The sequence below is a fragment of the Fistularia commersonii genome, chromosome 10, assembly GCF_037954325.1.
Source record: "Fistularia commersonii isolate RoL2024-O1a breed Wild chromosome 10, RoL_Fcom_v1.0, whole genome shotgun sequence".
Classification (NCBI taxonomy): Eukaryota; Metazoa; Chordata; class Actinopteri; order Syngnathiformes; family Fistulariidae; genus Fistularia; species Fistularia commersonii.
The window spans coordinates 1,992,703-2,064,791 of NC_141293.1; the positions used below are offsets into that span (position 1 = coordinate 1,992,703).

The following is a 72,089-nucleotide window of genomic DNA, read 5'->3' on the forward strand; positions in this document are numbered from 1 at the left end:
GGATGGAGGTTTTTTTTTTTTTTTTATGAGCGAGGCTCTTCGGAGAGACATGACGAACAGAAGGTGGGATGAATGTGGCCTCAGAGGAGGTGGATTTTAATATTACTGCTGTAAATAAATAATTCATCCATGTTTCAATACATGGAGAACCTCAGTTATTACATATTACGCTTCCTCCTGCACATCAGGAACAAATAACATTTATAGATACGTCATGTTTAGCTTTATTTTCTTTCCATTTTTTCCGGTGAGGAAAGTATATTTTGACATAAGCTCCAATATTAAGGTAATTCACGTAGATGCGGATTAAAAATAAAGGGTCGGACTCATAGACGTTCTCCAAGTGAGAGGCGGGTCTCCAAAAAGCTCTTCATATACAGAAAAAAAAACGCAAAAAGGGCTTCATGCATTCATGCATGCGTCCAGCTTTAAAAGAATTTGCCACCAGAATATACATTTGAACTCATCCTGACCTTTATCTTCACGTTTCTTTCTCTACCGGCGGAAAACAAATATGTTGCAAATGTCAAACGCTGTCGTTCAATTGGCATTTCTGGCTTTCAATCCATTGTGTTGTAACATATGTAACATAAAATGCACTTTTGCACCATTCGGAATTCAGAAATGATGTATTTGACGATCATTATCCGGCAGGAAGCTACGAGTGGAAGAAATGGGGCAGGAAGTTGAAAGAAATACAGCAAAGCAAGAGCCTGTAATACCACAACCGAGGGAGCTGCTGCATGCATGATGCAACATAGACGTGGCACAGATGCAGGATGTGTGCACCAAGGTTGACAGTCACAGACTTAATGTCAAAACACGCCGTCCTATTTTTCCAGTGCCTTCAAAAAAAAGAAATAAAAAAATAAAGCACATCGGCGGTCAAAGTCTCCTCGGGCTGCGGCGGTCGCGGCTTCGCCGAAGAGGAAGAGGGAACGAGCAACTCATCGGGACGATTCCGTCAAAATCTGTCCGATAAAGCGCAGGAATATACCTGCGCGGGAGGTGATTTCGGTTTGATCGGTATATTACGGCCAACCGGCCAAAGCTGGGAACGGCAATCCGGTTGACGTGATGCGACGCGACGCTGTGAGTGGAAGTCACAGGGAGGGTAATGTTGTTTTTCTTCTGCGGGTATTATAAGTGTTAGAGAAAAAAAAACAGAACGAAAATACGTTATTCCCGCTTTTTATGTATAAAAAGCACGTCGCTCGTGAAGGTTTTGGTTGCTGTTGCGCTGCTATCTATGATAAAAACACAGAAACGTACCTTACCTTACTTAAGGATAAATATTTATCTCAAAACACTCCCAGAATTGCGAGTTAAAAGGTTGAGAAAGCGCAAACGCAGAAACCACATTGTAATGCAAACCATAATATTCACCTGCAAATCAGAAAACACCTCCGCCAACCGAGCCGGATTGAATTTAGCGACGGGCGTACGCATCACTCTTGCATAATCAAGAAGGTTATGGACAAATATGTCTAAAAACACATTCAACATTCATAATATGCCATTTATATTTAAGCACAATGAATAAAACATCTGACAGACTCCTGAATGCTCACTCTGCATTAAATATGCAGAAGATGCTTCCAACAGGTTTTTAATGAGGCTGAGTGGTTGGAGGAGCCGTGTGAAGGAGTGCCATTCATTCGACGCCACGGCTCGGCTGCAGGACCGCATTCCAGCGACTCCTAAATATATGTTTGACCCGTAGCAGAGAAAAAAAACAGAGAATGCACGAAACATATATCCAAAAATAAAGAGGGAAGTGGGTCTGATATTGGGCTGAAAAAAAAATTAACGATTATTTTATTTTATTATATTTTATCTTATTTTATTTTATTTTGTTTTATCTTATTTTATTTTATTTCATTTTATCTCACTTTATTTATTTTTATGTTATCTTATTTTATTTTATCTTGTATTATTTTATTTTATTTTGTTTACTTTAATTAAATTAAATTAGATTTAATTTTAATTTTATTTTATTTTATTTTATTTTATCTTATTTTATTTTTATTTTATCTTATCTTATTTTATTTTATCTTATTTTATCACATTTTATTTTATCTTATCTTATCTATCTCATCTTATTTTATTTATTTCATCTTTTCTTATATTATTCTATTTTATTTTATTTTATTTCGTTTACTTTAATTAAATTTAATTAGCTCTAATTGATTTTATTTAATTTTATTTCATTTTATTTTATCTTACTTTATTTTATCTTATTTATTTTATCTTATTTTATTTTATTTTATCTTATTTTATTTTATCTTATCTTATCTATCTCATCTTATTTTATTTATTTCATCTTATCTTATTCTATTTTATTTTATTTTATTTTATCTTATTCTATTTTATTTTATTTTATTTTGGTTAATTTAATTTAATTTAATTTAATTTAATTTGATTTAATTTAATTTATTTTTTTTCACGTTTTCCTCAATACCAGTTTTTTTTTTCTTGTTTTCCTAAATTACGACGGCAAAGCTGGGTTTCTCTGGCCGTCATGGCAATCTGTCGTGCGGAAAGGGGTTTCAGACAGAATGAAAACAAAAGTAAGATTAAATTGCAGACTTTTCAGTCAAAGGGTGTCAACACTTCATGCAACGGTAATGAAACAAATCTCATTTAGGCTCGTCATTCCCAGACGTGGAAGGAAACGTGTTCTGCGATGTGTTAAAAATATCGCCGTGTCTGTCAACAAATAAATAGAGAAATAAATGGAAAAAAAAAAAAAAAAACGAGTATTCAGATTAGTACGAGCTCTTCTGCTGAAATATAGGTCAAAATGAATTTACTCCATAATCACTGTCATGATATAATACGCCGAGACACTTATGGTTTTTTTAATGGCAAAAATCTCATCTCTTTTTGGCCAAGATTACCTGAACTTGGTCGTGGAGGAAAAAGAAAAACATTAAAATGTGTTACGAAAAAAAAAATGTGTTGGGAATTCCAGAAGAGGCCGTAAAAGGCATGATGGAGTAAAGACAGATAAGAAAGGATTAAGGCATGGGGAAGGTTTTAAAAAAGAGAAAGAGCTGGGAAGGAGGGATGAACAGACATTCAAATGAGCATTAATAGTTTTATAACTGCACCGGGTGATTCCTGACATGCTTTTAATACGGGACCAGGGATGACACATATTATTCAGCGTAATTACATGGTGCCGCAGAAAGCTTTTAAGTCCTTATCCAGCGAACGGTTTCGGCAGCTTGCTTTTTTTTAGTCGACATCATCGGCGAGGGGATCGGGAAGTGCAGGAAAAAAGAAAGAAAACAAGTGATTTCACAGCACGAACGGACAATTGCTGATAACAAAGTATTCAAAGTAGGACAAAACAAATAGTTGCTCGAGCTGAAATGATTGAAAAATGTTTGTTCTACTCAAATGAAGCTCAAACACGTCGGTTAGCTGCGATTGAGCGAGTTAAATGTGACCAGAAAATTCCCTCTGTAAATAAAACCTGAAATGTATGCGCGCAGGATGTGAGGCCGCAATGACGTGCAGAAACTAGAGGCAGGGGGAGGCCGGGCCTCACCTGTCATCACGGAAAGACAAAAATGCAAAATGAAAAAATAAATTAAATGGTTATTTTTAGTTTTAGTTGTTTTTTTTTTTCAAAATCGCTACAAAAGAATTCACGTTTACAGTTCAAATATGAAGAAGAGACTTGCAGTGAAGTAGCAACCAGCTGAGCCCACATTGGATTACGCAATGATTCTGCTAGCTGTGCTAGCATGCTATGCACTGAGACCGTATTGCTGTCTCTTTGGATGTCACCATTGAAAAAACACTTTTAATATATGAACTAAATTTCCATAGTTTAGCTGATGAGTCTAATGTGTTTTGTCAACAACTGTAACGTGTTTCTCGTAATCATAAAACAAAGAGACATTAAGTGAGGCACGCAGTGACAGTGCCTCATATTAGGGGGCACCCCTGTTCCCAGGGATCCGTCTTACTACTCAGCTACAGAATAATAGAATTAGCATTAGCATGCTACAGTAAACAGTTAGCAAGTAAAGAGCAGCCATCCAGCTATCTAGCTCACAAGCGGTGAGGGAACATGCAGTCGGAACAAGAACGATCAAGGCGACCGTCTTCACTGGTAGCGATTTCCATAAAGACAGAGATACTTATAAAACTGAAGAAAGAAATGGAAGACTTCTACAAGCAAGCTAACGATGCTTCAGAAGGAGCGGCGCATGGACTTCATTTATAAGTAAAGGTAAGAGACAATAACGTTTTTCTTACATGTGCTTTTTTTCTATGCTACAATTTGTATATGGTAAGAATGCTGATATGATATTTTAAACAAAACACGTCAACTGCTGCCAATAAAACGGTGAATAAGCTACTCTGTAGGGTTCATATCTTTGTAAATCTGACGGTGATGACGTCAGCGCCTCACCAGCCATGAACCTCACCGACGTCACTGGTGAGGCGGCAAAAATCCCGTTTGTTGGAAACTAAAGAGGAGTCGGTTGTTGGTATCTTTATTTGTGTAAAATAGACGATCTGCTGTGGATCTCCGCTATCGACGAATAAAGCGGACGTTACAAGGACAAGCCCGGCTTGATCTGTAAATAAAACCGCTGATTCAGATCATCGTGTATATGCAAGCGTCTCAGGATGATAAAAATAAATTAAAATATCCCTTTTTTTGCTTTTGTCCTCTAACACTGATCCTGAAGTGTCTGTTTTTACAGCTTTTCAGTAATTTTTCCGGAAGTTCCTCTCAAAGTAAATAAAAAGGGGACAGGAAGTTACATATTCTTGTCGAAATCTTGAATTTCATCACTTTTTCAGTTTCCGAATAGAACCGCGTTTTTTTTTCCGGGCATTTCTAGATCGTGCTAGCTTGTTGATCGACGTTTTGTTGAATAGTTAGAAAATAAAAACACAAGCATACCCGTCGCCCAGTTAGGGATGGGCGCAACTTAGTAGAGTTTGGAAAGAAATCGACACACCAAAAATATGCTCTAAAAAGAAAAGATGATTTATTTTACACGATGTACCCGGTTCAAGACGACTCGGAGTTACGACAGGCTTCGCAATAATATTAAAATCCGCGAGTTGTAAATGAGTTTGTATTGTAGACGCTTACCCGCGCTTATAATTGTCCTATATTCATGCAAATATAAACATTATAGGGGAAAAAAAAAGGTAAAATAGCACGGTACAAATATTGTACGGTAACAACAGACCCCTTGGAACATAATCCAATGTAGCGGAAGCCTTGTTCATAGTATGTAGTAATTTGTTGTTTTTAATATTTTCCGTTGTATGCTGAAGCCCTTCAATCAGTTCCCGTATGTAAATATATGTAAAAATATAAAAAGGTATCGGGTCGGTTCTCCAACAGTAGTGAAGAGAATCTTATAATGAAGGGAATCAATCACATGATCATTCACTTTAAAAATGGCGGCACAATAAACACAGAAGAGCCTATTTTTTCATGCATGCGAGTATAAGTATTTTGTGTTCTATGTAAAATTAAAAAAAAATATGTATTTGATTTTTTTTGTCAGTTTTTTTTTGAATTTTTTTGAAAAGAAAAAAATATTTCAAAAAAAAAAAAATTTTTTTGAGCATATTTTTGGTGTGTGGATTTTTTCCAAACTCTACTTTGTTGATGGACGCCAAAATCAAATTCTCAAGCCAGGACGTCACTGCTGACCAACTCCCCTTGCTGGATTGCTGCGTTCGCATCCAACAGGACATCAAGACTTACGGGAAACCAACTAACACCGACCAGTATCTACTTTTTGACTCACACCAACCCGTTGAGCGCAAACTCGGGGTAATCAGAACTCGACCAAGAGTTTCCTTGCAAGACCAAAGTGCAAGGCAAGCCTTGGCATCCTGTGGCTACCCTGATTGGGCCATCGGCAAATCAGAAACCACCAGCTGCAGGAACGACAACAAACCAAAGAACAAGTCATACCGTATGTTGCTGGTGTTTCGGAGAAACTCCGAAGGGTGTTCAAGAAATACCATAAACGGGTATGTTTCAAACCTCACAACACCCTGAGACGAAAACCGGTGCACCGCAAGGACAAAACACCCGTGCACGAGATAGAGAATGTGGTGTTTGCTGTGACTGGTACTGAGGATCGTGATGACCAAACAACCTCTTCATAAAAGGATGGTCCGACACAGGAGAGCCTCCACTTCAGGACTCCGCGATCCATCTCCACCTGAAGGACAAGGGACGTTCGTTTTCTGGCCAGAGAAGGTACATGTTTGGAGAGAGGAGTCAAAGAAGTTGGCAAAATAGAAAAAAACATCCAAGTAGGGGAAGCCTCAGACACAGCCTTTCACAAACGTACAACGCCGTACCGGGATCAACACCAAGATGGATTTGCACACATGAACCAGGACCTTCCGTACCCTCCAAACAACCGGGAAAAACCCACCACCAGAAGCAGCCCTCGGCAACGATTTACCTTTTCACATTCCACTCAGTTGCTCTTTTGTTCCAACGAACGACACCCCCATTGGCACGACAACCCTACTTACATCTAGTTTCTGCAGATCAGCTCTTCCATCAACACAACAAGCCACCATAATCTAGATCACCTTGGAAGTTCTATTGGGAAACTCCACAGTGAAGTGAAGAAATTCAAGTCCAGTTGCCAAGACAAGAAGATTTGGACAATTATCACAGGTACAACGATACAAAACTACCTCTTTGCTTCACAGGTAAACTTAGTGCCAACAAGTCCAACTTCAGCCTGATAAAATTGGTACTCTTACTTATTACATGTTCATATTTTGGTCTTGTTTTACTTTCTCTTGTTGCTCTTCTATTTGTTTTTTATGGCTTGAACTCGACTTGGGTACAAATTTCATACCACATACTGTGAGGTGCTGTTTATTGTTTGCTCTTAGCTCTATTTTTGATAACTTTCCTTTGCTCTTTCCACTCTCTGATGTGTGTGGTTGGAATATTCTATTCTGATTGCCATTCATTTGTGAGACAGTCTAGTCAAACTGTGCACCATGTACACGACCTAATCCTCACTAAGTTGCTCTTTTGTTCCAACAAACAACACCACCATTAGCAAAACAACTCTTTCTTACATCTAGTTTCTGCAGATCAGCTCTTCCATCAACACAACAAGCCACCATTATCTGGATCACCCTGGAAGTTCTATTGGGAAACTCCACAGTGAAGTGAAGAAATTCAAGTCCAGTTGCCAAGACAAGAAGATTTGGACAATTATCACAGGTACAACGATACAAAACTGCCTCTTTGCTTCACAGGTAAACTTAGTGCCAACAAGTCCAACTTCAGCCTGATAACATTGGTGCTCTTACTTGTTACTTGTTCACATTTTGCTCTTGTTTTTCTTTCTCTTGTCGCTCTTCTATTTGTTTTTTATGGCTCGAACTGGATTTGGATACAATTCTCATACCTCATACAGTAAGGTGCTGTTTATTGTTTGCTCTTAGTTTTATTTTTGATAACTTTCCTTTGCACTTTCCACACAACAAGCCACCATAATCTAGATCGCCCAAAACCCTGGCAGTTGTATTCAGAAACTCCTCACAGGTGAAATGTCTTCAAGTGAAGAAATCCAAGTCCAGTCGCCGATAAGAAAGAAGATTTTGTCAAGAACAGGATATGGATATGCTCTTTGAATAGAGAATATGATAATAAGTTGGACCCGGAAGACCTGGAAACCAAGGTTCTGCTCCAACGCTTTCGATAAGAAAATAGCTCTGCCGCAAACGAGACGATACGTCCGACGCTGAATGTTGAAGATAAAGAATAAAACATGAAATATCTGTTAGCGCTCTCCGTTCGAAGGGCCTCCTCGCTGAAGATTGAGCCGGGATTAGCGGCTAAGTAGCTGCGCGGAAGGGTTGTTTTTGGAAATAATTCTCATCCGTTACCCTCCAGTAGCGGCGAGCTATGCTAAAGGAAAGAGTGAAACAATGAGGGGTTTCGGAAATTAGAAAGAAAAACAAAAAAATATATTTATAGTGTGATATTAACTTTCTAACAACTTTTATTTTTTCCACTTTCACAAATGATTCATTTTTTTTAAGGGCGTTTTTAACGATTTTGAGGGAGAACAAATTTCCTTCACAAAGCTGAGCTCTAATTATCAAAATATTTGTCCGGATATTTTCAAATTCCTGGTTCAATTCCAACATGAAGCATTTTTGTGTCAAGTTTTCAGCATAAATAACGAATAAATAAAGTAGAAGAAATAATAAATATATTTTAATGCTTTCCATTAAAGTGCAACAAGAATAAATTAGAGTAAAACACGGACAAAAAAAAAAAAAAAAATTCATTCATTTTTTAATTCTGGTACGATTCATTTCATATTTTTCGCATCTTTTTATTATTTGATAAAATTTTTGAGTGTGATAGAGGAACGAGAACGATTGTAAATGTGAAATTTTTAATGAAAAGAAAAACAAAAAGAAACAAAAATCCCTGCACAGTGATTTTAGTCATTCCAAGCAAGTTTTCTCCCAGAAGACAAAATGTTAAATGTATTATGATATTAAACCCGGTCATGAATAATATCTTCTGTATTCAAAATTAATTGTCTTTTCCTGTCAGTTTTGCATGAAAGTTGGCAACTTTGGCGCTCAGGTGCTTCAAACAGCCTTCATTACATTAGTTAGTTGTCGGTTTTACTCACAAGTATTTCTACAAACAGAATGGCATGCAAGGCGCATACACACACACACACACACACACACACACACACACACGGTCTGACATAAACACTGAAAAGTTCCTACAGAATTATGGAGGACATATCTGTCTTTACTTTGATCTATTAGTTTTATGTATCTTTTATATCCTGTGAATCATTCCCTTTATGAAGGCGTGTTGAGCCGCATTTTGTAATAACAGTGCATTTTGTAATAAACGTCCAAAATGTAATAACTTTTTCATTTCATTTTGTAATAAAGCTGCATTTTGTATTAAAGCCGCATTTTGTAATAAACTGCCCCAACGCATTTTGTAATGAATTTTGCCGCATTATGTAATAAGTTATTACATATTGAGAAGATTATTACAAAATGCACTTGCAACTTTTTTTATTTTCTAGGAAATGTAATAACATGGTGCATTATGTAATAACAATTCTAAAGCATAAGTTTGTTAATTGTATTTCATTTTACTTCAAAGTATTTGTAAAAGCTAGGCCTATTATTAGCATCACTGTATTAGTCTAGTAGCAGTACTTAGCAATTACTATCAGTACACTATTCAAAGGTTGCATTAACAGAGAATATTCTATAAATTCCATGTTATTACATTTCCTAGAGAATAAAAAAGTTGCAAGTGCAATTTGTAATAATATTCTCAAAATGTAATAATTTATTACGGCAAAATTTATTACAAAATGCGTTGGGGCAGTTTATTACAAAATGCGGCAGTTTATTACAAAATGCGGCTTTATTACAAAATGAAACGAAAAAGTTATTACATTTTGGACGTTTATTACAAAATGCGGCTCAACAGGCACACAAATAAACACACACACACACACACACGAGGTACATTTTAACACAATGAGAGGTATTGGCGTGAAAAGGGCAAATAAAGATACCAGCCAGGATTAAGTGTTAGTTCAAAATATAGAAGGGACAGTAAAGAGTTAATCCGACCTCTAATCCTAAAGCGATAAAGAGCTTAACATGGATGGTACGGAGTTACGGATATTTAGAAATACGGGATATTTCGATGGCTGTTTGGCTTACACGACTCTCAGCGGGGGTTTGCCAGGCAACAATGAAAGCGAGGGGGAGGCCGGTCGGGAAATAATAGGGCTAAAAAAAAGAAACAAAAAAAACAAAACGAAACAATAAAGTGCCGCAAAGTGACGGCGAAGGACGCTAATAAGATAGCGTTTGACGTCCGAGCGTTTAGTGATTTGTTACGGATTGAAATCTTGGAAACCCAGCTGTTGTAATGGCGCATTAATTTTTAATCACTCTGTCAGGTTATGAAAGTGGGGCAGGCGGCGTCCCGATTCCACCGACGGTCCTCGCCCTGCTTACGGACCGACGATATTAAACCTTTAACCGTCGAGGGCACCTGTTATCAGCGTTTTGATTTTCGGCTAAATGACCCTTCCTCATTGTAAACACCAACAGATCAATATTTGCGCAATAAATGAAAATCCTCTCCAGACTTAAGTACACAATGTTTACAGGAAGCTGCAGGATAAGGAAGAAAGATTAGCCCTTTGCATTGGTCGCATTCATTCGCCCCTTAGGGACAATAAAAATACATATTTAAATAGCCATTATACATAAACTCTGAATGACCTAGTTCTCATACACATCCCGTCTTGCAAGGACTTGCCAGAAAGCGCGGCGTTTCAGAAATGATCCACGCGGCACGGACGGATAAAAAGCAGGGATATATTTTATGTACTCTGAGAAACCACCGTTTTATGTCAAAGACGGAGTTTTATGACTTGTATTGTGAAGAAAGGTCCTGAAATGATTTACGCCGCGAGACCGAAAGATCACGAGTGATACGATTCTTACCGAGCCGTTTCCTACCGACTGCCCACGCATGGAGGTCGTCATAAAATCCCTATATATATATATATATATATATATATATATATATATGATGTCGCTTGGACAGGCTGTGTTTCGGGTCACTGTGTAGCCAGCTCATCTTGAAATAAGAGGCCGTGTCATGAACTTCCGGACTCCAGATTTGATAGAATCAACTATATGAGTCAAACTCCGGCCCGCGGGACAATTTTGGCCCGCAGTTTGATTATATTTGGCCCGCGAAGACATAAAAAAATGACTCTTATTCCAGCCTGCAGCGGATGTACCGCTAATACGCTAACGCTCTGCTGGTTTTCTGGTGCAAAAATCACGACATGACCCAAAAACGCCCCCTCCCCTGTTGACAGTCGTCATGGCGACCTTATGCTTATACTAGCACCGTGCTACATAGTAAAAAGAATGGTAAAATAGTAAAAAAATAGGGAAAAAACAGGAGCTTTCTGGACAAGTGGGAGGCAGAATATATGTTTACATAAACAGACTTGGTTGTCTTGTATAATCCAAACATTATACATGAAAAGGTTCATGGTTATATCTGGAGGAATTTTCAATAAATATCAATAAGAAACAATCAGAGTGGACTTAAAATATAATAACAGAAAAGTAGCAACCATCTCAGAGCTCCAACTTTTGGTAAACAAACAAAATAAGATGGTGATACTTTTTAACCCCATGACTTACTTATCCTTTAAATCACAATTTCTGATGAGATTCATCCAAGCTTAGAGGTTTTTGGATTCAGTTCGCAGAGTTGAACAAGCAGCTAAAGCTAATGTTCATATTTTAGGCTACCTGTTTGTACTTACTGTTACCGAGAACCAAAGCTTTCCCATCTGATTTATGCATCTTTTGTATCCCTTTGGAGGATGTATCTCTGTGAAGGGTCAAGCAAAAGCAAATTTATCCAGATAAAGTTTAAAAATGTCAAGTTGCATCTTTAAAAAAAAAAAAGAATGAGAATTAAACAGAGCTGAAGGTAAAAAGGGCAGAAGTTAAAAATCATCTTGAGCCAACACACTGAAATTTTTAAGAAAACAATATTTCTGTAAAGAAATAAAGAAATAAAAACAATATTTGTCGTTTCATAGAATGAAAGGAAGACACAATATCTTGGCAGCAAAATAAAACAAGGCAAGAAGACCAGGTCATGGCCACAGCTGCTAATGCTGAAGTTGATGAAGTTAGCTTCGTGGCAGTGATTCATAACACGCCTTATCGAAAGGAAGAGTTCTGGAGAGCAGCATTTCCCAACATCTGTGACGGGTTTCATTGGAGGCAACATGTAGGACGATTAATACGAGTGAAATAAAGTCCATCGAGATTCAAGGTCATGCTAAATTCTTGTTTGAAATCTTTTTGTGCTGACTTGAGTAGTTGTGCAGAAGCTGGGTTAAATGCGGTTGTTGTGTTAATGGGATGTCGTTAGTGGGAACAAAAGGTACAACTTTTGGGGACTTGCCAGAGTTAAAACTGGAATATCTGCAGCTAGAATCCAAAACATGTGAAACAAAGAAGGTGAACCTGTTAGATAACTTGGACTGAGGCTCAGGTCGTCCCCGGAGTGCAGCTTTTGATGGTTAGGCATCTTGGGATGGATCCCAGCACAGCTTTGGCAAAAGTTGTGTCCCGTCTCCAATGCAAAACGCCAAGCCAGAAACATTGCATCAACTGCCGAAGGAAGCCCTTGAAACTCGGGGCTACCTTGATGACTTCAGTTGACTTGTACACCCAAAGAAGAGAACACCCAACTATACCTCTCTGGGACGCCTCTGGGACGCCTCTGGGATGAGGGCTGAAACGTCTTAGAGTGAAGAAATTTTGATAGTCCAGCTGCGAAGACAAGAAGATTTAGACAAGAACCAAACCTGGGATAAAGATTGTGATGACGTCTACACAAAATGGATGCCCGACCATAGGAGAGCCACCCCTTCAGGACAGTGTACCTACACCTAGACCTGAAGGACAAGGGCAACTCCTTTGGACACATCAATGTCTGTGTTCTTGCCAGATGGTTCTAGAGTGGACTCAAAGAAGCCATCTTTGTCAATACGGAAAAATCGTCTCTGAACGGCACAATCTTTCCCCACCACATGACGCCTACTGGGATCCAACCAAACGGATCAACTCGACCTCAGAGCAACTCATCCTGGATGTATCTGCGGCCTCCAAACCGCCCAGGATGATGAACCAGTGAAAACAGGCCCAAGAGACTAGCGCCTGAGGATCAGCCCAAGTGAACAGGTTTCTTACTTTGTCTCACACAATTATGATTTCAACTGTAATGATTCAAATTTGAACTCTGTTAAATCCCCGGAAGTTTTGTTTAATACCCTGCGTCAACAAAACTACCCTATTTGACCTTGTTTCTGCAAAACAACTCTCATCAACATACCAAGCCAGCGCAACTTAGATCAGCCCAAGACCTTAGTGGATATATATGGAAAACTCCTCGCAGTCCATTTGAACTGAAGAAGCCTCTCAGATGAGAGGTGAAACATCTTCAAGGGAAGACATACAAGTCCAGTACCCATAAAAAGATTTTGACAAGGATTAACGCAAAAAAAAAAAAACAACAAAATTTACAACCAACAGAAGAACAAATACAAGGTGAAATAAAAAATACAACTCACCAGGCTTGATGCTTGAGGATCACCGATGGTGATAAATATGTATTTCAAGGAGTTTAAACTTTAAAGATTGTTTTCTTCTTAGAAGTTGTGAGCTCCGTTTTCTCTCTCCTCATTGGGCCTCTTCCCCCTTTGGGCCCAATGTTTGTTGACTACCTTTGCAACGGCCTAAAAAACTGAACTAAACTAAAAAAAACATACTCTAGCCCTTTCCGTCACAGCATCTTAGAACTAAATCCTACCAAAGAACTGAGATTTCTAATGATGGGGAAAAAAATAAGGAAGTGAGGACGTGTTGAAAATTGCCGGTGCTAAATTTGGTGACCCCATTTCTAAATTGCAAGGCCAAACAAGGGTCTCCACGCCTTTTCCCTATTTCAAGGCTCAACATGCACATGACCTAGTGCCTGGACCTCAATCCTGTATTACCACTTGCAAGTATAACCGGTAAATTTCTTGGTTAATGGAACCTCCTCTCATCCCTGGTGATTAACTCACCTTCAGGCCATGACCCACTTTCTTGGCCCAGGAAACTGCTCCCATGCTGGTTCCTTGGTCCAGTTGTCCAACCCAGGCAGCCTTATTTTATTTTTATTTATTTTTTTCGATGTCTCATAAATTTGCTGGAAGATGTCTCGAGACCTGCTTTGTAAATCTCCGGCATGCGTTAAAAATAAAGTCTGATAAGTATTTTTAAAATCAGAACAAACACCGCCCCTAAGTGTGATGTCAGCCTACTTTCCCTCAATATCGGCACGACCTTAATAAAACACTGTACAGTTGGAAGTGGGCAGCCTATTTAAATAATAACAGTGATAGCTCTTAATGAGCAGACATTATTCAATTCCACAAAATCAGAATATAAAATAATTTCAAAATGAAAAGCAAGATATAAAAGGCGATATTTCTTCCTTTATTTTTTGGTTGTTCTTGTTTTTCTCTGTATGGTGACATGCAGTGTAATAGTGTTTTATCCTAATATGTGCAGTTTTTCTTAATTAATTGTTATTAGAAATGGATTTATTAATGCCATGACTATTTTGACAAAGTTAATATTTTGCACATTCCAGACCACAGTGTATTATATGTCCATGCACACAAATATTATATATTTGCAACACTACAATATTCTTTCATAAGGAAGAATATTTGGGAAATAATCTGTCCATTGAGTTCCATATATTCTGGATTCCTGGATATACTGAACAAATAAAACATAGATATTAAAAATATAGATAAAAATGAAAATAATGAAATTGATGAATTAATGAATTTATTTTATGCTTGCATTTATGTAATTGATTTATACAGTGGATGGATGGATGGATGGATGGATGGATGGATGGATGGATGGATGGATGGATGGATGGATGGATGGATAGATGGATAGATGGATAGATAGATAGATAGATAGATAGATAGATAGATAGATAGATAGATAGATAGATAGATAGATAGATGAAGCCATGATCCAGCCACCCTGGTCTTCATAAATAAGGAAATCTCGCACGTTTCATCCAAACCTTCCTCAGTTGAAGAACATGTGAGGCTCAAAACCTTTTATCTTTTCCAGTGAACAAAAGCGTTCACAAAATATCCTACACGACAAAAGTTAGCAAAGTATCGTTCATCCATATTTCATCCGTTTCAAGGGATTACAGAGACAGGTTCAAACCTGTTTTTGCAAAAGCAAGCTCTTTCTCAACTCAGCGCCTGCAACAGATTTGGGATCAGTCGCGACTTTTAGCCGTTGTGTTTTATTATTATATTACCTTGTCGTCACTGACGATTAAAATGCTAAAAACACAAGTCTCGACATTTTACGATTGATTACCGATATTAAATAAACATAATCTGGCTCCATATTATCAGGCTGGAAACATGCAAAAAAGCAGATTTGATTTAAAAAAAAAGAAGTTATTACGGTGTTACCTTTACTTATAAATGAAGTCCATGCAGGTCCAATATGTAATCCTCCAACAGTCCGTGGCCTCAACGTACGTCTCCTCTTAATATTTGAAGAGTAAATGTGAAAAAAACAGCCATTTTGAATCAAAAAAAACTATTTTAAACCAGTGAAATAAAATGACTGAGTAAAAAATACAAATGTTTCAGCAAGTCGAACGGCGGAATTCCGTGTTTGGTGGTTAAAAAAAAAAAAAAAAGATTGGCACCAATTATTTTTGGGAGTTTATACAGAAAAAAGAAGTAATAAATCCAGCTGTTTTTTTTTTTTTGTTTTTTTTTGGTAAAGTGTGAATTGTCTTTCCAAATAATAGTTGAGAAATTTAAATGTCTATTTCATTATACATAGTAAATTCCACGTGCTCTGTTGTTTGATAGCGCAGTGGGTTACGCTACTAATGCCCTTAAAATACACCTGTTTTTGGGATGCAGCCATCCATGGATACAGAAAAAAAAAGTAATAGCACTAGCTGATTTAAAAAATTTTTTTTTATAAAATATGTATTCTATGCCCCACAAAAATTCAAGAAACTTAAAATATCTATTTTATTTTATATAGTAAATTCCACATGCTCTGTTGTTTGATTGTGCAGTGGGTTATGCTACTAGTGCCCTTAAAATATACCTGTTTTGGGATTTATCCATCCGTGGATAAAGAAAAAAAAGTAATAACTAGCAGTTTTTATTGATAAAATGTGAATTCTATTTCCCACTAAAATTTAAGAAAGCTATTGATGTACCTGTTTTTGGGATCCATCCATCCATGGATACAGAAAAAAGAAGTAATAGCACTTGCTGGTTTTTTTTTGTTTTTTTTTTGGAAAACCCCACTAAAACCTAAGAAATATAAAATATCTATTTTATATGATATGATGAATTCCACGTGCCCTTAATAACTAACAGATTTTATTTGATAAAATGAAAATGTGTTATGCTACTAGTGCTCTTAAAATATATTGATTTTTGGGATCAATCTATCCATGGATATGGAAAAAAGAAGTAATAGCACCAGCTGTTTTTTCTTTTGTTTTTTTTTGATGAAATATTTATTCTATGCCCCTATTTTATTTTTTATAGTAAATTCCACATCTCTGTTGTTTGATTGTGGATTGGATTATGCAGCTCGTGCCCTAAAATGTGCCTGTTTTGGGATCCATCCAGAAAAAAGAAGTAAAAACACTAGCTGTTTTTTTTTTTTGATAATATATGTATTCTTTGCCCCACTAAAATTTATGAAATTCAAAATATCTATTTTATTTTATATAGTAAATTCCACGTTCTCTGTTGTTTGATTGTGGAGTGGATTATGCTACTAATGCCCTTAAAATGTAGCTGTTTTGGGATCCATCCATCCATGGATACAGAAAAAACAAATAGCACTAGCTGATTTTTAATTTGTTTTTTTGTTACAATATGCATTCTGTGCCCAGTTGTTTATCCTACTTTATGGACCTGCATGAAAGAAAATTGCGTGAAATCAAAAGTGATCTCGAATCAAATAAAATGAGCCGCTCGTGCATTCACAGCGGGAACAATCGGGCGTTTCCCCGGAAACGACATTGTCTGAATAAGCGGCATATTTGGCACCAGAACGTCCCGCCGTTACATCTCAGATACCGGCTTTTCAGTATCTCGCTGGCAAACAGAACCTGAACGTCCCTCATCTGAAGGGAAATGACATTCACAGCATCCAAAAGCGATTCAAAGAGTGGACCGATTCGCCCAGAAGAGCTTTTTCCGCCATGCAGGAGTTCAAGAAGTTCAAAGAAGTCAAGTGATGTTTTGGGTTAAACTTGCATCGGTAAAAACAACACCTGATGCTTTTCTGACGTTTCTGGCCGATAAACGTGCTAAAAACATGCTTTTTTTTTTTTTTTTTGAAAACAGAAGTCTCTTTGATTATTGGTCGAACTTTCAGACCTGCAGATTCCCAGTCCAATTTTTTTTCTCCTGTCGGATTTTTAAATTATTGCTCAGAAGATCACGTTCAAATTACCGTCGTTTCCGGATTATTGAGCGCACCTCGATATAAGCCGCACCATATTTACACTGCGGCTCGGGAAAATAAATTATACATATTTAATTGAAGTGTATTTCATTTGTGTTAATTCCTTTTTTTAACCTTTTAGTTCTAAATTGGAAGATTATTGTAATCTTGAAATATTAAATAAAATTATATTTATTATTTTTCGCCGCTCAAAATAACGTCACACTCGCGGAAGCCGGTAAAGTCCCGATTTGCAGACGCTGTGCGCAGAAGTTCAGGAGCAGAAGTCCCATAAACCAGGTAAAATAAATATTTATGAAGATATTTTGCAAATACTTATCTTTTATTGTTTACTGACACGGTGATTTTTTTCCCGATTTATTTTTAAAATTCAGGTCAAGGCTCCGCTACACGCTCTGAAAGCCCAAAATGAGTTCATTACATAAATAGAATTCAATTTTCTCTGTAGCACTTTGTGAATTTCAGAGGCAACACACTACACACTTGTTTATACAAAGTGTAAAGATAATAAAAAGCAATATATACAGCGGTACCTTTATTTTAGACGTCAAAAAGTAATTGCGGCTCCCAGTGTTTTCTTTTCCATGGAAACCGGGTCCAAATGGCTCTTTGGGTGTTAAAGGTTGCCGACCCCTGGGCTAGCCAGTCGCTAGCTTGCCTGGGCTAGCTGATGGCTATCTCGGGCTTCCTCCTGCGCGCTACAACCGTCAAAGTTGTCGTCTTTGGAAATTCTCAGAATTTTCCGGTCATTTCATCGGTCTGATGTGACGATGGAAAAATGTTTTAGCGGCGTGAAAATCGTTAGCCGCCCGCCCGAAAAAAAAAGCATTATTAGCCGCATCGTTGTTTAAGTGAAAAAAGTCGCAAAAAAGTCCGGAAATTACTGTATTTCTTTAAAAGTCTTTTTCTTTGATTATAAAGTGTAATTCTTTTTTCCATCAGTGTGAATAATGAAAAAAAAAGAATTCTTTTTTATGAATTAATTCGGGGTTTTTCCAACTACAAGGTTCACGTAGAATTCACTTTTATTCCCGTCACGTTTGCGTTGTAAAATTCAAGTTTTTTGTCATCCACGATTGAAATACAGGGGCTCCTCCATCCACGTTTGCATCCTATAAATGATTTAAATGATCTATTTCAACTTAAAGCGGCGCAGGATACAATTTGTGTCGTCAAAACGGTCATTAAAATTCGGGTTTGAATGAAAATCGCCGCTTTCCGCTTTCATTCGAAAAATACATTCATCTCTTTTTAACAACGCTGTCCGTTTTGTAAAGATCGCGGGATTAAAAGCACGGACGATTTTACCCGAATTTCAATTCCCAAAAAAAAAAAAAGCATATTGACTTGCTCGCTCGGAGGACTGAATGATTGGCGTCCAATTGAATCCAGTCGCGGCTCTCAAACAGACGGCTTATTAAATGTCTACTCCGTGTTTATTCCATCCATATCCTCTAAATGTGACGCCGTAGAGCAGCTTGAAGCTTGTGTTGTTATTATTTTGGATGAAAAAAAAAAGATATTAAAGCAAGAACCCAGCGCAGGCAAGGAAGTGGATGTTTTAAGGTGAAATGCCAAAAAAAAAAAAAAGGTAAAAATCATACACGCCAGTGACGTGCAGTCAGTAGAGCCTCACCTGGCATCATGGAAAGAAAAAAATGTAAAATGAAAAAATAAATTGAACGGTTCAATTTATTCAGTGATTTGTATTATAAAGTTATTTTCAACCTAACTTCACAATTTTTAGTCTTTTTTTTTTTTTTTTTATAAACTCGCTGAAAAAAAAAAAAAAATCACATTTAGCATTTAAATATGCAGAGCCCGCTATGGATTGCGCAATAACTGCGCTGCTATGCTAAGCGGCTCAGACCATATTGCCGTCTCTGTGGATATCACTGTTAAAATTTTCAAACACTTCAAGCACTAATACAATAACTAAATGTCCATACTTTAGCTGATGTGTAAATTTTTTTTCGTCAGCTGTAACATGTTTCTCTAAGTGAGGCACGCAGTGACGGTGCCTCATGCTAGGGGGCGCCGCTGATCCCAGGGATCCTTTTCACTACTCGTCTGAAGAATAATAGAATTAGCGATAGCAAGCTACTGTAAACAGTTAGCAAGTCAAGTGCAGCCATCCAGTTATTTTTTCCTCTTGCTTGGCTTTATTTCCAAAATGGAGGATTACATTGCTAAACTGAAAGAATTTTCTAAACTGGACTTTCAGTCGAAGCAGGAGATAATAAGTAAGGGAAGACCGACGCCGGCGCTAACGGATTAGCTTCAGACTAGGAGACGGAAGACTCGATCTGTTCAAACGGAGCGGTACACCCGAAAAGGCTGCTGTGTGGATGTCCAGTAAGAAAGCGCCTTTTCTGCTTTTCCTGCATTCTTTTCTCAACTTCTGACCATCAAACATGAGCGTTCGGCCGCTCGCATTCAAAGTCAAATCGCGCTAAAAACATCGGGGATGTCCAGGATAGATTTGGCTTTGAATGAACAGCAAAGACTCAACATCAACATCCACAATGCTAAGCTAAAGGAAAACCGCTTACGCTGCTCAGCGGCGCACGGACTTCATTTATAAGTAAAGGTAAGAGATAATAACGTTTTTTTGTAAATGTGCTTTTTTCTATGCTACAGTTTCTATATGTAAAGAATGCTGATATGATATTTTAAACAAAACACGTTAACTGCTGTGAATAAAAAGGTGAATAAGCTACTCTGTAGGGTTCATATGTTTGTAAATTTAACTGATGACATCAGCGCCTCACCAGCCATGAACCTCCCCGCGCATCATAAAAAATGAATAAAAGGTTATTTATGCGTCTCACGTTACCGAACTGTGCGTCAAAATTCAGAGGTTTTGATGTTAGGAAGGAAACTCGGACCGGTTTGTCTTAAAACCAGAACGATTGAATAAACGTCTCAACTTCGATATCGCCGTATCGATCGTCGATAACCCGTCACCGCGGTAAAACCGCCTGTTTTATTTACGTTTTTTTTTTTTTTTTTTTCCCCCCAGCTCCTTCCTCCCGCAGGACCGAAAGTTATCTCAGACGAAATGTACATCCAAGAATTCACCCAATTTAACACCCAAGGGATAATCTGGCTGTACGGTACATGCTAGAATGACCGGCACAACTACGACGGTTGAGCTGCATCCAATCCTTTCGGAGATTTAGACTCGGACGGGGGGAAAAAATAAAAAAAAAAAAAAAATTAAAAAAAAGGAGGAAACGTCGAGGCTGTTTCGGCTGCCGTGATTCTTCCGGTTGTTGCTGAACCTCTTGAATGTTTGTTCAATGAACGAAGCATAAAATTACCTGTACGGTTGATTTGTTTCTTGTTACTGAGAATTCATTCCCAATCCGCTAAACAACAAGAGTCAATACCGACGGGAGAAAACACCGTTTGACATTGGCGGAGAAATTGTATGCATTTCACTCGGGACTCCACCCATATAATCAGCTTTGCAACCCGCAACTACTCTGCACTGCAACAAGAAAAGAGCCGGCTTCCCGATTATATAATATACAATGCTAATAATGCGGTTAGAAACAGGAATAGGTTTTAGCAAACGCTAAACGGGACTAACCGACAAAACTGGCTACTGCCGGTGTTATAGTTTCGTGCAAACATGAGATCCGAATCTGAAAAATCGATATAATTTTATTACGAATGACCTTGTGTTGGTTGATGTTTTTAAATCCCGATAAAAATGTGCTATAAACCAGATAAAACACTGTATTTATTTAAGTGTCATAAGTGTATAGTGTCATTATCTGCAATGGTGGGTTTCCATTAAAAACACACATATTTATCGGTTCTATGGTGATTTAACTTTCAGTAATAGTCCCTTAGAAAGTTGGGTTATTCATGTTGTGCGATGCAGAGCTACCAGAGATCGCTGGTATTCAGTGCCGACAGATTAAGAAAGAGAGGAAAAAAAAAAAAAAAAAAAAAAAACACCCTCCGAGTCGTTCCCGGCCATCCTGCTCATTAAACTTGAATGTTTCGCAAAGCGTTTTCTCACATTAAATTTAAACAACCGACTCTCGACGGAACTCCGACTGAGACGAACTGGTTTGTCGTCTCCGTGAGTCACCGATTTTTGGATGAGATCCCGGCGAACCCCCGAGCATCCGGCGCCGACTTCAACACCGGGCGTCTTTTAAATTACAGACAGGATTTGAACCTGTAGAATTACTGCAAAAATACTAAACACAATGTCACAACAGGTCAATCACACTTGGGTGAAATCAAAGTGTGCACTTAGGAAGCAACGCTGATTCATTTGGTCTTGTTTTAAGGACGTTACATCAGCCCGTGGTGTGTTTTTCCACTTTCATTTGGAGTGGGACTCTCAATCCAGACCTCCATGGGTTCATATGTTGGATTTCCATTCATCATTTTGGTGCGATTTTGTTGTCGGCACATTCAACCGTGTAAAGAACACAGTTTTTAGTAAGAACATTTCATTCATTCAGATCAAGGATGTGTTATTGTAGTGTTCCCTTTATTTTTTTGAGCAGTATATGTATACATAATTTTTTTTAAAATAATATTTTACCACTATTTTTTGAGCAGTATATATATATATTTAATTTTTATATATTAAATGTTATTTTCCTTATATTTTTGAGCAGTGTATGTATTATATATTTATATATATATATATTTTTTTTTTTAATTTTATTTTCCCTTTATTATTTTGAGCAGTAATATATATATATATTTTTTTTTTATTTTCCCTTTATTTTTTGGGGCAGTATATATTTCTTTTTTTTAATTTTATTTTCCCTCTATTTTTTTTTAGCAGTAATATATATCTTTTTTTCATTTTCCCTTTATTTTTTGAGCAGTATATATATATATATATTTAATTATTTTTTTATTTTATTTTCTCTTTATCTTTTTGAGCAGTAATGTATATAAGTATATATTCACTGGGACGACAACTGACATCTTCCAAACATGCTCCACATTTGAAAGTTTATTATAATATTTATGGAAAACTTGCGTTTTAATTAATGAATATATCAATATCCCCATTAATTAAAGAGCTTGCACTCAAGTTTTGTTTTTAATTACAAATTTATTGTATGGAAATAGTTTTTTTTTTTTTTTTTTTGTAGTTTTTATTACAGAAATCGCAAAGGGATAAAATGTAAATATCAGCAACAAATAATTAAGACAGCAACAAGCCAACGTTTGTTTTTGTTTTTTTTTCCTTTCATCCAAACTGTTTTGTTTTTCCCACTTGGTCACCAGAGGAGAAGTTTACCTTTTGATTTGAATGCAACAAATCCATGGGGCTTTTTTTTTTTATAGAAAAAAATATATATATTTACACAAATTTATTAAAAAAAAAAAAAAAGAAGTTGGAATAGAAGCGGATATCATATAACAGTTAGGAGTGGATTCATAAAGGTCCGCTTTAGGGATTCCAAGGTCGTAAAAAAGAACTTTACACACCGAATCACAAAAAAAAGAAGAATTGAAGTATTAAGTCAATTCATATCAAGGTGAAACATCCCTCGAGGCGCGAACGATGAAAAAAAAACAAACCTTTACCGCGTCTTGAGACGGTAAATGAATACCGATACAGAAAGCGAAGAAATAAAAAAAAAATTCAAATTCCACTCAATTTACGCCTCGCAGCTTTAAGATGTCAAATCGCACGGCGATATTTGGAAAGTCGTATCCCTCCAAGCTCAGAAGAATTAGAGCTCAGCAGAAAGTCATATCGCTGATTACCGACCGCGCCGGTTTCGATATCCGTAATCCTTACAGGATAATAGCTGGCTGTCGGGCTCAAACTTATGCATTATGTCAATTTAATGATGTCTATTTCTACATCTTCCGGAACTGAGGAATTGAGGCCAAACGTCCGCGTCGAGTGATTTTCGTGGCTTCGAGGTTCCGGATGCTTCATGAGATCCGTCCGCGGATGAGTTTGTAAAGCTCCCGTTCTCTGCTTTTTTTTTTTTTTTTTCTCCCCCCTCCATAAACCGACAGCCGTTTTTGTCGCCGTTTTCAATCTTCGCGGCCGACAAGGTCGAACGTTCGGGCTTCGGGAGAACCGCGGAATTGGATTGTGTGATTGGAATAGCAATCGCTAGCCGCGCGTGGAAACATCGATCGGGACGGAGACGTTTAAGAAGGTTAGAAATATGAACGGCCAGACTTGCAAATTGGCCGCCAATAAACGATACTTCACCTGATCATAGCGCAATTTCGACCGATTAAAATATAACTCGACAAACCGGCCGCCTCATAAAGCGTAATATATCACTTTTCCCTCTTCGCCGTCGACACAGAGAGGTCTATTCAAGTTTTGGCAAAGGCGGCGCTGCCAGACGGAATATATTTCCTTGAAAGTGGATGCCGAGAGAGCCGCCATCCACTGCTTTCAGGGAATCACTTCCTGACACTCTTGTGTACAAAGAAAGCGACATTGAGCGATATAGCATTGTGAACTATTTTAACTATTTAACTATTTTAACTAACTATAGGAACTATTTTCCTACCTGAGGCTATCAGACTTTTTAACTCCTCTTCCCTCAGCCGCAGGGAATCTTCAATCTTTGTGGTTACTGCTAACAGCTGAGACAATTTATATTTCATTATATTTCTTATTCTTCCTCCTTTCCACTGTTGTCTATTACTGTTATGTTTTTACTTGAAACTCTGGCACAACAATTTCCTTCGGGATTAATAAAGTTGTTCTCAACTCTCTCATCTCATCTCATCTCATCTCATCTCATCTCAAAATGGCTGATAACCGATTAGCATTAGCGAATGCCTGCATTTAACCTTCCTCTTGTGTTAGGGTCGCCACCGACCCGTTTTAGTTTTTAAATGCATAAAATAATCACTTAAAATTTTTTTTATTGCATCAAGGCTTCTTGACTTTGTCAGGACTCTTGATTTCAACAAAATTCAACAAAAACATTTTTTTTTCACTGCATTATAAAAATGCTCTAGTTGAAATGACAGAACCACAACAAAAATTTTTAAACCCAATATTTTCATGGATAAGGAAGCCTATCAAGGTAACCAAGAGATGAGAAAAAGGATTGGAATTTAAGTTTTTATTTTTAGCGTATTTTAAAGCTGATTTAAGACACGGGTCGAAACCGATGCTACCAGAAAACTAACACAGGAGGAGGGTTAAGATGCATTAGATGCACTTGTCAGACAGTGTGGGACTACCGTATTTTCACGACTCTAAGGCGCACATAAAAGTCTTAGATTTTCTTCAAAATGTGCGGCGCGCCCTGTGTGTGTTGTTGTTATTGTAAGGTGGACGTAGTAGAGGCCGCGAGAACGTTGAAGGGGTAAGTGTGGGTGTTGATTGTACATAAAAGAACTAGTATGTACGTTATGAAGAACATCGTTGTTTTAACAACCCTGAAAACATGGCCGACAAACACATCCAGCTACATCGCTAACATGGCCGAGGTGCCGCTCACTTTCCACATCCCGGCGAGTCACTGTGGAGAAGGAGTGGATTGGCACGGTAGCGAGACAACGGGGTACGAAAAGTCTTCTTGGAGACCACGGTTTCACTAAGAGTGGAAGGCAGCGCCGGGCGAGTTACGCCACAACTTGCCAATGGATTGTAGCTGCTCGGGCTAACGTGTCCGCTAGCACTGTTGTTGGAGCTTTCGCAAAAGCCGGCATGATTTCAGAGGAGCTGCACGGCACGGAAAGCGACTCTGACAGTGAAGAAAGTGAACCTGGCATGTTTGATGGAGATTTAGCGCTGATGTTCAAATCAGAAACAGGGGATGAGGACTTCCATGGGTTCGATTGATGACGATTATAGGTAAAAAAAATGTGAATACCAAACTCCGTTTTGCTCCCGCTCTAGTTCTAAATACGCACACTTGTATGCTTGTGTGTTGTTGTAAGGCGGACGTAGTAGAGGACACCATGAGAACGTTAAAGGGGGAAGTGTGGGCTTGGATTGGATATAAAACCCGCGCCTTATAATCAGGCGCGCCTTATGTGTGAGTTAAATACAATAACGGCACCCATAACTGAGACTGAACCTTTTATTGCAGTGCGCCTTATGGTCGTGAAAATACGGTAAATATGGTATTTCACCCGCGCCCTATAATCAGGCGCGCCTTATGTATGAGTTAAATACAATAATGGCTCACAAAAGTGAGACTGCGCCTTTTAGTGCGGTGCGCCTTATGGTCGTGAAAATACGGTAAATATGGGATTTCAAATGGGACGTGAACCTGAAACATAAAGAGCAAATTGGTAAAATAAAATAGGTAAAATAAAGAGCAAATTGAACGGTAAGATTCAGATGATCTTGGATTCTATTCTAAAAGCTACGTTTGCACGTCATTTTAGCAAAACCTGCAACTGTGTTGAGAGCGAACGGACGCTTTGTCCAAAAACGACAAAAATGCGGACGCGAGAAAACAAACTCGGGGGAAAAACGTTACAACTTCGGAGATCTGCTGTGAAATCGACGGTTTGATCGGGTTTCCCTTCCAGCGGCGGTATCCTCCGATAGGGTAGCATAAAATAAACAAGGTTAATCAAATGCACTTTCCCGTGGATTGAACATTGTCCAAATAGATCCGACCATAGCGGACTCAAAGCAGCCGACTACTAGGAATGAGAAACGCGCAATACGCGGGAGAAACATCGACATCCATCAAGCGCAAGTTACTCTGGGTTTAATTGCAACTCTTGTGATTGAAGACTTTCCCTTGCCAGGAGATAATCTTCTCTCTAAAGATTATATCCCTCCCGACTCCAAAGTTCTATGCAGAAACGCTTGTACGTGTCCAGATGATTCCCGTTGATCACAACCCCTTCATATGGGCTGAATTTTAATGCTTCAGAAGAAGCTCGCTGTCCCCGAGGCCGTGCGATTTGGGGGTAGAACCTCCTCTTGGCAACACTTTGATTCCACCGTGTTCCACGTGGCCGCTCGTGATGCCCGACGGGGTCAGTTTTTAACAAATGATTTGGGTTTTCGGTTAAAAAAAAATTCATTCTGAATGAGTCAACCGGTCAAACGTCAGCTGTCATTTTCAATCTGACTGATGAGGACTTGCAAATGATGGACTTGTATAGGCTTGGAGTGAACATCAAAACAAGAGTTACAAAAAATATACCCTTTCCCCAGAAAAATAACCTTTAGTTTGGTTCTAGGCCCTCTACCCTTCTCCCCGTACACGACATCGCTTGGTTCTGTCATTCTCTTACTATCGCTATGCCGACGACTCACAGCTGATCCTGTCCTTCCCTTCATCAGACAGGTGGAAACCCGAATTTCAGCTCGCCTTTCCGACATCTCAGATCGGACGGCAACGGACCACCTGAAGCTCAACCATGGAAGGTCTTCCTGGCCATCAACATCGACAACAAGGCCGACCACAACAGCGAGAAACCTGGGTGCGGTCCAAGACAACCAACTGTTGTTCTCACCAAACGTCACGGAGTTCTTCCTCTACAACATCAGGAAGATTCGTAGACTCCTCACAGAAAATACGGCGCAGATACTCATCAGTCATCTCTTGTATGGACATCTGCAACTCCCTCCTTGCTGGTGCCCAAGTGGTGACCATCAGGCCTCTGGAGCTTCTTCAGAAAGCAGCAGCCGCCTGGTGTTCAACCGTCCCAAATTCTCCCACACAACTCCCCTTCTTATGTCCCTACACTGGCTTCCGGTAGTCGCCCCCTGGTTCTCGCCTTCCGGGCGGTGAATGGGACAGGCCTGTCTTGTCTCCAGGATATGGTCGAGCCACATGGTCCCTACCTGTCCCCTCCGATCTGCCACCTCCGGGCGACCGTCCACCCCATGGCTTGGAGCCCCCGGCCGCCGATCCAACCGGTCTTGGCACTTCTCCGTCTCGGCTCCTTGGTGGTGCAACGAACTCCCGAAACACATCAGAACAGCGAGGTCGCAGCCCATCTTTCACCGGGAGCTGAAAACATACCTCTTCACTAAGCACTACCCTAATAATCACACTCAGCCCAAAACTCCCAGTTGGAAAAAAAAAAAAAAAAGTAGGATGAAATGTACATGTCTATGGTTCTGAGATGGCTATTTGGTAGAGAGGTCACTCCTGACTTCCGACTACCGGTACTTCAGATCTTCGGTGACCGAATTGCACTTTTTGTAAGTCGCTTTGGATTAAAGCGTCTGCCAAATGACTGGAATGTAATGTCTTTAGTTAAAAGGAGAGTCAACATATCTAATATATCAATCATAAATCAACCACCCATGAAATTCAAACAACCACTCCGCTGCTAAAAACTCTGGTTAGGAAAAGATGCATTCTATGGATAAGCATTGGTTTAGAAGCACCGATAGCATCAAGCATTTACCGGAAAAGAACAGGTTGCAAAGCCAAAGCTGATGAATCTCAAACCAAACACCCCCACGTCAGAGAGGTGAAGTAAGGAAACCATGAGTTCTTACCGTCCTGCAGCGGTGGGCTGTCAGGGCCTTGCAAGGCCTTCTCTGCTGGCCTAAAAAAAATCTGAATCAAAGACTGATTTTAATTACAATTGAATCTTAATATATTTTGAATCCCGAATCTGATTAAATAATTCCATGCTTCTTTTCATAGCTTTTTCCCTGACTGTGCTGCTTCCAGACATGTATTTTATGCATTTAACCAATCAAATTTCAGCTGTTATTTGTTGCCGGGCAGGGTCAAAGTCAAAGAAATCTGCCCGGAGGCCAGCAGAATCTAATTCACAGGCGCTCTGGCAAAAAATAAATGTCGATGAAACTGTTGTTTCAACCAATAAAATTTATAGTTGTGACACTAAGGCCTTCTAGAAGGCTACGCTAACATCAGTGCGCCACACGCCTTTTGACTGGATCGTCAGAGAGTGTACCAGTATGAACACAATTATAGTTTGTACAAACCTTTCCTGGGGGGGAAAGCAGAGTGGATCTAGAACTTAAAACCTAAAAAGAATAAATAAGAATAAATACCTAAATATCTTCAGTACACACATGCGGAAACACATACATGCGCGCGGTGCTTGTTGCTGCCTCCGGCCAAAACTCACGCGAGCACATGATTGCAGGTTCGCTGAAATCAACCCCATGATTTACCAACAACCGGGTAAAAGAAGAGATCGCCGACGTGACAATGAGCACCTTCTGCTGTCAGACCAAGAACATTTTGATGCTCCCGTTGTGGGTGTTTCATCTAACGTACCTTCAAGTCCTGCTGCTCGCGGCAGGTGGAGAAAATTCACGACAAATTCACAGAAATGCACAGATTTTTTTTTTTTTTTTCACATCTGAATAACCGGCTCCTCTCGGCCTAATTCATCCGTGGTCTCGCTGGCGAATCGAGGCGTGTTTTTAGGAACTCACGGTGAGGAAATTACATCTCTTATCCTGAACCTCCTCCTGAAACAGTTGGACGGAAATTAATTTCGAGAAAACACCAACAGAATCTATCGCCGGATATGGATGGACATCAGAATTCGGATGCAAAGTTGGAGACTTGACCTCTATTCATGTCTCATACGAATTTGGAGGAGGAAAAAAAAAAAAATTTTAAATCGGCATCCAGGACTTATCGATCCACGGAACGAATCCGTTTGAGAATTTTGTTTCAAAAATTTGTTTTAGTCGTTAGCAACTTATTAAACAGACTTGTCAAAAACATCAGATTTGCAGCTTCTTCCATCAAAACTTTCCAGGTTTCATAAATCCACGACCGTTCAGTCAGAAGAGGTCGGTTGCGGAGAAATATCTTTGCGTTGTTTATGTAAACAAATGGATGTAAACAACTTTTGGTCATTTTGAGTCACCTTGTGTTGTAAAAATATCCTAACTTGGGGCCAAAGACCAGTAACGGATGTAGGTATATAATCCAATAACCAAATGAAAACTAGAATGTAAGAATATAAAACATTTAATGTAACAGAGAACTGCTTAAAATGAAAAAATAAAATAAAATAAACAAAACCAGGCATAACCTAAATGTTGAAATTAAGGTACTTGACAACGTCGCCCCTGGAGTTCTTATTTCCCAGTCATTGAACACAACAGTATATTTCGATCTCAAAAAATACAGGGAGTCATGCAAATATAACAACTTTTCTTTATGTAGTACACTATGTTAAGCTTTCTCAGATCTTAAACTTTTATCACATTTATCAAAGAAAGTATTAAAAGACAGTCTCTTGTTCCCCCCCCAACACATTCCCCAATGGAGAGAAAAAATAAAAATAAAAAGGCAGCCAACTAAAAACAAACACACAGACATACCGAGATATCAGGCTGAGTATAAAACATCCATATACTGTATATTTTTTTAAACCTAAGCAGTTTCTGTCATCTAGTGTACAAAATTCACATATATTTCACAGGTAAGTGAGTCCTTTATCCTTCTTTGTAAATGAAACCTTGAATAAATCGAGAATATGCATAAATCACACATATCAAGTGAAAAAGGTGGAATGAAAGTGACCTAAATTTGACTCGCATCCCATTTTCCAGTGCTCTTCTGCTCCGAGCGGAATATTCGATATATATTTTTTTTTTTTTGAGCTGCTAAAAAAAATAAAAATAAAAAGTTGATAAATTAATTCCAAGCCGGTCGTGACATTTTTAAATAAATATGTGGAAAAAGTGACCATATGGAAAATTGTGATAATGGTGTTTTTTTTCGCCGTTAATACGTGTTGACACTTCTACGCTCATCTAGATTTGAGCCGGATCGACTCAGCTGATTTCCTTTCTGATTCTAATGATATATATAGATATATATATATAGATATATCTATATTATACTGATTTACAATGGCAACATGAAAAATGGCATTAATTTGGTCGCTAGCCCTTCTGTTAGCATAGCTTCCCATTAGCTACCTTTGGCACATTATTCACAGAACAGGCTTGTTGAGCCGCATTTTGTAATAACGGTGCATTTTGTAATAAACGTCCAAAATGTAATAACTTTTTCATTTCATTTTGTAATAAAGACGCATTTTGTAATAAACTGCCCCGACGCATTTTGTAATAAATTTTGCCGCATTATAAGTTATTACATATTGAGAAGATTATTACAAAATGCACTTGCATCTTTTTTATTTTCTAGGAAATGTAATAACATGGTGCATTATGTAATAACAATTCTAAAGCATAAGTTTATTTGTTTGTTAATTGTATTTTATTTTACTTTAAAGTATTTGTAAAAGCTAGGCCTATTATTAGTATCAGTGTATTAGCCTAGTAGCAGTACTTAGCAATTACTATCAGTACACTATTCAAAGGTTGCATTAACAGAGAATATTCTATAAATTCCATGTTATTACATTTCCTAGAGAATAAAAAAGTTGCAAGTGCATTTTGTAATAATCTTCTCAATATGTAATAACTTATTACATAATGCGGCAAAATTTATGACAAAATGCGTCGGGGCGGTTTATTGCAAAATTCGTCAATTTATTACAAAACGCGTCTTTCTTACAAAAAGAAATGAAAAAGTTATTACGTTTTGGACGTTTATTACAAAATGCACTGTTACTACAAAATGCGTCTCAACAAGGCTAAAGTTAGCATTTTTGATTAAAAACAAAAACGTATTAATTTACAGCCTGCTGTCAGAACCACCCGACTACTTAATTTTCAGGAAATGGTGAAACATTTCTTTTTCTTACGTGTAATAACAAAAGCGAGTCAATAAGATTTGGAAAAGCTTATATTTGTATCTGCTTTTGTGCGTCGCTTTAAAACGCCGTTATTTCCGAACGACTTCCAATTAGCTTGGGACGGGAAAAAGGCAAAACAAACAAAAGTTTGGGTCTCAAGAGGAAATATTAGATAAAAATGAAGCTGATTTTAACTTGTGAGACTTGCTGTTTTGGAATATATACTAAAAAAAAACAACCAAAATAAGAAAATATACACATTTTAGCGTGTGTGTGTGTGTGTGTGTGTCTGCATATGCGAGACGCCGCTCGAGAGTGCGACTCTTTCTATCCTATTTTTGCAAACTTGTCCCACCTTTCGGGAAAAGAGTCCTTATATTTTAGTCACACCGTGACTCATACTGACTCACTATTTGTATTTTGTCATCTAGTGTCTGCGGGTGCATGTGTGTGTGTGTGTGTGTAAATATGTGTGCGTCTCTACTTGCGCATACACACTCGAAATTTCTATAATACCTCACATCAGCATAACGTGTTCCGATTCCTCATATGAGCATGAAATTCCTCCACGATCTTATTTCTAGGTCTCAAATTATCACATCAAATTTTACTGTAACATGAGATTAATTGGCACCGAAATGATTATTTTCTAAAATAGCCTATTATTTTTTTTCTTTCTTTTAAAGCGGTAAGCAATATAAAGTCATGGAATTTAAGGTGGAAAAAAAAAATATTCCTACTTTCTTAACTCTTTATCGACATATTCCAGCGCACTTTTAAGCTTCTGCATGGGAGTTTTTGTCCTTGGACGACCCTCAACGGTCTGATTTTAAACGAAAAACGAAATATTTTCGCTGTTGTCTTTACTAATGAAAGTATTAAACCACCTTAATAACGAACAAACTGGCGAGACGTGAATCCACATCCCATTTCGAGCCGCGAGTCATTATTTTTCCAGACAAAGGAAAAGTTCGGTTTAATTGGTCTGGGCTTTAAATACAAGGGAGGATAAAAGGATTAACATGTTAGAAACTGCTTTTTCTGGGTCTGCGCTTCAGAGATTGGAGAGATAATAGCGCATTAGATGGCTTTCTCACGTCTGGATTTCCTGCGGCTCCGAGACAAACACTTAAAGAGAACGAGGATACAAAAAAAAAAACAAAAAAAAAAAAAAACGTCAATCTCAAAGCGGGATTCGGTAAGTATATGAGCTAAGATGAGGGGAGAAAAATAAAAAAAAAGGGAAAAAAAAAGGAGCATTCTGATGATGTTTAATGATTAAGAAATGTTTGTGACCCCGGGTTTGAATAAAAGATTTTTTATTATTATTAGTAATTAGTATTTTTTTCTCCGAATCTTTATCTGTTCGGATCGCTTTAATCGATGGCGCAAAGCCGTCCGCGTATTTTGTCTAAACTACACTTTTATTTCCCACATATCATTTCGTGGCGATTCCGCCAGCAGGCTTTTCTTGTAATTAAAAACGCCGCATCGGGGAAAAACGATCGTCGTTACGAAGAAAAAGACCGAGCGGCTAAAAACGTCTGAATTTGTTTGAGATCATTGAGCAGAAGAGCACTTATAAATATAAAAACGCAAATTCAATTAAAATGCATCGATGACCAAGATAATCCTGCAAACGATCGATTTTTTTTTTTTTTTTTTTTTTTTTGGTACATTTATCCTCAATGTCCATTTCTAGGCGTGTTATTGCAGTCAAGGATTTTTCGGAGTTTAATGCTTGAAGGTCCTTTTTTCGGGGCTTAAGCACTCTTCAATCATACCGCCGAGACAAATCCTTCCTTCTGAAATGGTGAAATTTTAGTCGTTCACAGTCGCGAGTTCTTGGAAAACCATTAGAGGTAAAAGAACATCAGTGGGAGACGAGGTTCATCACGCGGTGCTTTATCGTACGACGATCCGATGTGGTCTTTTATCGTAAACGTTCCGATCGAGATCGCTCGCCTTCATTGCAAGACAAAGGTAGACACGGTTGGTTTAGGAAAAGAAAACGTGAAGGCGAAAACGCAAAGAATATTTAAGGAGACGCTGCGAAAGAGGAAACACAGTGATAAGCCGAGACGAACGCCGTTTTCCGAAGAAATGTCGATTTCGGCCCGTTTTAAATCCTACTGAAAGAGTCGGGGTTCGGAGGTACGTCGGATATGCAAACACCGGATTAAACGTCGATTAAATCTTGGGAGGAGAAACAACCACGACTTTTTTTTTTCATATTTCCGATTGGGTTTGAATCCGACGCGGCAATTTAAGGGTGATTTCAGAAGATTACCCGAATAAAAAAAAAAAAAAAAACAGATGGAAGAGAAATACTATAAATAAATAGATTTAAAGAAAAAAAAAAAAAATTAAAAATAAAATCACGGCTGTGGTAGCAAGAGGCACTATGCTACTTTAGATTAGCGGAGTCTGAGAAATAAAAAAAAAAAAAAATATTTGTGCATCCGTCCATGTCATATAAAATGGATTATACACAGCCAGCCAGTTACCGGGCAGGATATTCACAAATATCATTTAATTTGGGCATATACAATAAAATCTGACAAGGCATGCCGACACCCACTGACCACTGTGCACGACACACACACACCCACCCACACACACACCCACACACACACACACACACACACACACACACAGTTATGAGGCATAAAGTGCAAGCGAACATGCCTGTCACAAGTCGGCTAATTGAGTTATCAATAGACAACAATAGTATTTACGTTATGTCCAGAACAGAGACATTGGCAGTAATTAAAAACGTCCCTTTCTCCATGCATATCATTCAGTTTAATGTCAGAGAAAGGATCTGGAATGTTCTATGATACTCACATTGAATGGTTTTACATATTCTAGATTATCTCTTATCTCGCTTGAATTTACTTACATTCAAGGTGGTTTTTGTTTTTCCCCCCTTTCCAAGCCTCTAATTTTTTATTTTCTATTTTGTTTTTTTTCTTTCCTCCCCAGAGCGTGACCTCATCTTACGCTGGATTTTAGAAGTTATAGTGACTTTCTTTCTAATTTTACTTCCAAATCCCTGAATTTGTATTATTTTTTAAGTGTATCTTTTCAGGGTAGAATAGGAAATTCTTTGCATCACTCACAGAACCATGCGATTTTGTTCACACACACACAGACACACACACACAAATGGGGGAAAAAAAAACAACAAAAAAAAAAAAAAACACACAAGTGTTGACCCATTGTTTTGGATATTAACTTGCCCTTTGTTAATGAAATCGTAATTCTGCAATTTTAATATTTTCATATTTTTCATGTAAGTACAAATGCGTGAAATATTTCATGGACGATAAAATAAATCCTGCATTTTACAGCCGTAAACATTGATTGATAGGTCATCTCTTCTATCACAGCCCAGATCGCACTGCAATATATCACACACACACACACACACACACCCACACACACACACACACACACACACACACACACACAACTTAGGTGAAGTGACAGGTATTTACATTTACCTTATCAAAGGCTGCAATGCAAAACCTCCTATCTGAAAAATCCACTTTTTTCAGGAAATGAAAAAAACGTTTCATTTGATTATAATATGATCTTGGTTAAAGATATTCAAGAATATTCTATTGTTCACAGACTATATTTCTATGTTATAATTTAAAAATACATAACATGTATTTTTACCACTAACAATACAGATAAGTGTTTTTTTTCCGATTTTTTTTCTGCCACATTTTTGCACATTGGAGTTTTGTCATGTGACATTGATGTAAATCTCGCAGATAGATTGAAAATATGGAGCCGTCCCATTTTTCACCATTCAATGCAAAAAACCCAAAATTGAAAAATTTTCGGATAGGAAGTTTTGCATTCCAGCCGTTGTTATGTGATTCCCCCTTAATCGAACACGTGGCACCGAGAAAAACGGTTTAAAAGATCACCAGATGTTAGTAATGAATTGCACTCCCTGGGATATTAAAGAAAATCTGCAAACAGTAAATGAGAATATTCCAGAAAAATCGAGCTGCAATGAGGTGTAAAATAAAACACTATAATAATAATAATAATAATAATAATAAATCATCTCAGGCACAGTTTCACAGTTCGTGCTTTTTAGCACAATATTCTGTACACCTAGCATGCCAAAAAAAAAAAAAAAAAAAAAAAAAAGAAAAATCAACAAACGAAACAACAAAACTAAACCAAAAAGCAAAAAGGCAAAATTTCGTCTTCCATGTTTCTACCCATTATAGATCCCAACTCCTCGAGTCCTCTCAGTCAAAGCTTCTGCTGTGCAGAAACACCCTTCCAGTAATCAAGGATGTCATGCAGGTCCTCACCTTTGGCGAACTGCACCTTTTTCCGAAGGGCGTTTCCCGCTGTCACATAACAAGCTTCATCCCGTTGGCCCTTGCGGTAAGGACGGAAGCGCTCCCAGATCCTCAAAGAGCTCTCCGAAGAGTACTCCGGGCTGGAGGAGTAGCCGGAGTAACTGGAATGGTGGCGAGCTGGGGAAAGCTGCGAGTAAGACGACGCATCCCTACGAGAGCGCGTGAGAGGCTTTAAAAACGACACCTTCTGGGCCGGGGAGCCCTGGTGGGAGCCGTCGTAGTAAAGAGCTGGGACGGAGTGGCGATGCTCCGAGCAGTGGTAGTCCTGCTGCACCTCCAGCTGCTGCTGCTGTTGTTGTTGTTGTTGTTGTTGTTGTTGTTGTTGTTTTTGGTGGTAATGGTGCGGCTTTAGGTTGTCCTGATGTTGGGCACCAACACCACCACTGTCGCAACCACCACCACCCCCTCCGCTGCAGCTCACGCTCCCCACTAAAGGTAGCCTTTCAAGGGGCTCCCCACATCCCAGGGGACTGGCTTGGTCTGGAAACTGCTGCTGCTGTTGTTGTTGTTGTTGTTGTTGTTGTTGATTACAAGTATCTGGACTCCTGGGTTCGGGAACATCCAGGCTGTAGACTCTCGCCCCTCCGCGGTCCCGATCCCGGCTCATGGATCCACAGGAAGTGGTGCTGCACTGTTTCTTGACCGCGTTTACGATGACGACGGCAGCGTCGGCGCTCATTTGTCGCTGAATCGGACGGACGGCGGTAGCCGGCGGAGGGGGTCTGTAAGGGGGAGTGACCACGAAGCCGCCGCCGCTGATGCCCGGACGCTCGGAGAGAGGGGTATTCAGCGCTGGGAGCGGAGGCGGCGGCGGGATTTTGTTCGGAGCGGCGACTTGGCACGGCTCGGTCAATCCCTGGGAAAGCGGGATCAGGCCTCGCGCGAGGGAGGAGGTGCTATTCGGGGGCGGGGAGGCGGGATTGGAGGAAGGCGTTTGGTTGGGAGAAGCTCCCGAAGTAGCGACCGCGGCCGCATCCAATTTCAGCGCGTCGATGCAGTTGTTGATGATTTGATTGACCTTGTCTACCTCCATGGCGATGGTGGAGATCTCCGAAGCGGAACCGTGCCCGTCGTCTTCGGAGTCGTCCCCTTCGTCGGACTCATCGTCCCTTAAATCCCCGGCCCTTCTTCCCGCGTGGCCGCCGTCGCCCAGCCTCTCCATCCCCACCCCGCCGCTTCTAATGTCCATGTAGTTTCCTTTACTTGTGGCCAGAGCCTCCGAGAAGGCGGTGGCCATTTTCTCCACTTGCGGGATGGAGGACAGTCTGGACGAGCTGGTGTTGGCGGAGTGAAGCATACCGGAACTAGAGGACGCCGACATGGGGAGCTTCCCCCCGTGGTGATGCTGGTACTGGTGATGTTCCCTGGATTGCTCCTGGAGTTTATGCACCGCCGAGGGGTCGTTGGCCACCGCCGCCGCCACTTCCGGTCCGTAACGCATTTCCAGAATGGTTTTCTTGACGCAGATGGACTTCTTTTTCTCGTCGTGCATGCGCTTCTTACGCAGACAGTAGTAGACGAACCCCAGGACGATGAGCATTCCGAAGAGGCAGCCCACGATGGTCATGATGTAATGGGAAGTCGTCGACGGCGTCGGGAGCGTCTCGTCCGGATTTTGCGAACGAGTGGAAAACTGAAGGCAGGTGTGGTTGTAACGCTGGGAGTTGCGGATCGACGCGACACAGAACGTGTAATTGGTATGCGGCTTGAGTTTGTTCAGGGTGATCATCTCCTTCTTGTTCTTCAAGTTCATGATGTCCGAAACGAAGGAGTTGTTGTACTGCGTTAAAATGTACATTTTGCTGAAGGGCCTCGGGATCTGCACGAGGAGCGAGGCCGACGACAAGGAGATGTGATGGAGTTTAATGCTGGGAATGAAGCTGTGTTCCGTGGAGGAGGACGACGTGGTCGGCTGGTGGTACGGACCCAAGCCTCCGAACATCTCCGGTCCGATCCCGGAGGGGCCGTCCAGGTCCGGCGGGAGGGAGGTGATCCCGGGAATCATCACTCCGTCCCGGCAACGAGAAAACAGGATGTTTTTGGCGTTCCGACCCGAATGTCCGGCGGCGGCGACGGGACTCAGCAAGGGGAAGCCGAACATCTCCCGAGGCGTCTCGCACTGCAGGCGATCGTAAGTGTGTGTGACGTTGTTGAAAGACTCCAACCAAGTCAGGAAGCTGTACAAATCGCAGCCGCAGTGGAACGGATTCGCCGCCAGCTCGCAAACCATCAAGCGACTCAGAACCGTGAACGTCGCCGGATCGATACGGGCGAGTTTGTTGGACGACAGATCGATGCTGCTGAGGCTCGGACACTCCCAGAACGCGTTGTTGGCGATCACCTCGATGAGATTGTGTTGGAGGAAGAGGCATTGCATGCGACCCAGTCCTCTCATCATGCCCTCCGTTAAATTGGTCAGTTTGTTGTAGCCCAGCTGGAGAACCTGAGAAAGAAGGGGAAAAAAAATAAATAAACGAAAACATCGGGAAATACGTTTTCCGTCGGACGAGCCGTTGGTCGATTTGCGCACAGCAGATCCAGCCGGGCGCAAAGTCGACGGCAGAAAATTAAGACCGAAATTAAAACATTCAAGGAAATTGTGACTGTTAATTTTCATATCTTTGAGGCGAGTTTTATTTGAGCAAAATAATATATTTCAACGGGTTTGTGACGCTTTTTCTAGTTCCGAAGAAACCTGGAGTGAAGAAATCCAAGATTTTTAAACCAGCATGGATCTCAATGTTTGGTTTTTCAGGCTAATACACATATTTATATACGTGTATTGGCTTAAAATCTTTCTTTCTCGTTTTCTAAAAAGCCTTCGCTCGCTTTTAGACGCGGATAAACACGAACGTTCACTTTGGGAAATCTATTGCGCTCCTGTATTATTATTTACCGGTGGATTAAACACCGATGACGGCCGACGGTTGAAATAAACAATATTTTGTTTATTTATTTGATTCTTGTCAATGTTATTGTCACTGTATTTATATTGTCATTTCCTTCTGGTCGTATATTTTTCACCCTTTATGTTTTCCATCATTATATTTATTCCTGGATGTCGAACTGTCTCTTTATATTCATATATATACATTTTTTTTTCTAATTTTTGACTGAATTTTTGAGGAATTTCGCCCATGGGGATCAATAAAGTTAACGTAAGTGTAAATTTGTGCTTCATGCAAAAAGATGTTCAGGTATTAGTAATATTCATTTCGTTTTTTACAGCTGTATAATGAACTGGTAAGATAATTATTTATTGCTCATGTTTTGCAATAAAGCACTGAAAAATTAATGCTGGTGGAACAATAAGTAGTTTTTAGATCCCAAACATTTGATAAACCCTGAAAAGGTAAATGGCGCTCGTGCACGTTGAGTGTGCTTTTCAAGCAGAAGCTTCCTGCTGGCCTCTATGAATGACGTCACATATCGATAAGGGAACTAAAGCAAGTGAAAAAAGATAGAAACAGCTCAGAGGTCAGTTTAAAGTATGTAATATAGTGTAATATAATCGAATTATCATGTGTTGGATGTTTATTTATTTCTTTTTAATTTTTACTTATTAAAATTATTTTAAATTAATGAATACAATTTATCTTGTTAAATAAATCCAATTTTTTTATCCTTGATTTTATTTATTAAAATCACCTGAGCATCAGTCCACATTTCCGAAACCGAAAATACTTTAGAATCTCATTTCAGTCCCCAGTGTTGAATTTCAAATAAATGAAAAATGAATATTATTTCAGAAATGAAGAAAATGAAGTTAAATGAATTAATACTGAATTAATAATTAAACTGAATTAAAACTAAAATAATAATTAAATAACATTAATGATAATAAAATAATGACAATACCACTAATAATAATAATGTTAACACCAATATTATATAATATATAATAATAATAGTAATAATAATAACAATAATAATTATAATAACAACACAAATAATAATGATGATGATGATGATGATAATAATAATAGATATAACAAAAATAATAACAAATAATAATTGCAATAATAATAACAACACCAATAATACCAATAATAATAATACCAATAATAATAATAATAATACCATTAAGGATTAAAATAATAACAACACGAACAATAATAATAATAATAATAATAATAACAATAATAATAACAATAATAACACAAATAATAATAATAATGATGAAGATGATGATAATAATAATAATAATAACAATAACAATAATAATAATAATAACAACATCAATAATAATTGCAATAATAATAACAACACCAATAATAATAATATTAATAATACCAATAATAATAATAATAATAATAATAATAATAATAAACACCAATAATAATAAACACCAATAATAATAATAATAACAACAACAATGATTAAAATAATATCAACAACACGAACAACAACAATAATAATAATAATAATAACTTAATAATAGCAATTTTTACCGCTATTTGAGAACCGCTTATCTTTAAACGATGTGTTTTTCACCTGTAGGTTAGCTTGTCCCGCGAAGGCTCCGTCTTCAATGTAGCTGATCTCATTCTTGGTGAGGTTGAGGTCCGTCAGGTTGGTGAAACGATACATGGAGCTGAAAAGCACAGCTTTGAGCTTGTTCTCATTCAGCCTCAAGTCATGGACCGTGTTGTTGATGTGTTGAGGGATGGTCTCGTACGGCGGCTGGTTCTGACTGCAGATCGCCAGCCACACATAGCCTTTGTCCCCCTCAATGAGCCAACAGTCTCCGTCCACCGTGTCGGGGAAAGGAGAGAAAAAAAGGAGGGAGGAAAAAGTAGCGAGGATGACGGAAGCCCCTCGCATGATGAACGATAACCGAAGGAGAACCGGAAAGGAGGTTACGTTTGAGGTCGGAAAGTGATAAAACAACGGTGGCCGGGAGAGAGAGAGTTAACGAAAAAACGCTCGAGGTTGAGTATTGCAAAAAAAAAAAAAAAAAAAAAAAAAAAAAAAAATCGTGCATAGGCTTCACAATATGGATATCATCGCGTTTAGCGGGCGACCCGTTTTATTTTATGTCGTGTGTCGTCGGGCTGCCGCTTGGAGTCGTGCTGTTCGTCTTCATGCTCTTTCCTTAAACCCTCAGCTGCAGCGGAAGAGTGAAGAATCTGCAGAAAAAATGCAAATAAAACAAGGATTTCAGAGAAAAATACATGTCTTGGATAAACATTTGGAGGACCCTGAAATCTATGATAGATGCAGAATATTTGTAATAATTAAAATGCTTTCCTAGAGCGTGCTTCCACAAGTAAGAAGAAATTAGAAAAAGACATCAAAATTTAAAAAAAAAAAAGAAAAAAAAAGTCAACTATCTTGGTTATTTCACTAAATTTGGGATAAGTTTGCAAGAAAAAAAAAAATCCTTCACTTGCATTCCTAATGTAAATATTCTCATTTTAATGAGACGTTGACGGTCTTGTAAGTTAATGTCTTTCCCTTAAGAAATGTAATAATCTTGAAATTCAATGCATGGAAAACAAATATTGAATTCAAATATACCATGTATTGAAGTTTTTGATTGACTTATAACATTGCATTTATTAAATATATTTAATCTATTCTACTCACTGAAATAAGCAACGCCAACAGGCTGTTCCCCCTGATATTAGTTTTTTTGTTTTTGTTTTTTTAATCAAAATATTTATTAGACACTTTGACTGTCACAACAGGTGAGGAAAAAAAATTGAATATCATCTGGATTTCTATCATCATGTTGTTTGTTTGTTTTTTTTTTGTAGATCCTCAACAATGTGATACATTTTTGAAATGCCTGTTTTCATTAAAATTGGTTTCTGGCTTTTTCAACAATTTGTCTCAATTTCTTCCGCTCAAGTTAATGCGGTTTTGTTTCAAAAGTAAAGGAATTATTACTAAAGCATCATAATGATGGTTACAATTCAACTAGAAAATAGCACGCAATTAGATGATAATGACCCTTTTTTACTTAAAAAAATTAAATAAATAAAAAAAATTAGAAATTGATCCGTTAAAAGTCAGCACCTGATAAAAAAAAACATAGGAAAATAAACCAAAAATGTGTAATTATTTTTTTTTATTTAATCATTTATATAATGTTTTATAAGTAAAATGAATTATTACCAAAAGCATCATAATGATGGTTGTAATTCAATTAGAAAATAGCACACAATTAAATAAGATGATAGTGACCCTTTTTTTAAAAAAAATAAAATAAAATAAATTTAAAAAAAAAAATTAGAAATGGATCCATTAAAAGCCAGCACCTGATAAAAAACACATAGGAAAATAAACCTAAAATGTGTAATTATTTTTTTTATTTAATCATTTATTGTTAAATAATGTTTTAAAAGTATAGGAATTATTACTAAAGCATCATAATGATGGTTACAATTCAACTAGAAAATAGCACACAATTAAATAAGATGATAGTGACCCTTTTCTTATCCAAAAAAAATAAAAAATTAGACAAAGATCCGTTAAAAGCCAGCATCTGATAAAAAAAAACACATAGGAAAATAAACCTAAAATGTGTGATTTTTTTTTTAATTTAACAATTTATTATTAAATAATCAAATTATCAAAATTAAATTATCCAATACATTTAATTAAATTTATTTTCATCTCGCCCAAATACTCCCCTACCCGTTTGAAATGCAACGAGGTCATCGCGCCTCTTGCCTCATACCTACGTTCACCTGCCAATTTTCCCTGTATCCTCAAAAATGGCTTTTTTTAGATTTTCCGCAGAGTATTAATCATTATAAAGCTGACAGCATATTGTCTCCCCAGACATTCCTTGTTATGACACTCGCCTGCCAAAACCTAAAGCTCTGTATTCCATCTGCATGTAATTTGAGTATCAGTCAAGCATTTATATAAGGAGAGGATTAGCTGCCTGTTGCATCATGATAGAATGTGTCCAGTTGACAGCTCAGCTGAAAAAAAAAAAACGTTGAAAATTACCCCCAAATGACACAATTATGCACGTTTAAGGTGAAGAACGCGCTCGGGCGAACGTGCGACGATCTACGGCGCTAAAGTGCGTTCGTTGGTCGATTTTGGTTTTAACGCCACGGATCTCCCGACGTTTCAGCAAAACCGAATAATTTATCGTTGGCCTCGGTGGAGCGGGATACATTTCTTATTTGCGCTTCCAAAATTCAGACTCCTCTCCAACTGAGAGAGAATTGAGCTCTTTTTTTTTTTTTTTTTTTGGCCTATTCTGGTCGACGCTCCCTGGAGGAAACAGCTGAGAATCAGGGCCATCTTTTTTTTTTTCCATCTTCTATGTGTCTGCGTGCGATTGTTGCACCGATTCGACTCTATCTGCAATACAGCGATCCCTCGCTAGAACGCGGTTCACTTTTCACGGTTTCGCTACTTCACGGATTTGCATGGTGCATCGTGTTCTGCATTCTGATTGGCTAAAAAAGTCACTCCGCTTCTTCTCTACCTGTGCGTCAATAACGTCGCAGTTTAATATGTACACGTACGTAAAACAGCTTGCCAGATTTACATGACGTACGTGCAAATTCTCTTGCAATTTGGAGTTTCTCTAAAACCCATAATGTTGACAAAACGCTCTGGAGCGACAAAAGGGCCCAAAAGTTAGCGGAAGATGCTATCTATCGCAGATAAAGTTAAACTTCTGGACATGTTAAGGGAAGGTAAAAGCTATGCGGCTGTAGGTCGGCATTACGGAATGAATGAATCTTCCGTTCGTTCCATAAAGAAGGAAGAAAAAAACCTAAGGACGACAGCAGAGATAAGTTTTAATAAGGATGCAAAAAGGGTTGCAACTGTCCGCAATTTTTTTCATAATCATTTTTAATTTTCTCCCGTTTAATCCAATGACTCGGGTCGCGGTGGGCGGAGCTAATCTTTGAATTTGAAGCTTTCTGTTCACATTGATGACTAAAATTATCATTTGACAGTACAGAAGTTATTTGTTGAAAAAAACTTTTCTAAAGTACAGTACTTTTCTTTGTGAAACAAATGATTGAGCCTGTAAAATGGTTTGTTCTTTCTTTTCAATGTATAATAGAGTATTTAATTGTATAATAATTGTAAAAAAAAATAAAGGTTTCTACTTCATGGTTTTGCCCATCACAGGTTCTTTTTGGAACGTAACCCCCGCCAAAAACAAGGGTTTACTGTATATCCACTTTTGAAATGTGGTAAAATCGACAAAATACAAGTTACAATTATGTTGAATCCCTTCCTCCCCATTTGTTTGTTTTTGTTTATTTCCTTGCTATTGTCACTATTTACATCGTCGTTAAGTTCTGGTTGTCTTCTAGGAGGACCCAAAGGTGTTCCCCGACCATCCTGGAGACAACTTCTCTCCAGCATGTCCTGGTTCTTCCCTGTGGTCTCCTCCCAGATGGACATACCTGGAGTACCTCCTCCACCTGGAGGCCTCTCTACGAAGATGACCCGACGTCTCACCCTATCTCTAAGGGAGAGTACGGCCGCCCAGTGGAGGGAACTCATTTCAGACACTTGTATCTGTGATCTTTTGGTCACTACCCCACGTTTCGTGACCATAGGTGAGGGTGGGAATGTAGCCCCACCGGTAAATTGGAGCTTCGCCTTCTGGCTCAGCTCCTTCTACACTAGGACAGACCGGTACAGTATCGGCATCCCCATTGATCCGCCATCACTTGCTCCACTTGTGAGACACTTGAACTCCTCCACTCGGGGCAAGACCTCTTCCACAACTCTGAGTGGGCATTCCACCCGGTTTCGGATTCGGAGGTGCCGATCCTCATCCCGGCCGCTTCGCGGTTATTTGCCAACCGCTCCAGTGACAGCTGGAGATCCGATGAAGCAGACGGAACCACATCATCCGCAAAAAGCAGTCTCGGATTCTGTCCGTAAAAGTCTGGACTGCATTGGTGACAAAGGGCAGCCCTGGCGGAGTCCAACTCTCACCGGAAACAGGTCCGAATCACAACCGGCGATGTGGACAAAGCTCCGACGCTGAACGGACAGTGATCAAACAGCCGTACGATGGGGTTCGGTACCCCAACAGGGCTGCCCAACAATCGAATGCCTTCTGCAGATCCACCAAACACATGTAGCCTAGCTGGGCAAACTCCCAGGTTCGGTACCCCAACAGGGTTGCCCAACAATCGAATGCCTTCTGCAGATCCACCAAACACATGTAGCCTAGCTGAGCAAACTCCCAGGTTCGGTACCCCAACAGGGTTGCCCAACAATCGAATGCCTTCTGCAGATCCACCAAACACATGTAGCCTAGCTGAGCAAACTCCCAGGTTCGGTACCCCAACAGGGTTGCCCAACAATCGAATGCCTTCTGCAGATCCACCAAACACATGTAGCCTAGCTGGGCAAACTCCCAGGTTCGGTACCCAACAGGGTTGCCCAACAATCGAATGCCTTCTGCAGATCCACCAAACACATGTAGCCTAGCTGGGCAAACTCCCAGGTTCGGTACCCCAACAGGGTTGCCCAACAATCGAATGCCTTCTGCAGATCCACCAAACACATGTAGCCTAGCTGAGCAAACTCCCAGGTTCGGTACCCCAACAGGGTTGCCCAACAATCGAATGCCTTCTGCAGATCCACCAAACACATGTAGCCTAGCTGGGCAAACTCCCAGGTTCGGTACCCCAACAGGGTTGCCCAACAATCGAATGCCTTCTGCAGATCCACCAAACACATGTAGCCTAGCTGGGCAAACTCCCAGGTTCGGTACCCCAACAGGGTTGCCCAACAATCGAATGCCTTCTGCAGATCCACCAAACACATGTAGCCTAGCTGAGCAAACTCCCAGGTTCGGTACCCCAACAGGGTTGCCCAACAATCGAATGCCTTCTGCAGATCCACCAAACACATGTAGCCTAGCTGGGCAAACTCCCAGGTTCGGTACCCCAACAGGGTTGCCCAACAATCGAATGCCTTCTGCAGATCCACCAAACACATGTAGCCTAGCTGGGCAAACTCCCAGGTTCGGTACCCCAACAGGGTTGCCCAACAATCGAATGCCTTCTGCAGATCCACCAAACACATGTAGCCTAGCTGAGCAAACTCCCAGGTTCGGTACCCCAACAGGGTTGCCCAACAATCGAATGCCTTCTGCAGATCCACCAAACACATGTAGCCTAGCTGGGCAAACTCCCAGGTTCGGTACCCCAACAGGGTTGCCCAACAATCGAATGCCTTCTGCAGATCCACCAAACACATGTAGCCTAGCTGAGCAAACTCCCAGGTTCGGTACCCCAACAGGGTTGCCCAACAATCGAATGCCTTCTGCAGATCCACCAAACACATGTAGCCTAGCTGGGCAAACTCCCAGGTTCGGTACCCCAACAGGGTTGCCCAACAATCGAATGCCTTCTGCAGATCCACCAAACACATGTAGCCTAGCTGGGCAAACTCCCAGGTTCGGTACCCCAACAGGGTTGCCCAACAATCGAATGCCTTCTGCAGATCTACCAAACACATGTAGCCTAGCTGAGCAAACTCCCAGGTTCTGTACCCCAACAGGGTTGCCCAACAATCGAATGCCTTCTGCAGATCCACCAAACACATGTAGCCTAGCTGGGCAAACTCCCAGGTTCGGTACCCCAACAGGGTTGCCCAACAATCGAATGCCTTCTGCAGATCCACCAAACACATGTAGCCTAGCTGGGCAAACTCCCAGGTTCGGTACCCCAACAGGGTTGCCCAACAATTGAATGCCTTCTGCAGATCCACCAAACACATGTAGCCTAGCTGAGCAAACTCCCAGGCTACCATGTATCACACACTTAATACCCCAAAACTAGTTGTTCACGACAAGCCACAGATGTACGGATCTTCGGGCATCCCCGACCTCGTCCCGTCCCCACGGCGGCTCGGCCAGAGGCAGCCCGAGCCGGTCCAAGAAAGTAGAGCAGGACAACGAGGTGCTGGACGACATCATGGACAACAACAGCAAGTGTCCCTTGTCCTAAGACCTGCCGAGCAGCGCGTTGTGCGTTGGTCACTCTATTTACGAGGCTATCGTTTTGTGGAGTCACTGTCAATAAATGTACGCAGACATGAGTTACGCAGATATAGCGTGCTAGAATGCTAAAACAAGGTCTCCAGTAGGGGACTGGAATGAGTTGCTAACTAGCTATAACATATAAAGAGGGAAAACACACAACCGCCCCTAGATACGCAATAGAATTTCGTTTTCCAATCGTATCATTGGTCCAAAAGGAGAACGGGGTTGCGTTGTGGTCTAATGACGGCGTCTTTGTTTGTTGGTTTGAATGTTTTGTATTTTGCCGTTGGTTTTTAATTCGAAATAATCAAATCTGCGCGGCGTTTTTCTGCATGAAGGCGTCGGACGTGCGGAAGCACCGGCAGAAATACAGGTTTAAGTCAGGTTTAATCTGTCCCTCAAACAATTAAACATAAGACACTATTACTAAATAAAACACGCTTCAACAATCCAACCCTGCCCCTAGCCATCTGTGGATTTATTTTTACTTGTTCAAACACACACACACACACACACATCCACACACACACACACACACACCATGGCTTTTGACATTTTCTTGGTTATTCTTTTTGAAAAATAAAATAGCCCTTTTTTTTTTTCTTTGCAAACACACATGTGCATATGAATCTGTGCACACACACACACACACACACACACACACACACACACACACACACACACACACACACACACACACACACACACACACACACACACACACACACACACACACACACGCACACAATGTGAATGGCCAGGATGGAGAAAGGCTGCACAGAAAAGGGAAAGCTGCTTCAGGGGTGGCAAGTGGCAGCCGGTTGAATTTGTCTGCTATTATTGCTGTCCCCTCACACACACACACACACACACACACACACACACACACACACACACACAGTCCACTGTCAGTTCAAAAATGTCCTCAAAAATGGTTAAAATCCAAGCAGGGAATTCAATGCTTGATGATTATGTGAGAATCTTTCAAGAATTTCTTCTATTAATTCTTAAATTGAGGGCGAGGGGGGGAATTTTTGATCATTTTGTGCTGTTTTTTTTTTTTTACTTTCATTTAAAATGTTTTGATATTCCATTCATAATATCTTTATCTGAATAATTGTCTTTACTTTTTTTGACCCATTTTTAGGTCAAATGTTGCACATGCAGGTTCACTAAATGTGTCACTACTTCCGAAACAACTGAATATTGTCTTGTGAATATACAGGTTTGTTCATTTATTGGGTCCAATAGAGAAACATAAATATGAAAAACAAACAAATAAATACAACCAACAATCCAAAACAAAGCTAAATCTATTACGAGACCCTGCCGTTATTTATCCTGCTTGGACTAATCATCCAAGCAGACGCATTAAATCGTAATTTAAACATTCACGACTGCCTGATTAAAGAAAATAAACCGGCAAAGTATTATTATCTCCGCGAAATGGACACAGCTGAGTTATTATTTGAATTGAACACCTGCACGTCGCACAACACACGCTGATCCTCGGTTAATCTCAATGCAGCAGACATACGGTACGTATTAGGACACTCCTTTGCAATTAATTGTCAGAGGGTTTTTCCCTCCACATGAGGCGTGATCTAATTTGGTGGCCCACATAGTGAAACCGAAAAAGCATGTTTAGGGATATGATTACATAACTAGTAATATGCCAGCACCTGTCTCATTGGGAAATGAGTGACTCATAACACTTATTCAGTCGTAACAGGAAATATGGGACGCAACTTTTTCAGACTGTAAAAGTGCGACCATGTCAGCTATGAGTAATCTGTATTACATTAAATGTGATGTTTGTTTTGGTGGTTTTTAAATAGTAAAACAAAAAAAAAAATCAAATATTGCCTGAAATCAAATTTTTTTTTTTTCTCACATTCATCTGGGGGATTTTATACGGTGGGTTTATAAAAGAAAAAAAAAAACTTTTCAATGTATTTTTGGCTTCAAAATTTGAAAACAAAATGATTTTTTGATGAAAAAACATCTAGTGACATTGTTAAAACTTTTCTTATTTCTATAAAAGAAGAAACACAAAATGACAGCAAAAAAAAATTTAAAAAAAATGAAAAGATTGATATAATCAGAAAATACAATCCTGCTAAGTGTATCCAATAATAACAAAAAAGAAACAGAAAAAACAACTGCTAAGCATATTCAAATAAAAAAACAAAAAAAAAATGAAGATACAGCTCTGCTTAGTTTACATTACATTACATTACATTTGGCAGACGCTTTTATCCAAAGCGACTTGCAATAGAATTATTAAATCAATAGTTTATAAAAAAAAAAAAACAACAGAAAATACAATTCTGCTCTTCTGTTACTAGTAACTAGTAACTAGTAATATGCCAGCACCTGTCTCATTGGGAAATGAGTGACTCATAACACTGATTCAGTCGTAACAGGAAATATGGGACGCAACTTTTTCAGACTGTAAAAGTGTGACCATGTCAGCTATGAGTAATCTGTATTTCATTAAATGCGATGTTTGTTTTGGTGGTTTTTAAATAGTATAAAAAATTTAAAAAATCAAATATTGCCTGAAATCAAATGTTTTTTTTCTCACATTCATCTGGGGGATTTTATATGGTGGCATGGTAAAACTTTTCAATGTATTTTTGGCTTCTAAATTTGAAAAAAAAAAAGATTTTTTGATGAAAAAACATCTAGTGACATTGTTAAAATGATCTTTTCTTGTTTCTATAAAAGAAAAAAACCCAAAAATGACAGCAAAAAGAAAAAAAAACCATCAAAATTAAAAAGATTGATTTAATAGCCAGAAAATACAATCCTGCTAAATGTATCCAAAAATAACAAAAAAATTGAAAATACAACTGCTGAGCATATTATAAAACAAAAAAAAAACAAACAAAAAAAAAAACTGAAGAAACAGCTCTGCTAAGTTTATTAAAAAAAAAAAAAATCATCAGAAAATACAATGCTGCTAAATGTATCAAAGAAAACAACAAAAAAATACAATCGCTGAGCATAATTAAAAAAAAACAAAAAAAGAACAGAAAATACAACTGCTAAGTGTATTCAAACAAACAAAAAAAACAACAGAAAATACAACTCTTCTGTTACTAGTAACTAGTAACTAGTAATATGCGAGCACCTGTCTCACTGGGAAATGAGTGACTCATAACACTGATTCAGTCGTAACAGGAAATATGGGACGCAACTTTTTCAGACTGTAAAAGTGCGACCATGTCAGCTATGAGTAATCTTCATCTCGGAGTGTATTTCATTAAATGGGATGTTTGTTTTCGTGGTTTTCAAATAGTCAAAAAAAAAAAAAAAAAAAAATCAAATGTTACCTGAAATTAAATGTTTTTTGATTTGTTTTTTTTCTCACATTCATCTGGGGGTTTGATACAGTGGGTTTAAAAATAATGAAAAAAAAACAAAAAAACAAAACAACTAAGGTAATTTCAATGCATTTTTTGGCTTCTAAATTTGAAAACAAAATTACTTTTTGATGAAAAAAACATCTAGTGATGTTGTTTAAACGATCTTTTCTCATTTCTATAAAAAATGATCGCAAAAAAAAAACGTCAAAATTGAAAAGATTGATTTAATAACCAGAAAATACAATTCTGCTAAGTGTATCCAAAAATAACAAAAAAAATGAAAATACAACTGTTGAGCATATCAAAAAAAAACAAAAAAACAAAAAAAAATGAAGAAACAGCTCTGCTAAATTTACTTAAAAAAAAAAAAACATCAGAAAATACAATTCTGCTATGTGTATCAAAAAAATAAAAAAATAGGCGTAATAAGCGTAATTAAAAAAAAAAAAAAAAAAGAATGGAAAATACATTACTGCTAAGTGTATTCAAAATTCAGAAAATACAACTGCCATGCATTTTCAAACAAACTCAAAAAAGAAAAACAGAAAATAGAGCTCTGCTGATTACATAATTAGTATATTGACTGAAATCAAATCTTTTTTGATTTTTTTTAGAGAAACAGTTTACTACATAAAAATTATTAAAATTAACCTGTTAATCTCTTTTACACTTTATTAACATTTGGAGTTAGTGTTACTTCTAAGTAATGACTTTATTGGTCCGGCCCCCTGGCCTTCAAATTAGGCCGTTATGTGGGTGAAATGAGTTTGACGCCCCTGGTTTACAAGATAACCTGCTTAACTTACTAAGTCGCTTGACATTCATCACTCCAACTAACCGTTAGAAAAAGCTATTCATGACTGTTGGCTGTTTATCCCAGGAATCACAAGATGCATGTCTGTTTTACGGAGTAAGCATTTCATTTCTTTAATGAATTGCATTCATGGTTGGAAGGAGGATTCTAATGTCGATAAGATTAATGCTATAGTTGAATCTCGTGGCTGGATGGAGATCATTTATGCAATTATTATATAGAATGTGAGCTGTGACATGACACATTTAGATAGACTGGGTCGGGAGGCTTATTTTAAATTCTTCCTGTCGTCAAAAACAAAACTAAAAAAATTAATGAACAAAATTCTGCTAAGTGTATTAAAAAAAGAACAACAAAAAACAGAAAATATGACTGATAAGTATATAAAAAAACTGAAAAAACATCTCTAAGTGTATCCAAAAAAAAAACCCAGTAAATACAACTGTTAAGCATATTCAAAAAAAAATAAAAATAAATAAAAGGGAAAATACAGCTCTGCTAAGTGTATTGAAAAAAAAAAATCAGAAAATACAATTCTGCTAGGTGTATCAAAAAAAAAATACAACTGCTAAGCGTATTCAAAAAAAAGGAAAAATACATTTTTGCTAAGTGTATTCAAAAAACAGATTATACAACTGCAAAGTGTATTCAAAGAAAAAGAAAATGCAACCCTGCTAAGTATATCCAAAAATCACAAAAAAAACAGAAAATACAACTGCTGAGCATATTAAAAAAAAAAAAAAAAAAAAAAAACTGAAGATACTGCTATAAGTTTATTTAAAAAAAATCTGAAAATACATTACTGCTAAATGTATCCAAAAAACAGAAAATACAACTGCTCAGCATATTCAAACTCAAAAAAAAACAGAAAACACAACTCTGCTATGTGTATTTATAAAAAAAACAAACAAAAAAAAAAACAGAAAAAACATTTCTGCCAAAACAAACAAAAAAAAATGAATAAAAATAAAAATCAAAAGAATTAAAAAACACTTTTTGCATTATTTTTTGGACATATAATTAATCATTCCAGGGTTTTCCTGTACTTTTCCCAACAAAAGAGAGTCAAATGTAATATCCATTAAAACACACACACATTCATTTTCTGGTAGCACAGATCATCTGCGCGGCCATATTGATCATCCCATATGGACACACACTCACAAATGACGCAGCCAATTAGGTAGAATGCTAACAGATTAAATACTGCTGGCATTTACATGGCGGCGAGCGTGACTCTTGTGCTTCATTGACCGCAGCCATGAAACTCTCCCCTCTGAATTCTAATCGCACCTAATGGACGTCGGCGTTTGCAGGAGAGGATCCTTGTGGTTTGGAAAAAACCAGCGCAAGAAAAAAAAAGATTTATTTTACATGTAACACCTGGGTTGGTGTTGCAATGACAAATCTCCAAACGTCACGCAGGCGGGTTTATTGTGCGTTTAATAAATCATCTTTTCAGTGCATTTTTGCCCGTGTGTTTTTTTTCAAAACCCTTCCAACATTTGAATTCTTTTTTTTTTTTTTTTTTTTTATGACTAGCATCCTGACCGATGAGCAAAACATCACAGTTTTCCCTCTCCATTGTTTCGTTCCCGGAGTTTGATTCCCACGCAGCTGTCGTTATTGTTTTCTTTCTCTCAAGGTGGTTTTTGGCCAAACGTGCACCCGGAACGTCACGTTCCAGGACATTTCTGCGATTGAAAGGCGTCTCGTTGGCGTCGGTTTTCCGTCTCACAAAGAAGCAGAATGTAAATCAGTCTGATAACTTATAATGTTTTTGTTGTTTGTTGCAATTTTGCATTGGATTTCTATTTTTCTTTTTTCTTTTTTTTCTATTTTTTTTCAAGCTCTCATTGATTCCAAGTCATTTTGAAAAAAAATAAAATAAAAAAAAAAAAAACAATCCTAGAAATGTCTTCTTTCATTTTTTTTTTTTACACCAATTATGAAATTTAGAGACAGGGCAGACATAAACCAAGTATAAAATAACATCGGAAAGAATAAATAAGTCATAATAAACATAAAATGATAAATAATTGCAACTGTCACTCTTGGTTTGAGATATAACACAGAAAAAAATATGACAAAAAATTATAAATAACACCTAGAATAATTAATACATAATAATAAAATACAATAAATAATTGACATTGTCGAGCTGGGTTAGAGATATGAGACAGAAAAAAACTATTGGACAAAAAGTATGAAAAAAAAAAACAACATCTAGAAGTACCAAAAAATATAAATAAACATGAAATAATAAATAATCGAGGTATAAGACAGGAAAAAAATATTGGACAAAAAATTATGAATAACACCTAGAGGAATATATAGATAATGATAAAATACAGTAAATAATTGCTATTGTAAATCTGGGTTAGGGATATAAGACAGAAAAAAATATTGGACAAAAAGTATAAAAAAACGTCTAGAAGAATGAATAAATAATAATAAAAAATAAAACTAATTTCTATTTTCACCCTTACTGTCTTTTTTTTATCTTTTATTTCTCCCATTCTGTTCTTTATTTTTCTTGATGTCATTGCTGTTGTTCCCTCTGTTGTCTTTTGCTTTTTTTCTAATTCCTTTTTAATTATTAAACTAAAATTCATATTTATAAAGACTTTTATGTTGCTAAATTTCCCCTATGGGGAAAAATAAAATGTGTTTTATTTTATCTTAAATAGATAAATATGCATGAAAGAAAATGCAAAAAAAAAAAAAGTGAAAAGTAAAAAAAAAAAAAAAAAAAATTCTTAAAAGGTTTGACATTCCCGGATAAAGTTACTGCGGTTAAAATGACCTTTATTTCTGTTTTTTATTTTTGTTTTTTTCTTTCTGCACAGTGCACTCCGTCCACCTGTCCACGACTTTGCCGTCATTCAACCACGTCGCAGACTTTGAGTCATTGCTTAAAAAAGGCAGCACTCACACACTTTCTCCCCGTTTGTCGACGGAACAAGGTGTCAAGGTATAATTCTAAACATCCTCGGGGAAAAAAAAAAATGAGGATAGACTAAGAAAAGAGGAGAGCGAGAACATGAAAATTGAATAATAAGGTTTTGTTCTGATCTTTTCCCGTCCATAAAGAGCCGAGACAAAGGCGCAGACGCTGAATCCTGGTACCCAACTTTGAAGACGGAAGGAGGCAGAAATAATGAAAGTGATGGCGGTAAAGAATATTTTTGCTACGTCTCTCAGGGTTTTTGATCTATAATTTATACCTTTCCATCACAAGACGGGTTCAACTTCTGACGTCTTTTTTTTTTTTATTTCCGTCTCGTACTTCCGCCGTCCTCCCTGACCTGCCGTCTGTTGCTGTCTGTATCTTTTTCCGACGCCTGACACTCGGACCGTCGTCATCTGTAGCCGTTCATGCATGACATCATATCCATTTCCCGGATGCCTCACAGGAAGAAGAAGTGATTCAATGGAGCGTGATGCAAAAAAGGGCCCTGAGGTTTGCGGCTAAATGGCGTCGAGTACCTCGGAGTCCGACCGATATATCGTAGCTGTGCCGTCTTTGCCATCCCAGAATGACGGGGGAAGAAAAAAAAAAAAAAAAGACGGAAATTCGACATTTGAATGTCTAACTAGGTCGTGGGGTGTCAAACTCATTTCGGTCCACGTGCGGCCTAATTTGACGTCAACGGGACCGTAAGTTCACATTTTTCCGTTGTTTTAGTGTAAAGGAGAACTGGTACATTATAGAAATATCTATATGTAACAAACTTCCTATTTCCTCTCAGTTTTTGGTGTATTTTGTTGTATTTTTCGCGAGTCTCATAGTGGCTCCTAAACTTGCTGCATCCACGACGAGCATACAAGTCTCTTTTTCACCTCAACCAACAAAGACAGTAAGAAGTGGTCCATTTTTCTAAGAAAACCCTTCGTTCCATAACAACTTCTCTCGGATCCGATGGAAACACGGGAACATTTTCTAACAATAAGTAAAAACGCTATTTACTTAAGCCAGAAGCTGCATTGCGGCTATCTGCTGAGTCACATAGGGTTGTGCCCAGTTGCTAACACTGACAAAACAAGTCAATATTTGGAACTGCATTTTTATTTTAAAAAAAGCAGGTCATGATTTTTTTGTATTTTTTTAAATTGTAGATTTATTCCACAGACCGGGTTGAAGCCTGCGGCGGGCCGGTGCTGGCCCGCGGGCCGAACGTTTGACACCCCTGAACCAGGTTAACGGATAGTAGCTTGGGTTTCGGTGACACGGTGGCCAACATGCGACTGTACTGGATCGAAAGAAGCTGGATTTCATAGTTTTGTTGGTTAGAGAGAGAAGAGATGCTAGTGTGGTGGGAGGTGGAAAGGGCCAATATCAAAAATCATCATATTTCCCTATGCTTGTATTTACATTTTAGTGTCAATGAGAACTGGTAAATTATAGAAATATTTATATGTAACAAACTGTTCCTGTTTCTTCTCAGTTTTTGTTGCATTCTGTTGTATTTTTGGCCAGTCTCATAGTGGCTCCTTAGCTTGCTGCATCCAAGACGAGCATACAAATCTCTTAGTAACTTCAACCAACAAATGCAGTAAGAAGCAGTCCATTTTTCTAAGAAAACCCTTTGTTCCATGACAACAACTCTCGTTTTTTTGACAAAACCTTGTTGAGGTTGTCGGGTCTGACGGAAAAGCAGGTACATTTTCTAACAATAAGTCAAAACGCTATTATGGAAGCCGGAAGCTGCATTGCGGCTATCTGCTGAGTCACATAGTGTTGTGCCGTGTTGGTAACACTGACGAAACAAGTCAATATGGGAACTGCGTTTTTATTTTAAAAAAGCAGGTCATGATTTTTATGTATTTTTCAGAATTTTAGATTTATTCCACGGGCCGGATTGGACCTGTGGCGGGCCGGTGCTGGCCCGCGGCCCGAACGTTTGACACCCCTGAACCAGGTCAACGGATTGAAGCCTGGGTTTCGGTGTCACAGTGGCCAACATGCGACTGTACTGGATCGAAAGAGGCGGGATTTCATAGTTTTGTTGGTGAAAGAGAGAAAGGTGAAAAGGGCCAATATTAAAAATCATCATATTTCCCTGACGATAAAGTATGTTGCACTTTCGGTGCTTTAGACGCTCCTGTGTGCCTTTTTTTTTTCTACTCTGCTGTCCATTCTTATCCGTGATGTTTGCTTTGCTGTCTATTTATTTCTGGATGCTTTTTTGCTATTTTCTAACTTCTATTCTAACCAAACTACTCCTCTAATCTAACTAACTTCTAATTTTCTCTCTATTTATATTGATATTTATTGACATTATAACTGTTACGCCGCTGTGTCTTGGGGGATCAATAAAGTTTATTTTATTTTAACTAAAATGTGTTAAAGGATGGCATTTATCTCCTTGACAGATAATTTTCAGTTTGCATGTTCTCTTTACATTCTGCTGCTTTTTCCCCCTCGGATAAAAACCAGCGAACAGGCTGACGGATCCGAATTGACCGCGAAAGCGAACGGCTGCATGTTGCTTTTAGCGGCCTTGTGATTGACAGGTGACTGATAGAGAGCGAATCCCTGCGATAAGACCCGGATAATTAATGACCGAAGCAATAAATCGTCCGGATGTGCTCAGCTTGACGGCATAAATATGATTGGCGGTCGGGAAAAATACCGTCGAGCGCTTTGAGTGTTAAAGATCTATGAATAAAATCCATGCGTGAAAAATATTTTCGGTGAATTTAAGCTTCAAAATGACCGTCTTCAACCCCTAAAGATACAACCCTGCACTGTTTCCCGACTTGTTTTCTTACATCACATCCCATAAAACTCCCATTCCTCGAAAGTGGCGACAGAAGTTTAAAACAATGATTGATTTGTTCCTCAAAACAAAATCAGAAAGATGAGGATCCGTAATGTTGAAAAGTGGGTCGCAGGATGTCTCGTCTCTGCAGTGGGACCCTTTTGCATCTGACAGACGTAGCTGGGGGCAGAGAAGCTCCTGTGAACTTGCTTTTCAGATCTCCGACACGCCGGTTCACATGGGATTAAAATTAGGGAGTTTGGGAAAAAAAAAAAAAAAAAAAAAAAAAAAAAAAAGGGAAAAAAAAACGTGCTGTTTGTACAGCATGTCAGAAAAGAAAAAAAACAGAAATGCTGAAATAAATCCTTTTTTTTTTTGTTTTGTTTTTTTTTTGCAATTATTCTCATTCTCCTGCAGATTGTTTCAATATGAAATCATGTAAATAAAAACAACAGTCTTATTAAGGCCGACGGCGGTCACCATGCAAAATCACTTTTTAATACTGGAATTCAGTACCGGTGGCAATTTGCAATATTTTGCAAATTTAGCATCAATTTTGGTCAAATTTAGCATTATTGCTTAAATTTAGCATCGCTTTTGCTAAAATTTAGCATCAATTTTACTAAAATTTAGCATTCATACCGAAATTTTGCATCGCTTTTGCTAAAATTCAGCATCAATTTTGCTGAAATTTAGCATCATTGCTTAAGTTTAGCATCACTTTTGCTAAAATTTGGCATCAATTTTACTAAAATTTAGCATTCTTGCTAAAATTTTGCATCAATTTTGCATCAACTTTGCTAAAATTTAGCATTATTGCTTAAATTTAGCATCGCTTTTGTTAAATTTTTGCATCAATTTTACTAAAATTTAGCATTCTTACTGAAATTTTGCATCACTTTTGCTAAAATTCAGCATCAATTTTGCTGAAATTTAGCATCATTGCTTAAGTTTAGCATCACTTTTGCTAAAATTTGGCATCAATTTTACTCAAATTTAGCATTCTTGCTAAAATTTTGCATCAATTTTGCTGAAATTTTGCATCAACTTTGCTAAAATTTAGCATCAATTTTGCTGAAATTTAGCATCATTGCTTAAATTTAGCATCACTTTTGCTAAAATTTAGCATTCTTGCTAAAATTTTGCATCACTTTTGCTAAAATTTAGCATCAATTTTGCTAAAATTTACCATTATTGCTAAAATTTTGCATCAATTTAGCTTGTTTCACTAAAGCAGCAGATGGCTAACAGATTTTTTTTGGTTTAGTTGGGACTTACAAGCTTTTATTCACTAAACTTCTTTTAACTTACAAGCCAAGCTTCCATTTCTACACATTTATATCATGTTTGTGGAGATTTTCCAACTGGAGACGCTACAGATTCATGTTTGCCAACATGAACGCTCACACACATACAGCATCTATTGTGGCAATCAATCTTACTCCTCCACACACACACACACACACACACACACACACACACGCGCACACACATATGCATAAATTGTGTGGGTAGCTCAGTGTTTCACATCTACAGTCTCTGACATGCAATACAGCAACTTGAGCAGTTTGATGAAGACATATTACATTTACTCGATTGTTATATATATTTTTTTGCACACACACACACACACACACACACACACACACACACACGTAGCAGCCATATATCAATGTTAGACACGTTATAATTTCTCGATCATAAACGGGGGAAACGGCGATAATAGAAGTGAGAAACGAGATACGGGACTGCGAGAAAATTCTGAATTTTGTTTAAGAAATCGAACATAAGCTGTCGAAAGAAGGAACGGCCAGGGCGACACACACACACACACACACACACACACACACGCGCACGTGCAAAGACGGTCAACATATGTCAAGAGTAAAATTCTTAAAAATCACACTCATATGTGTTTTTGTAATGATTTTCACGGGGGGACTGTAATATTATAATGTTCAAAACACCCAAACAAATCAATAGCAACTATAGCTCAATTTATAAAGTTTTCAGTTGACTAATAAGAAAGTAAGTGTTTTTCAGAAAAGTTTCGATTCGGGTAAAAAGGAATCTCCGAGAGACAATTAGAATTCAGGCAATTACTTTGATTTTATTTTGTCACAAGAAATGTTTTCTCTGAAGTTGCACCGAAAAAGTAGAAAAGATAAGTCAGATTTTGCTCCATGTCAGGATGTTTTTTGCTGCATAAATACAAAATAGAGCGAAATCCAGAGTTGCGGTTGAAAAGTTTTTAATGCCAGTGGCTCCTTTTTATGAAAACCGTGAAACAAGGATAGGGATTTTGACTTAACACCCAAAATATTTTGTTGCAATAACAAATTTAATATAGTACAAAGGGCAAAATGTGTATAAATGAAGCCGCCTTGATGAAGTTAGTGTTCCATTTTTTTATTTGTTCACTCATTTATGAATATAAACTGCTCCAAAAAATAAAAAGAACACTAAAATAACACATGCTAGATCTGAATGAATGAAATATTCTGATTAAATGCTTTTTTCTTTACATGGTTATATGTGCTGACAACAAAATAATACAAAAATGATCAGAAAATAAATGTTTATGTATTAAATGAAAAAATATAATATAAAATATTTATGATATTTAAAAATATGTTTTTTTTGAGCGGTATAGTTTGAGTCAGAGCACCTGACATGTCCTTTAATTTTAATTTTAGTTGTTTTTTGTTTTTTTTATTCAGATTTAGCTCAAGTATTAGAAAGAAATTATGTTGATGAATTCGGCATCACTAATAATCCCAGTCCAACTCATATTTTATAAACTGATATTTTCCATATTCAGACCAAACCACTCCTTGCAATATATTTTATTTATTATTCATCACATACTAAAATTCTTCCTTTATCACTTTTATCTTTTTGAAAAAAATCAATCATACGATGATTTTAATCAAATGTATGAAAATAACCTGCCTTGTTTTTTTCTATTTTAATAATTTCATGGATACCAAACAGTATCTGCAGCCAAAAGACTCCTTAGTGCGTCCTGTGTTTTTGCAAGAAATGCAAAAAAAAGTCTCTACACACAAGGATAACAAGTAAACGTGTCGAAGAATTAAGCGTTAAAGTATTCATAATGCATATGATCACTCTAAAAGTTTAAGAACAAAGGTATTTCTGTCCAAACTTGCTTTGTCAATATATTTGCATTTCTTTGAGTCACCATATTTTAGTGCAAAGAGTCAGCGAGGCGACGTGCACTGCTGACTATTCATATTTGACTCATGAATATTCCAGATTCTTAATTATATGTAGCATTGTTGAAATTTTCCCTCAGCGAATCCAAATACTGCGAGCGGAGGGGGAGAAAAATGTCTGAAAAGTGCGGCTTGTGCCCGAAAAACATATATTAGAATAATTTTAAATAATTTGCATGGCATCCATTGCGTAATAATTTTTCTGCACGGTTCTTTTAATAAGCTTTGCTATTGTCACAATTTATATTGTGGTTTAGTATTTTTCACCCTTTATGTTGTCCATTATTATCCCTGATGTTATATTATCTGTACCTCTATTTATATTTAAATTCATATTTATATTAGACATTATAACTGTTACGCTGCCGTGACAAAGGAATCTCCCTGATTGGGATCAATAAAGTTTATTTATCTGAAACTACATGTTGTTGCGGAAGATTGCGGAAATAATATGGGTTATGAAATCCTATTAAGAGAATGATTAAAAATAATTAGAAAAGAATTCTCTGCAAGAGAAACCTTCGTTTTACTGTGGAAAATTTTGACAGGACTGTCTCATAAAATTAGAATATTGTGATAAAGTTCTTTATCTTCTGTAATGCAATTACAAAAACAAAAATGTGATACATTCTGGATTCATCCCAAATCAACTGAAACATTACAAGCGTTTTATTATTTTAATATTGATGATTATGGCTTACATCTTAAGAAAACTCAAAAATCAAATCTCAAAATATTAAAATTTCATGAAAAAGTAATTTTTTTTTTTTTAATTGCATTACAGAAGATAAAGAATTTTATCACAATATTCTAATTTTCACCATTTTATAATGAATTAAATATTTATTGCAGTAGAAATAATTATAATGCAATCTAATGTTTTTTTTTTCATTTATTCCAAATGCGAGGAGAATCTGTGCTTTTACCCCATATTGTGATAAAGTTCTTTATCTTCTGTAATGCAATTAAAAATAACAAAAATTACTTTTTCATGATATTCCAAAATTTTGAGATTTGATTTTTGAGTTTTCCTAAGATGTAAGCCGTAATCAACAATATTAAAATAATAAAAATGCTTGTAATGTTTCAGTTCATTTGGAATGAATCCAAAATGTATGACATTTTTATTTTTGTAATTGCATTACAGAAGATAAAGAACTTTATCACAATATTCTAATTTTCTGATGGAAATCCAATTTATTCACCTATGTAGGTCTGGATTTTGGAGTCACGCTCAATTTTTTTTTTTTTTTTTTTTGGGGGGGGGGAGGGGTTGTCCTCCCCAATAGAGCAAAATAATACAGACAGGGAAAATAACAAAAAAATATTATCCAATAATTTGGATATATATTTTTTTATTATATATATTCAATTTTTTGTAAAATTATACAGGACTGTCTCAGAAAATTTGAATATTGTGATGACTGTCTTTATCTTCTGTAATGTAATTAATAAAAACAAAAAAAATTACTTTTTCATGATATTCCAATATTTTGAGATGGGATTTTTGAGTTTTCTTAAGATGTAAGCCATAATTAGCAATATTAAGATAATAAAGAGCTTGCAATATTTCAGTCTGTAATGAATCCGGAATGTGTGACATTTTTGCTTTTGTAATTGCATTACAGAAGATAAAGAATTTTATCACAATATTCTAATTTTCACCATTTCTTAATGAATTAAATATTTATTCCAGTAGAAAAAATGCAATGCAATCTGATTCTTGCGTTTTTTTTTTTTTTTGTTTGTTTTTGTTTTTTTTTTCCATTTATTCCAAAAGTGAGGAGAATCCATGCTTTTAACCTCATTGGCCTGTTTTCTCCCGCATCTTTTCACGATGTTTGCGAAAAACCCACCGCTTTTTTCCTCGTGCAAAAATGCCAACTCTTTGCAAAAAGTGAAAAAAAAAAAAAACACCCAAATCAGAGCGAGCGTTGAAAAAGAAGCGCAGATTGGGTTTGACGATGAGACAAACAGACCCATAATCATGACAAAAATTTTCCAGAGCAGCATTTCAGCTGAATTATATCACCCAGGAGCATCGGCTGTCTCCGTGCATGTGTGTGTGTGTGTGTGTGTGTGTGTGTGTAGCTGAAAGTGGGAGCATATGTAAGTGTGCAACAAGCTTTCATAGCACATTATCTGACAACAGATGGATGGCGGAGGAGGGGTTAAAACGCGATAGTGTCAAAGTCACGTTAAGGCTCGATTCCAACGAGGGCCTCAAATGATTAAAATACAAGGAGGAAGATAAGAAGGGAGCAGACTTGGAAAGGAAGTAATTTAATCATTTTGTACTGATGGCTTAGTTAGATTCAGCAAAAGCCCATGACAGCAGATGGATTTAGCATCGAGGTAATTTATATGCAGATCAATTATTTCCCTCTGTCAGACGGATTCTCCAAAGAATCAAGTCTTAGCAGAATCTTCCTGTTATTTCAAACAACCAGAGCTGTAATGCTTCAGAGGGCACTGACAATAATGATATTATTATTTTTTAATTTTTTTTATTTATTTTTTTTTTAATTTTTTTTACTGTTTATACAATTTCCTATTATTATTTATTATTGTGTTTTTCTTGTAACTCTGGCACAATAATTTCCTTTGGGATAAATAAAGTTGTTCTTATTCTTAAGAAAAAAAAAATAATAATAAAACAGGCTTTGGGGTATTTAAAAGGTTAGTTGCAGTAAAAATGTGAAATTACAGTGGCCTAAATTGGAAAGAATCCGTGATAAAGCATACCGTCGGACACAATTTGCTTTTTTTTTTTAAATTTAATTCATGCAGAGTAAAAGAAGTAAAAATGTTCTTCTCAACCTTTTTTTTTTTTCTCTTTTTTCGCACTTTTAAATCTAGCACGTCAGTCTTTAACTCCCACGATGAAATATTTTACGAAATATATAGACATGACAGAATGTGGCACTTTTCCAGTCTTTTGCCAAAAAAAAAAAAAAAAAAAAAAATGAAAAAAAAAAAATGACTGGTATTATGGCAAAGTTTTCCAGATGAAAGCAAAACTATATGCATGAGTGTTTGTGAGAAAATAACCGGATTAACCGCATCGCTGATTCATTTCCTCTTTTTTTTTTTTTTTAAATCGCTCACAGAGACATGTGATCCGCGGCAACCGCATATTAACCGCATATTAACTTGCTAAAGTGTCAGAATCATCTCGATAAAGTCGGTATCATCTGCCTTGAGCTACTGGAACAAGCTCATTGTAGGAAGATCATATGAATTCATTAAATTCTGCATTAATCTTCATTTTTTTTTTTTTTTTTTTTGCTTGCTTTTACCGTCACAACTTGAACATTATCGTTCTATTTATATTCACTTGCATTTTTATAGTGTCCTTTTTACATTGGTTGATTCAATTAAATTAAAATGTAAGAACCAATTAAGTGGTCACCATCACCCAGGGAAACATTACAAGGCGAATTAAGGAAATTAGAAAACACAACAACTTTTGCCTTTTGGTTTAAGAACGTTTTCCTCAATGCGATAAAGGGGTTTTAACTCAACCCATTAAGTTCAAATGCATGATCACTGATAAAACATTTAATTTGCGAGTTGAAAAAAAAAGGTCACGCAGAAGTTGGGTTGACTCCTCTTTTTAATGAAGCAACTGAATTAAAAGTTTTGAAGTCAAATGCCATCTGCCTTAAACGCTGCCTCCACAAAATAAGAATTGGTTTTGATGGAAGGCGGTCAAAGGAGTGTTTACACGACCAAATCTGCAGAGGCGCTCGTCCAGATAGATTTTAAGGTATTGCTAATAATGTGACCGTAGCGGGTAGCTGTTGAATTAGAGGGCAAAAATATAGATAAAATATATTTAATACGAGCCTGATACAAAGTAAGGGGTGCAGGATTCATGTGCGTATATATCTGATATTTACAACACAATTTTTTACAAGTATTTGCTGCTTTTTTTTCCTCTTTTTTTAATATTCTAAGGTTTGACCGCAAACCGAAGGACCTTAGTAGCAAAACATATATCACAGAAGCAAAATGTACTATCAAAACAAAAATAAAGGGTGGTTTTACCTCGATGTCGCACCATATATAAATGTGTATAAATATATCAGTGGTGGGCTGTCAGGGCCTGCAAGGCCTTCTCTGCTGGCCTAAAAAAATATCTGACTCACAAACATTAATTATATTTTGTCCATGAATACTTATTAAACAATTCCAAATGGTCTGTTCACTTCTTTTAATCCTTTTCTCCTGCTTGTGCCGCTTCCAGACATGCATTTTCATATTAAAGCATTTAACCAATCATATTTCAGCCATGATCTGTTGCCAGGCAGGGTCAAAGACAAAGGAATCTGCCTGGGGGGGGGGGCTGCACAATCAGTTCTGCAAGCCCTTCACGCAAAATATAAGTGTTAATGACGCTATTGCTTCAACCAATCAGATTTTGAGTTGGCGACATCAAAGCCTTCTAGCAGGCTTCAGCAACGTCAACGTCTGATTGCATAGTCAGAGAGTGGACAAGTGTATTAGCGAGGAGAAGCGTACTAGCCAGCTGCGAACAGAAATAGAGTTGTGCTGGTTTAATATCGGTATTGTCAACCCACAATGGCTGCAGGAGAAGAAACTGATTTAGTTGCTAATATATTGTTAAAGCCATTTTTCTTTTTGAAGAAAAGCTGGACATAGTCAAGAAATGTTGGGCAACTCCTAAGCTAGCGAACCTGTCACAACCAGGAAAAGGATTTGTCCGACATTTTCAAGCCAAGAACAACGAACGGTACCCCTGACTCACAGGCTCCGAGGTACGTGCACCGTAAATTGTATCGCTGGGAGTGTTTGGAGATGAAGCGCACGGATAATCCGTAGAAAGGAGGATGGATTTTGTCTACAAATGATCAGAATTTTTGGTGAGTAAAATGCGGCTATTTCCCTAAATCGTCAACAGTCCACAGCCTCAACACGTATATATATATATATATATATATATATATATATATATATATATATATATATATATATATATAAAATGTATAATATGATTAATATGATACATATTTATATATATATAATATAATATATAATACAATATATATTATAGGTATATGATATATATATATATACACACAGATACATATATACAGACACACAAATACACGTTTGTATATAATATACATGTTTTATATTAATACATAAAGTATATCATAATATCTAAGATATGATATAATTATATGTTATATATATATATATATATATACATACACACATATAAACACACCACACACACATATAATATACATATTTTTTATATATGATATATATACATATGATATATAATAACATACATATTTTATATCTATAATATAATTATATACACACACACACACACACAACCATGGATACATATGATAAAAATATTTTATATGTATAAAATAAGTGTATATATACACACACACATGCAGAAACATGGTGTATTAGTAGAGAAACTTAATTGATCCTGAAGGACCAATCAGGCGTCTTGAAGCATATGTACACATAATACATATTGCACAAACATAAAACATATTGCACAAATCTGCATTCATATAAACAGTCACTTAGCACAAAAAAAAATATATACGAACACACGAAACCATCCAAATTTTACCTTCATAAATCCCTGACCACATGTGTATCACAAACATACTATTTATATTTTATATGGCCGCATATTGTTTGCGTTTTCCCTCCACGATCCTCCCTGACCAATAACATCATCCCATTGCTGTCTAAACGTTTACAAAGAGTCTATTATTATAAATTGCTCTGTTTGGTCAGTGAACCCTAATATACACAAATATTGTGCAAATATTGCCCGAGTGTATTTATACATTGCAAAACCAGCTAGACGAGTGAATTTCATTTACAGGTTATGCATAAATCAGAGAAAGTGCAGAAATGAGTTTGATATCAGCAGCGAAAAATAAGTAATGAATGAATTTATAGGATTCTACACTCTAATGTGGAATTTCTGTTGGATGAATTACCATGAAATGACTCTGAGAAAAAAATCATTTGTGAATTAATTCTCTCCATATTCCACCAACATAACCTTTGTATTTTGTGTTGTTACTTCAAAACTGATACATTTTATCAACAATCTATACATAAATATTAACAATATTACTATCATTTGTTAAGGAAAGTCAAAGAAAATAAACCGGTATTTCCTCAGGAAACATCTCAAATGTGCACTGGAAGTAAAGGTGCGCTATTTTTCCTCTGGTTTTCTTTCTTTTGATAAACAAGTCCTTGTTTTTCACGAGCGCTGAAGAATCACGTGTGTCACACACCTACTTGAAGCCTAAAGCTGGAGTGAATCACGACCTTGATTGTTGGTATGATGGAGTGTAGGTGTGTAATAGCAGACGCCCCAAAGGCCCCGTGACATTTCAACATCTACATATTTATTTCCACCACTTTGTGTTAAAACGGTCACTCGTTGGTTTGTTGTGATAGAAACTTTACTTTTGGCTCACTGGGGACTAATCAATGACCTCCAAATTTAATTTAGACTCTTAATATCAAACCGTACCGTCATTTCTGGACTATTGGGCGCTCCTGAATATAAGCCGCACCGGCTAAAAATATTGTAAAATGCTAAAATGGCTAAACTGTTGTAACATGAAATTTTTACACAGATTCTTTTTTTTTTTTAAACTTAATTAAATACATTCCAGTAACATCCACAAATATGTACTGGAAATGCTATTTTCTGAACATGCCTATAACACGTCTAATGAAAAAGAATACACTAATAATAATAATAAACAGAAGGTCCTTCTTTCTATAACCAGGCTGATGTTTTTCACTTGAAAGCTGTATTTTATGCATTTTTTGTGTTTTCCATGACAAGGGTGTGTGTCTGTGTGTGTGTGCAAAAAAAAAAAAAAAAAAAGCGACTGATCCTGAGAATTAAGTGTGTTTGATGGGTTATCAGTATAAAAAAAAAAAAAAAAAAAAATTAAAATTGTAATTTAATCATTGTTTAAGCTGCAGTGTTCAAAGTGTGTGAAAAAAGTTGCGGCTTATAGTCCGGAAATGACGATACTCCATATTTAACTTAACTTGTCTTTGCATCGTTGATTTATTGTGTGTTTCAGATGATAATATGCACTAGCTTTTATTACTGTGCGGTTATCCTGCATATCACCTGATTAAATAAAGTCTGGAGAAAAAAGACAGCAAAAAATCAAATTCTATCCTCATCTTAATTAAAAAAAAAAAAAAAAATGAGAAGAGGATACAATTTGATTTTTGCATTTTTATTTGTGCTTTCCTTGACGAGGGAGTGTGTGTGTGTGTGTGTGTGCAAAAAAAGAAAAAAAAAAACGAGTCATCCTGAGAATTTAGTGTGTTAGATTGGTCGTCAGTAAAAAAATAAAATAAATTAAAAATGCATAAAATTGTATCTTAATCATTGTTTAAGTCATAGAGTTCAAAGCGTGTGAAGAAAGTTGCGGCTTATAGTCCGGAAATGACGATATTCCATATTTATCTTAACTACTTCAGTGTCTGCACTATGATCTGTCTTTGCAAAGGCTGGAGAAAAAATAAAAAATGAAAAAATCAAATTCTATCCGCTTCTTAATTTTTTTTTCTAATCTATTTTGCTTCACAAAGTTAATCAGTAAAAAGGGTGGCGTTAAAATCTTTATTTTTCTTTAAGATTATATGCGCCGCCTAAATATACTCGCGTGATTAAGCATTTAACAAGGAACAGGTAAACAAATATGCGCAACGCTATTGTGACAAAGCTCCGTTTGATGTAGATTTTTCTCTTTCCGTGGCATTAAGAGTTTGCCTCTCAGCAATGTGTGAAACGCTCCAAAGAAATTAAATTGTCAGCAGTGTGTGTGTGTGTGTGTGTGTGTGTGTGTGTGTGTGTGTGTGTGTGTGCGCTGCATTTAAAGAGCATCTGTACCCAAACCGCATACATGGGAGTCAACAGTCGCCGTGTTTGGTTGTGTTAACAGAAGCCTCCTGTATTCTTGATGAATATGACATTTATATTGTTTTGTTTGGGGCGCTGATACCAACAAACCATCTATCACGCTGCTTAACTAGGCCACTGCCTCGCTGCTGGCAAAGGGAAAAATAGATGGAGGGGCTGAAGAAGTGTGTGTGAGGAGATAATAAAGAAATGGCATCGCGCCGCAAAGTGACACGGAGCGACTACATCCCTTCCGTGCATCTGCAAGAACCTCCTCCGTGTCACGGTGACCGGCGGTCGCGTCAGGTGAAACAACAAAATTAACAAAAGGCCGACAGACGGGATAGAACGTCGCGTTTTGTTTCGAAGAAAAGGCCGGAAAGCGATTGTCTTTCCTCGTAGTCTGTCGAGAGTTACGACTCTAAGGGTGTCAATTTTGATGATCTTAATTCTGAGAGGCGTAAGAGGCTTTCGTACTCATCTACCGGCGATTGTTTTGCGTCGGATTCGACGCAAACCCACTTTATTTTGAGCCACAACACTGATGAGATTAATGACCCTTTCTTTTTTGGATTTTTTTTTTTGTTCCTAACCGGATTCTTCATTTTAGTCTCGGTCACTTGAATCTAATTCGGAGGCGACCTTGCGGATGCGTTCGGAGACCAAAAATTTGGTTAATAGATGCTACCTCATGTCTGATTTAAGCTAATGAGGCGAAGAGTGGCTCATTCGGAGGTACTAGATGCAAAAACTTGGTTAACGAAAAACTAACACATGGATAAGAGATGTCTAAAAGAGGTTAATGAGCGATGATCCAATTTATGTGCCAGGCGGCTGGTGCGTTCCAAAATCCTGCAGAAATTGAGTGGTAATCGTGAATCAAAAATAAGTTATTTTAATTTTCTCTCCAATAAATTAAGAATTTACAACCCTCTACGCCAGCGGTCTCCAAACTACGGTCCGGGGGCCGGATACGGCCCGCCTTCACAATTTGGCCGGCCCCTGAACAATACCAGAGATGCATTATGATTTTTTTTTTTTCCCATTTACATTCTATTCTACCCTTCTGCAAGCTGTGCCTTATATGAAACACCTTTCTAAAAAAAAAAATTAAAAAAAAAAAAATCCTGGCCAAACCTGTGTCAAATAACACGCAAAATAATATATAATAATTATATAATAATGGCAAAAAAAAATTAGGTAAGAGAAAAATAGATTCAGAATGCAGGGTACTTAACCTGCAGTGGACAAACGATTATTTTAGTTGTTTATTTATTTATTTAAAAAAAAACAAAAAAAAACACAAATAAATAAAGAAATTGGATTAATGAGCGATAATTCATTTTAAATAAAATTATTATTTATATATTCATATTTTTTTGCTTAATTTTGAATAAATAAATATATACTTTTTTAAAATAAATAAAACCCTTTCAGATCCCAGAAAGGGTTCATTTTTGGTTAGGTGTGGCTTTCTGGCAAAAACAACAAATGTTTACTTTAGACACCTCTGCGATCGTCACACTATTTCCTTACAAACGTCAGAGAAGGCAAAAGTTATTTGGTCCTCGCAGGAAAAAAGTTTGGGGCTTTACCAAACACTCTTTTCCGAAGCGTTATCCCCGTGGGAACCTGCGGACGATGCTAACAATGCTACTTTTTCCCCACACAAGCAAAAAGAAAATGAGGATCTAATATAAAACGTTGTTTACAATTTATCCACACCATATTTTCTTTCTGTATATATTAATTCACTCTATAGGTCTGTTCACTCTTGTTTTTAATATTTCCTGGTGCAAAAAGCGCCGCAATAACACAAATCTCCGGTAAGCATCTGAGAAAAAGCCTATTTTTTTTTGGGCCGGAAACGTCACGCATGCAAAACAATAAGTATTTCGTGCAAAATAAATCTTCTTTTTACAGCATTTTTTTATTTTTTTTTCCAAAACTACTAAGTCCCCGTTGCCGTCACACAGCTCATGAAGTCAATAGAGGGAGACTTATCCGTATGTTTCCCTTGGTGAAACTCCCAAAAGGCCACATCAAATGTGAGTATCCCTGCATGAGACGCAGCGTGCAGTTAATGACTCAGACGGGTGGATTAAAATACATCTTGCGCTCGACGGCAAATGACAATTGTTTAATCCTCGAAAGAGAACTTTTTTATTTTATCTGCTTATATATATATTTTTTTTTTTTTTTTACATTACGCCCCAATCCCTTGACCCCGGGGTGCCCCTGACGTTTCGGATAACTCGGCTGACGGAGGGAAACGATCGAAAATACACATCGTGGACGGAAACCCTCCCCGGCTTGTTAAAACTCGACAACATGGAAGTGTGTGTGTGTGTGTGTGTGTGTGTGTGTGTGTGTGTGACGGTCCAGAGCAATCATCTTCATCAAAAGCCAGAGGCTGTAGCAACAAAAGCTAAAGTCAAAGAAGGAGAAAGGGTATAGGAGCAAAAACAGGGAGATCTAAAAAAGCTGTTTTCTGATCTTTTTTTTTCCTTTTTTTTTTTTTTTTTTCTCGTGGCGACAAACGAAGGAAGATATAAGGAGGCGGGAAAAAAAAAAAAAAGCGGTGATGAAGATGAAAAGAGAGAAAGTGTAAGAAGATGAAGAGAGGGGGGGAAGCGAGGACAGATGAAGAGATGTAATTAGGCGGGGACTGGAGAAAAATGAGAATCTGATAAACAGCACAGAAAATACCAGGCAGAAATTTTGGAGATCTGAATTAAAAAAAAAAAAAAAAAAATTCAAAATATACAAAAATAGAGGCGTCAACAAAAAGCGTTTAAAGATGTACCATGCAAATATCTCATTTTTCAGCACCTCAAACCTATAAATATGGAAAATTCTAATATTTCAGTGACTTTTTTTTAATCTTTAAACACAGTATATTTGTTGTTTGCAATTAGAATGTAAAACAAATTTCCCTGTTGTTGTGATTTAAAGACAGCCTGGAGAAACTGCATTCAAAAAATGCATTAAAAACAGCCGCCAAAACGATTTTTACGCAGGAGTAAAAGTTGTAAAAAAAAAAAAACGACAAAATTACATTTTTCCGTAACAGTTCTTACATTGTTTACCAGATATTAACGGTCGAAAGCTCCGCGGATCCATAACGTGGAAGACCGAGGCTGAATTTACAATGTCATTAAGTATAAACGCCCCGCTGAGATGCCTTTTTTTTTGGAAATGAATAGAAGCTCGTCTTCCCCTGCGGATTCGTACGGCGGCTGTCGGGTTTGGAACAGCGGCAGGACGACGACCGGCGAGACCGTCGCAGATTTTACTGATACGATGATAATTATGGAGAAGATCAGTTGACTGCGGAGCGGTGAGGGAAGCGGCGTCGGATATCACAGAGCAGTAATGATCCAAACAAACTCTCCCTGCGGTATTTTGAAAGAACAACACGCGACTCGACAAAAAAAAAAAAAAAAAAAAAAAAAAAAAACCTTGTTTTTATGCGGCGAAACAACATTTTTTTTTAAGAAAAGACAAAAATCCCAGCATTTCAGCACTTGGAATGAGTTTCTTTGTCTTCATCTCCGAAAATTAGACTATTGTGATAAAGTTCTTTATCTTCTGTAATGAAATTATGAAAAACAAAAATGTCACACATTTCGGATTCATTACAAACTGAAATATTGCAAGCCTTTTATGATTTTAATATTGCTGATTATAGCTTACATCTTAAGAAAACTCAAAAATCCTATTTCAAAATATGAGAATATCATGAAAAAGCAATTTTTTTTTTTTTTTTAATTGCATTACAGAAGACAAAGAACTTTATCACAATATGGGGTAAAAGCACGGATTCTCCTCACATTTGGAATAAATGGAAAAAAAAAAAAAACTGAATCAAATTGCATTACATTATTTCTACTGGAATAATATTTAATTTGTTAAAAAATGGTGAATCTACAGGACTGTCTTTGAAAATTAGAATATTGTGATAAAGTTCTTTATCTTCTGTAAAGCAATTATGAAAACAAAAATATCACACATTCCGGATTCATTACAAAATGAAATATTGCAAGCCTTTTATGAGTTTAATATAGCTGATTATGGCTTATTTCTTAAGAAAACTCAAAAATCCAATCTCAAAATATTACAGTATCATAAAAAAGTAATTTTTGTTTTTCTTAATTGCATTACAGAAGATAAAGAACTTTATTACAATATGAGGTAAAAGCATGGATTCTCCTCACATTTGGAATAAATGGAAAAAACAAACAAACAAAAAAAAACCTGAATCAAGTTGCATTACATTATTTCTACTGGAATAAATATTTAATCCATTAAAAAATGGTGAGTCTATAGGTAATGCAATAAAAAAAAACAAAAATGACTTTATCATGATATTCTAATATCTTAAGATATGATTTCTGAGTTTTGAGTTTTCTTAAGATGTAATCCATAAGCGGCAATATTAAAATAATAAAAGGCTTTCAATATTTCAGTTGATTTGTAATGAATCCAGAATGTATGACATTTTTATTTTTTGAATTGCATTACAGAAGATAAAGAACTTTATCATAGTATTCTAATTTTCGGAGACATTCCTGTAGATTCACCATTTTTCAATGAATTAAATATTTACTCCAGTAGAAATAATGTAATGCAATCTGATTTCATGTATTTTTTTTTTTTTCATTTATTCCAAATGTGAGGAGAATCTGTGCTTTTACCTCATATTGTGATAAAGTTCTTTAT

At 37.3% G+C, this 72,089-nt stretch overlaps 1 protein-coding gene across 1 annotated transcript; it reads right to left on the minus strand.

Annotated features, from left to right (window-relative positions):
* Positions 1-29,089: 29,089 nt before the first annotated feature.
* Positions 29,090-40,061, minus strand: elfn2b (extracellular leucine-rich repeat and fibronectin type III domain containing 2b). Its single transcript, XM_086154381.1, has 2 exons — positions 39,732-40,061; positions 29,090-37,680 (listed from the first exon to the last, which is right to left on the minus strand). Exons 1-2 carry the CDS (start codon positions 40,059-40,061, stop codon positions 35,125-35,127), a joined length of 2,886 nt encoding a protein of 961 aa, XP_086010507.1. The 3' UTR covers positions 29,090-35,124.
* Between the last annotated feature and the right edge of the window lie 32,028 nt (positions 40,062-72,089).

Excerpts from the sequence above, each read along its gene's own strand:
- elfn2b (XM_086154381.1), bottom strand. The coding sequence starts at position 40,061 with ATGCGAGGGGCTTCCGTCATCCTCGCTACTTTTTCCTCCCTCCTTTTT. Across the intron at positions 37,681-39,731 it reads CGGGACAAGCTAACCTACAG|GTTCTCCAGCTGGGCTACAA; the intron begins GTGAAAAACACA and ends CTTCTTTCTCAG.